The 72,089-nt window shown below is 42.9% G+C and overlaps 2 protein-coding genes, 1 long non-coding RNA gene and 1 pseudogene across 3 annotated transcripts; all 4 read left to right on the top strand.

Annotated features, from left to right (window-relative positions):
- The first annotated feature begins 29,292 nt into the window (after positions 1–29,292).
- LOC123642515 (mas-related G-protein coupled receptor member X2-like) lies at positions 29,293–57,562 on the top strand. Its single transcript, XM_045557663.1, has 2 exons — positions 29,293–29,422; positions 53,666–57,562. The coding sequence occupies exon 2, from the start codon at positions 53,670–53,672 to the stop codon at positions 54,663–54,665; it is 996 nt and encodes a 331-aa protein (XP_045413619.1). The 5' UTR covers positions 29,293–29,422; positions 53,666–53,669; the 3' UTR covers positions 54,666–57,562.
- On the top strand, positions 31,216–31,841 carry LOC123642517 (annotated as a pseudogene).
- Positions 41,926–43,262, top strand: MRGPRX2 (MAS related GPR family member X2). The gene has a single exon (XM_045557664.1). It carries the CDS (start codon positions 41,969–41,971, stop codon positions 42,953–42,955), a length of 987 nt encoding a protein of 328 aa, XP_045413620.1. The 5' UTR covers positions 41,926–41,968; the 3' UTR covers positions 42,956–43,262.
- Positions 57,563–57,780: 218 nt separating the features above from the next.
- On the top strand, positions 57,781–58,369 carry LOC123641668. Its single transcript, XR_006736327.1, has 2 exons — positions 57,781–57,996; positions 58,082–58,369. It is a non-coding gene; the product is annotated as an uncharacterized LOC123641668 (long non-coding RNA).
- Positions 58,370–72,089: the final 13,720 nt, after the last annotated feature.

Genomic DNA, 72,089 nt, shown 5'->3' with positions numbered 1-72,089 from the left:
ACAATCTGATATGAAAAAAAAAAAAAAAGAAACAAACAAAAATGTTGGCCAGGGTTGAAATCCTAGCCTTGGATATAGGATTACTAATTATTTGAGGACGTTCTCGGGGGATGGAGTTAGCAGCAGCTCAAAGAGAAAAGGGGGAGGAAGGCTATGGGGCCATGTGGTACTTTAAAATTCTAGAGGCAGCATTGGCTTTGTACAAGTTTGAATCCAATTTTATCACTTACTGGAGTGTGATCTTGGGCAAGCTACTTAGCCTTTCTGAGCTAGACTACAAATACCAAAAAGGCCATACATTTTTGTTTACTTTTTATAAATTTCAAAATATTAATTGGGTATAAGTGTTTTTGTTACATGCATGGATTGTATAGTGCTGAAGTCAGGGCTTTTAGTGTGTCCGTCTCCAGAATAGTGTACCTTGTACCCAATAGGTAAGTCTTTATCCCTCACCTCCCTCTCACCCGCCCCTTCCCTGAGTTTCCAATGTCCTTTACAGCACTTAATGATGGTGTATGCCTGTCGCTTAGCTCCCACTTATTAGCGAGAACATGTGGTGTTTGCTTTTCCATTCCTAAGATGCTTCACTAACTTTTGTTTACTTTTGCATTCTCAGGCACTGTGCTTGGTATACAGAAGGCATTCAATAAATGCATTGAATAAATGAACAAACTAAAAGCACCTAGCACAAGTTAAATGTTTAATAAGTATGAGGGTCCTTCACTTCCTCCTTCCCACTCCACTTTTTAAAAGTTTTATTTTGAAATAATTATATACTCACGAGAAATTGCAAAACTACTATAGAGAAGTCCCACAGACCCATCACCCCGCTACCTGCAATGGTGAGATCTTACATACCTATAATGCATCACCAATTGATTGGCACAATACAGTTTCTGCGTGCACTCCTGTGTTTTGTACATCTTTGCATATGCATAGGTTGGTATAACCACCATCACAGCCAAGACACAGAACTGTCCATCACAGAAAAGCTCTCTAGTGCTGCCCCTCTTTAGTCACTGCTCTCTTCCCCTTCCCACAACCCTGCAACCACTCATCTCTTCTCCACCCCCATAATTTTGTCATTTCGAGAATGTTTTATAAATGTAATCTTATAGCGTCTAACCTTTTGAGACTGGCTTTTTTCACTGAGCACAATACTCTTAAGATCCATCCAGGCCGGGCGCGGTGGCTCACGCCTGTAATCCTAGCTCTGGGAGGCCGAGGCGAGTGGATCGCTCGAGGTCAGGAGTTCAAGACCAGCCTGAGCAAGAGTGAGACCTCGTCTCTACTAAAAATAGAAAGAAATTATCTGGCCAACTAAAAATATATATACAAAAAAATTAGCCGGGCATGGTGGCTCATGCCTGTAGTCCCAGCTACTCGGGAGGCTGAGGCAGTAGGATCGCTTAAGCCCAGGAGTTTGAGGTTGCTGTGAGCTAGGCTGATGCCACGGCACTCACTCTAGCCCAGGTAACAAAGTGAGACTCTGTCTCAAAAAAAAAAAAAAAAAAAAAGATCCATCCACATTGTTTCACATATCAATAATTCATTCCTTTTTGATTGCTGGGTACTATTCCATGGCATGGATATTTAACTTTTACCCATTGAAGGATGCTTAGGTTGTTTCCAGTTTTTGGTTATGACAAATAAAGCCGCTATGAACATTTCTGTACATATTTCTGTGTAAATATCAGTTTTCGTATCTCTGGAATAAATGTTCAGGATTGTGATGCATGGGTCACATAGTAAATATATCTTTCACTTTTTAAGAAATTGCCAGACACATTTCCCAAGTGACTGTACCATTTTACATGCCCATCAAAACCATATGCAAGATCCAGTTTCTCAGCATCTTTGCCAGCATTTGCTTTATTAGTTCTTTTTATTTTGGCCATTCTAATAGGTGTGCGGTGGCATCTCTTTCATTTGCATTTCCGTAAAAACTAGTGACAGTAAACGTCATTTCATTGGCTTATTTGCCATCTGTATACTTTTTTTAATGAAGAGTCTAAATATTTTGCTCATTTTCTAACTGGATGCTTTGATGAGTTTAGAGGTTCTTTATTCTGACAACAAGTCCTTTGTTAAATAGATAATTTGCAAATATTTTCTCTCTGTTGGTACTTTTAATTTCATCCTCTTAACTGAGTCTTGCAGGGAACAAAACTTTTTAATCGTAATCAAGTTCAGTTAATTTATTTTTTCCTTTTTTGGACTGTGCTTTTGGTCCCTAAAGAACTAACGCCTAAGAACTCTACTCTTAACTTTAGATCACAAACATTTTCTCCCATGTTCTTTTTTCTTCTAAAAGTTTTATGATTGTACATTTTCCATTTAGATCTCTGATCTATTTTGAGTTCATGTACAAGGTATGAGGTCAAGGTAGGTCAAGGTCGATTTATTGGCTGTTAATGTGCTATCCATTTGTTTCTTCCAAGTGAGAGAACACCAGTTTCTAGAGGAGTCAACAAAGTAAGAGAATACACAGGAGGTGAGATGCTTTCCCGTCCCTTGTAAGAAATCAATTACTCTCTCATGTGTATCTAGAATGAGCTTGATGCTATGGAAACCAAACATTTCCCCAGGGACTCTTTCTTTTGTAATCATATTGTGCAACGAAATACTGTTCATACTGGATCCTTGAGGAAACTCCTGCTGCCCCTTGCATCACAGCCTACAGCGAATTTCTGTTTGAAACAGGAAGTGAACATTGGAAGTTCTTGTTACACATCATCTTGTTAACATATCATTTAAAGGTAGGAAAAGGTGTGTCTTACAGAATCATGGTCTCAGAAGTGGAAAGGGCCCAAAGCAGGAGTCCCTTATACAGCCTCTCTGCAAAGAAGGACAATCTGTTATTCAGGAAATATAAACTGAGTAGCTACTATGTGTCAGGAACTAGGCAATGAAGATGACAGAGAACACAACAGATATGGTCCCTGCCCTCTAGGTGGGGAGGAGGGGTGGTGTACAGGTAATAGTATAGGCACATGCAATACTGTTTGCCAAAAGCTAGTGATAGGATGCTGAGGGACTATATGGCAGGAACACAGAATCCAGGCTTGGGGAATCCAGGAATACTTCCTGGAAGAAGTGATCCTGAACCTGAGACCTAATAGGTAAATAGCAGAGAGCTAGGTGGAGGGGAGTGGGAGAGGTGGGAGGTAGTAGTGAGAAAGGAAAGTCTTCCTGGCAGGGGAAGCAGCACGTGTAAAGGCACAGAGGTGAGAGCGAGCGTGGTGGGGTGAGGAATCTAAAGTGTGCAGGAATGCTGGTGAGTACGGCGCAGGGGAAAGGGCAAGGGATGAGGCTGGCCAGGCCAGGCCACGAAGGTCACTGTCAAGTGACCTTGAAGGTCACTGTAAGGAATTCATCCATTTCATGAGGACACCAGGAATCCACTGGAGGCTTTGAGCAGGTATATAACAGATCCAGATTTGTGTTTTAGGAATCTCACTCTGCCAACGTGGAGGCAGATTGGTGGGAAGCAGGCAGCAGGCTGGGGCATTGGTCAGACTGGTGGAGGCTGTTGTCAGAGTTGATGGGACCAGAAGAGGGGCTGTGGGAGTGCAGTGTGGTTGAAGCATTTACACTGGGGTAGAACCTGAGGCTTAAGGAGAAGGATGCAGTTTTAAAGATTGCTTTGAGAAATGAGGGGAGACAGTTATGCAGAGAAACAGAGGAATTGAGGGGCTGTGTGGAAGGAGCCATGGAAGTTGGAACCTTTGCTTGGACATTCCCAGTTAGGAAGAGCCAGCTCATTCCTTCCTTCTTGTGACACTTCCATGTTTGACAGTCCTATTTGAGTAGAACTCTGCTTCCTGTAACTTCACCACTTTGGTCCAATGTTGTCCCTGTGGGATGACACAGAACCAGGCCACCTCTGCCAGCAGCCCTTCAACAGTCTTAAACAAATGTGTCATATTCTCTCAAGCTTGCTTTTTTTCTTTCTTTCTTTTCTTTTTTTTTTTTTTTTTTTTTTGAGATAGAGTCTCACTTTGTCACCTCAGCTAGAGTGCAGTGGCATCATCATAGCTCACGCAAACTCAAACTCCTGGGCTCAAGCGATCCTCCTGCCTCAGCCTCCCAGAGTACTAGGATTACAGGCATGAGCCACAGCGCCCGGCCTCTCAAGCTTTCTTTTCTCCAATTTACTCACCCCCAGGTCCCACAGCCACCTCCCATTTAGCATGGCTTCCCTACCCCTCCTCTTCCTAGTAGCCCTTCCACCTCCCACCCAACTCTGGATAAAATCTGGTCAGCCAGAGACAGTGAGCATCCTCTCTGTGCCCTGGAAAGTCTACTCCCAGCATCCACACACACGTTTGCCCTTGTTGGGGAAGCTGCCTCCCTTCTCTGAACATCTGAGCCAACAGCATCTCCCAACATCCCCCAGTGTTCCCTGGGCACTGGTGACAGGTGTGGGCCTAGAGTGTTAGCTGGGGAAACAGGTTTGATGAGGCCCTACTGACTCACCCTCCAACAGCAGGCAAGCTGGGGCTGGGAGCACATGACCAAGCTCCGACAGGAAATGGATTTCCTGCATTTTCTCCTCCGGTGAGAATCAAGGCATCAGCTACTATTTACTGACCACTGTTGGGTGTGTGGCTCGCGGATGGCGAGTAGAGAGGTGGGACACTGGCTCTGTCTTCAAGAAGTGTGCAGCCTTGTTGGGAGAGAGGATATAGAGGAGGTGGTCAGAGAAGACGCTTCACAGAGGAAATGGGCCACAGCTGGGCCTTGAAGGACAGGGAGACTATAAGCTGGTGAGAAGGGTAAGGACAGTGGGCTGGGATGGAAAAAGAAAGGTTCAGAGGTCAGGGTGTCTAAGGTGGACCTGAGAAAGGAAAGGAAGACGCTGTGGTCAGAGCAGAGACTCCGTATGTGAACACTGAGAGAACATGCTGCAAAGGTGGACTGGAACCACATTGGGATCCAGCCGTGGAGGCTGGACTCTGCTGTCAGCTGGGAGCCGCGAAGAGCTCTTGAACTAGAGAAGACGACTGAGGTGGTGGACAGTTTGGTTTGGGGGTCTGGAGAATCCTACATTCTGATACGACCCAGGAGAACAGAGCTTGATAACGTCCAGGGAGGATAAAATCCTTCCAGAAAGTAGTTCAGGGAATCCACAGAGTCTCCTGGCTGGCCTGGCTTAGCTTACTTTCAGACAATCTTTCAGACAATCTTTCCAATAGCCATTCCAGGGGGATATGAACAAGGATAAGAATGAACTATTCAAATGGGTGACCTGGGAGGTGCTTTGAGTAGCTGGAATCTGGGAGCAGAATTGACTGCATAATTTTCTGGGCCTCTTGTTCATAAATTATTAAGAATTTCAAGATGGAAACATTAAGGCAAACATGGGGCCCTGCTAAGCATAGAGCCCCTGCAACTTCATGGGTTATGTGTCCATGATGCCAGCCCTGTCTGGGGGTAAGGATGGGGGGAGGTTCCTATCTAAGTGCACATAGTGGGTCTGTCGGGGCTCCCACACTCAGTAGGTTCACAGCCTTTGCCCTGGGCAGGTAGTCAGCCAGCATTCCCGCACACACAGTCAGCCATGGCTCTTGACCTCATGAAAAGAGCCATAGGCAAGGGGCAGAAATCTGAGCTCTAACTCCAGTTTTGCTCCAAAATTGATATGAATCACTTAACTTCTGGGCCTTAGTTTTCTGGCTTATATTAAGTGTTCGGTAAGTATTTCTCTTCCTTTCCAAAAAGAAGGCTCAATTCTAGGATCTTTACTGCATGGCCTCTTGCTGGAGTGTTCGAAGGAAGACACAGGTTCTGATGATGGGTCTTTGGCTGCAGAAAGAACTCAGTGAGGTGCGTAACTCACAGCAAACTCTAGATATTTGTTTTCATCCCAATATCTTCCTACTTCATTAGAGTCACCTTTGGTCATTCTCTGAAGGATATATTTGAAGGGATTTCAGGTCTTTTCTTAGCTGTCCTGCTATCTCTTTGTAGGCCCACAGACTCCCTCTCTCTGTGCCTCAATTTCCTCTGCTGTTAAATATGAGATTTGGATTAAGAGACCTCTAAGGCCCTTTTAAGGACTCGTTTCTACATTTCTTTGAATCTATGAAGCAGCTGGTGCAGCACATAGCATCACGTGGTGTTGGGATGAGCTTACCTGTCTCTGTCAATAGAAGGTAAGCTCACTGAGATAAAAAATGATACGTGATCCTCTCTGGATCTCAAGTTCCTGACACAGTACCTGACACTCAATTAAGAATTGAATGGACAGAGTTCTCAGTGGTTAGATAAGGTCTCTGGGAAAGACTTAAAACAAATGAGCCAAGGAAGTGACAACAGAGATATAATCAGAATCAAGGCCCAAGGCAAAGAAAGAAAATTAGGGCAATATCAAGTCAAGGGAGACTGAGTACTGGGTGGCCAGAATCTCAAATAATACAAAGGCAACAAGAATATTTAAGGCTAAAAAAAGGCAAAAAGATTTCATAATTAGGGCATCTTTAGTGACCTCTGGGAGACGTGAGGCTGTCAAAAGTTAAGGAATGAGTGGATCATAAAGAAGTGTGGACAATGGGTATAAATGAGTATTTCAAGAAATTTGATGGAAAAAATAAGAAAGATAAGAAGGTAACTAGACAGATGACAAAATTAAATGAAGAATCACTGTTTATTAGTTTGTTTTCTTTAAGAGAAGGAGACCCAAAATATTTATTAACCAAGAAGAAGAAGTGAAGGAGGAAAAGGCTGAAGACTTTATAGAGGGAGAAAAGAGGTAATTGATGAATTTATAGCCTGGTGGAGTCAAGAGAGAAAAGGGATCAAGAGCACAGTTCTTTCCCCCCAATCTCCGCTGCCTGCATATCTGACAAGTAGACTCAAGTGACAACTTGCCATGTGGTCTACAAGCAGATGGCTGCAGACAATGTGAAGAACACTTTGAAATTCAGTCTAGTGCCTGCACTTACCCTAACCTATCAACACTAGTAACTGATCAAAGAGGAAATGAGGCTGGACATGGTGGCTCACATCTGTAATCCTAGCACTTTGTGAGGCCAATGTGGGAGGATCACTTGAGGCCAGGAGTTCGAGACCAGCCTAAGCAAGAGCAAGACCCCGTTTATACAAAAAATAGAAAAATTAGCTGGACGTGGTGGCACATGCCTATAGTCCCAGCTACTTGGGAGGCTCAAACCTAGGAGTTTGAGGTTGTGGTGAGCTGTGATGACAATACTGCACTATAGCCCAGGTAACAGAGCGAGACCCTGTCTGCAAAAAAGGAAAAAAAAAGAGAAGAAATGAGTCCTTTGAGACATACTCCACCTGTTTTGGAATGTGGTATAAAGATGGAGAGTGGCACAGTAGGAAAAGCACCAAATTAAAAGTCAGGAGTTCAGATTTAGTCTCTCCTTGTAATTCCTTATGTACCCTTGGGCACAACCCTTCTTCTCTGTGAGTTGCAGTTTTCCCTGGAAACACAGGAGTTTGAAATAGGTAACTGGTTTATTTCTACATATTCTGACTCTGGCATGTAAAAGTCATCCTGAAAGAGTTGGCACTCATCTCTGTGGTTCTTGGCCAGCTCCATGCTTAATGTGGCCATTGAGGTACAAGAGGCAAAACAGGTCTTACGAGGGTACAGCAAGTAAGTCCTCCCTGGTAATTGTCACTCATGTCACTGGAGAGCTCACAGCATTGGTATTAGCTCCAGCAGGAAAATCCACGTGCTTGTCAATGACATTCTGGACCCTCCTGCTTGGGCTGTGGCATCGGCATGACCAAAACATGTTTGGCAAAGGAAGGGTCATGTCTGGCTGTGTGCTGATGACACTGATGCAACTCAGCATTGCCATGGGGGATAGAGTTCCTGACTGACTTCCAAGTTCTGAGTTTATAACTTGGTTTTCCCTTTGTTGGCCAATCTCCCCCTAGGATTAAAGGGAAGTAGATGTATCTTTGTCATTAAATACATCATGACAAATTAGCCATTCATTAATTAATTCAAAAATGTTCAGTGAACAACTTCTGTGTACATTAAATGTATGTGGGGTGGATATATGGATGAATGGATGGAAGGAAGCATGGAAGGATGGATAAGTGGAAAAACAGATGAATGGATGGACGGATGGATGATGAATAGGAAGATCATCAGGAGGGAGCTTGACGACGAACTAGGAGATCCAGGATGTGGTCCACAACATCACTTACCAGCTAGGCATATGAACAAAGACGTTTTTCAGTTGCAAGTGACAAAAACTTAATTAAAGTAGCTTGCAGGGGAATGAAAAATAAGTGTATTGACTAATATATCTAAAAAATTATCACAAGTTTACAAAAGTCCCTCTTAAGAATTGCAGCTCTGTTTTCTTCTCTGTTAGCTTCATCCTTAGACATTCTCCACCCAGCACCCAGGTTTACCACCAGCAGCTTCAGGCTTACATTCTTTTAGCTTTGCAACACCACAGGAAAGAGTTCTAGAAAAAGCCCTCAAGAGAATTCTCACTGGCCCAGCCTGGGTCATGTGCTCAGCCCTGAACAAGTCCTGTACCTGCAGAAGCAGTGTTCCGATTAGCTGAGTCTGCCATGGGCCCACCACGAAGTCCAAAGGTGATGCCATTGGGAATGAAACCCATGGGCTAAGAGTGAGGACAGGGTGGCACTCCCAGAAGAGAAAGGAATGGATGCTGGGCAGGCAGAATCCTCAGATATCCTCTCCCTGGCGGACAACAAGGCAGTTCCTTTGCCACTTAGAACCCCTCAGTTCCCTGCCCTGACTGTCCTCACTGCACAGGTTTCTTGTTGTGTGAAAGCCTTTGACAAAGTGGAGATTATATTTTCACTTGTCCTTTATTCAGCACCCGCCATGGCTCCTCCTCCTGCTTGAAGCTTTCCCCAACACTTGGCCTCCAGATCCCTCCCTTTCCCAACCTATTCCACCTAACCTTTCACACCATCCAACCTGACAACTAATCATCAAGTGTATCTGGAGCATAAAAAGTGCCCCAGCCTTTGGCAGACCCAACAAGAAATGCTGCAATGGATAAGACCCTCTCTCGCCACACAGGGAACTCCCAATTTAGTCAGAGACAAATATCCTCTTTGCATTGTTCTCTAACTGATCTCCATATAAGTCTAATCTCCAAAACAAAAATACCAGCTCCTCATGACTCATCCTTCTCTCGTGACACCCGTGTCCCTCCAGGCTGTTTCACCCTGCGAGCATCAGCAAAGGAGCTAGGGCCCTTGGAGCCCCCATCAGTGGAATGTTAGAAGACCTACCCCACTGGTCCCACCTTCTTGCAGCCGGGACAGTCTTCCTCTTTGCTACCTCACAGCACCTGCCTCGCTTCCTTATCACCTGGGGCCCTCAATCACCACATCATTGGCACCCTATCTACAGCTTAGCAATAACTTCTGTCTTTGGCTCCTGAAGTCACCGGCACTGTGTGGCCCTGGCTGTTCTTTGAATCTAGTCATCTCCAAGATGAGGAAGGAGAGGACCCTCCTCTGGCCTGTGTCAGACCAACTTCCAAGATCAGAAATAAGGTGGCAGCTTCGCGATCTGTTCCTTTAGTCAACAAATATGTTCTAAGCATCCGGCATTCTGTGCCCAGCAAAAGTGCTGGGGAAGGAACGATGAATAGGCAGGCAGAGTCCAGGAGCTCATAGACCAGCTGAAAAGACCACTGGCCCCTCAGTCAACCCTGGGGGAGTGAAGCCTCTCAGGCTCCATAGTGACCTGGATGATAGGAACTTTGTAAAAGTATACCCTAGGTGCCTTGGTGGAGGGGAGAAGGGAAAGAAGGAGAAGGGTGGCCCGCGTAACGAGTTGCTGAGAATGGTCTTTCTTTCTATGTCATTTGCCAATCAGATCCCTGCACTGAGCATATGTGCCAGACTTACTCTTTTCCCACCTACTGCCAGGAGGTGCTGGGGCAGCCATCGGCCACATGCTGGAGCATCCTAGCTTTGGCTTCAGCCATTTGTTTAAGGCAGCCAACTAGGGCTCTCTTGGGAGGTTCCCGTGGCCCTTGCTGCTTACACCAATGTGTCCAATATGTGATCTTCTTTGCTTGTAGCCTTCATATTACCCAGCACAGGTCTGTATGCTAGAGACCAGCTCAAAAGACAGCTGAGGATGAATAAGTCTAACATGAAATGAAACAGATGGAATTGAACCAAGACAAACTGAATGACCCTCTCCTGGGCACCTACAGACAGAAGTTGATTTTTTTAAAGGAGGTGCATTTCCCGATCCATCTGCTCTTCACTGAATGTCCCATGAACTCCTTCCAAAGGGGAGCATTTCCCTGGCATATTTGTACTCTTCCCTCCTTTAAACTCAGACGTAAAATTACTCCCAGGATCTCAGCCCCTTTCTCTCTCCCCCTCACATCTTTCTGACATTAAAATCAGCCTCTGCCTTTCATATCCACACAGAGAGGGGGTGGGGCTCAGCTAATGAATGTTTGAGAAGTCCTTTGAGATCTTGGATGAAAGGCACTGTATAAAATACAATTAAAAATAATAATGGTAATTACTAGCTGGGCTAATCCCTGTAGGATAATTAGAGAGTTTTCCTCTGGCAGATTCTGAATTCATACAGAAACCTATGGGTTCAAAAGGCAAAACTGATTTGAAATTTCAGGGGCCAGTGTTATGCTTCTTCCATTCCAGGATCTGAGTCTTTTCTGAAATCTGAGGAACATCTCAGCAGGCCAGAGCTGGAAAGGATCTTGAGAAGATCTCTAACCTCCCTGGATTAGAGATGAAGCCACTGAGGCCCAGAGAAGTAATGTGACTGGCTCAAAGCTGCAGAGCAAGTGTAGAACAGCCATAGCTCTGGAGGTCCAATCCCTGGACACCCCAAACTGGGGGCTCCTGTCACCACTCCTAATCTGTAATGTACCCTGTCCAGGTCTTTGCATACTGGTGACCTTGTATTGCACAGTGGAGGACTGGAATAGAGTCACACAGAGTTGAATTCAAATCCCAGCTCTGACACCTATGAAAGATAGTAGCTGGCAAGTAAGCCTCAGTTTCCTCAGGTGTAAAATGGGAATAATAACACCTGCCTCATACGGTTGCTGTGGAGAGTCAACCAATAATGACATGGAAGCACCTGGCAGGGAGCACACATTCTGTCACTGCTGCTGGAATGAATGGAGCCTTAGCAGTTCTAGGGTTTGACCCACAGTCCTTGCTTTATATAGCTGTGTTCAGTCTGTACTTATTGAGCACCTATTATGTGCTGAATATTATACTAAGCTCTCTAGTACTCTATCTCATTTAATCATCACCACATCCTCTCAAGGTCAGCTGTGTGAAGGTGGGGTCCGAGTTGCTTAGCTGACTTGTCCAAGGTCACACATGTGAAAAGGAGGCAGGACTTGAACCTGCACTCTCAGTGCCCAGGCAACACTGCCTTCCCTTGTGAAAAGAGGAATGCACCTTGTAACAAACACAATGCAGCCCTGATGGGTTCTCTGCGGGGATACAGGAGAGGAGTAGCGGAAGGGGATGGGGAATAGTTGTAGCCTAAGATGATCCACTGAAGCATTTCTGTCTTCGTGGTTATAAAAATTAAACTCTTCTCCTAAATAAGATTTAATGATTCTGCACTGATGAAAAGTAGTTAAATGATTGCCCCAGAGAAAGGCAGTTGGTACATGTAGATGAATTTGAAATCAAGAGATCTGGATTCAGGTCCTGGATCTGCTCTTTAGAAACCTTGTACCTTCCGCTCAAGTCCCTCAACCTCTCCATCTCTCCAAGTCCATTCCATGTTCCTCATCTGTGTTATGGGATGACACTTCTGACTTCACCCCTCACATTGGGTCTTTGAAGGCTCAAATGGAATGACAGAGAAGTGCTTTGTCAATTGCAACCTTCTGCACAAATGTAATCATTACAGTTACCATTCATAGTTTAGAAGATTTTCAGTATGGAAAAGGAAGTGACTAGAAGTCCCAGGCCAGTGGACTTCAGGGAAACTGACTCAGCACACTTGGCAGACCAGGGACAAAGTATGTTACTTGTCTTCAAAAGACAGAGAATTCACAGCTCTGAGCTCAGATTGTTTGGTTAGAGGAGGGCATTTTAGGGCACACACCATTTGAAATTCAATTGTAAATCAAAATGGATTCCATTTGTTTCAGCTTTCAGTTTTTCCCGGCTGAGACCCGAGGTTGGAACCTGATGTGTCACATCCTCTACTTCTGTGTGTGTGGAAGAAACCAAGCCCCATGAAAGGCCACTGGGTGAGGCGGCAAAGGAAGGAAGAGCTGACCCAAGAATTGTTAACCATACCCTGATGGTTTCCTCATCAACCAAGACTTTCCCACGTACTCCGCAGAACCTGTAATAACCAAGAATGTATTCTTCTGAATGACCCTGCTCTGAGAGGATGACTGAGTTGTCCTCTCCAGAGATGTCCAGGGCTGACCAAGAGAATGACAGTGCCTAAGACAGTGCCAAAGGCAACTCAGAGGTCACTCTCTGACAGCCACTCCAGGCAGGGATTTCTCTGGGCATTCTGAAAAGATGGTCATTATCACTCCCAGTGATGGGGGACTAACTCCCTCACATTGTCAGACACTTGCTAAAAGTTGCTCCAGACCTTCAGCCACCATCTATCTCCATGTAATTGTCACCCACTGCTCAATGGTCTGGAGCCAGAACGCCATGTATAGCCCTCTCCAGCACTCCTAGTAACGTGTCAATCCTAAGATAACCCTTCTCGAGACTAAATCCTCCATGTCAGAGGGATGGGTTGGTACAGCTAAAAATGCACAGCTTTAGACATCAGACAGCCTTGAATTCAAATCCTAGCTTATCAATTCATTAGCCGTGTGACCTTGGGAAATTTACTTAACCTCTCTGATTGTGTATTTATCTTTAGGACAAATACCTTTCTGAATTGTTGTGAGGATCTAACATATAAAAAGTGTTTGTACGTTCAATAAACAGTTGTGTTTATATGTCAAGATTTGTTCATTTTTAAAACATTTATTGAGTACTTACTTTGTGCCAGGTGCTCTGTAGCAAAACAGAAGAGGGGAAAGAGAATGGACTTTGGTGTCATAAAAACTTGGGTTCTAGCCCAAACTCTACCATTTATTAACCTCATGATGTTGGGCAACTCACTGAAACTTCCTGAGCCTCACTTGTCTCAGCTATGTGCAGGGAGGTTGTGGAGGTGAAATGATGTGATATATATAAAGCAATGAGCCCAGAGCCTGGCCCAGCTCAGCACTTACTCAGTAAGCGGCCACCATATCAGAAAAGTCAGGGATGTTCAGCACATAATGAAGTTAATACAAGGCCAAGCTCAGGCAGGACAATGCGACATTTTACTAAGTGGAATTTAAAGTAATCTTATTTAATTTTATAGTTCCTAATACTAGATTCTGGACTGCTTCCTTTGTCCACTTACTCTTCAGGGAAATAGTCCCTTGAATACAGAGAGACCAAGTCTTCTCAGCTTTGCTGTGCCGTGGACACCCATGGGAGTCTTCTAAGGATGAAAACTGTACCGACCAGACAGGCACACACCTGGCCAAAGAACAATCTAGTCATGTCTCTGGTTCTTAGGAAGTTTCCTTAGTTATAGTAACGGGTGAATAGCCGGTAGACGGTTTCCTGAAAGAAGGCTCTCAGCCTGCAGCTGGAATTATAGTGAAAAGGTCTAGCTCTCCTTGAGAGTCAGAGGGGTCAGGGCTGAGACCCAGGGCTGGCTACAACCGCTGTTCAGAGCAGGAAATCACTCACATAGATTGGGAGAACACAAAGAGAGACAGTGAGTGGGGGAGGACTCAGCAGGCACGAGAGCACCCCAAGCTCCCCGGCCCTGCAAGTGCCAGGCTAGGACAGTGCTGGGACCTCCAAGCTACTTTCTGGGGGCCACTCCTGCTCTGGGACTGCCCAGGGCTGAGTCTGCTGGATCAGGGTCTCTATAGGACTGAGAAAGCAGCTGACAGAGATGCCGCAACTAATCCTATTCATTCTCTTCACTTGAGCCACTGGACCTAGGGAGAAGCAGGTGGAAGAGAAAGAAATGGTTTCATTTTTTTTTCCCATCCTAGAACACCCATGCAAAGTGCCTACCCTATTTCTGTTCAGATCACATGGTAAAGGGAAGCTCAGGCTTCCCAACCTAGGCAAGTCAACTGGGGGGTCAGAGGTGGGGGCTTTTAAATGTACAGATTTTGATTCAGTGGATCTGGGTGGAGCCTGAGATTATGCATTTCTTATGAGCCCCCAGGTGATGCTTAGGCTGCCCTGAAACTCTCTGCCAATGATACACTAAAAACATTACAAAAAGTCTTTAAAAACATACTTTATAATCAATGGAAGAGACTTCAAGGAAGGGAAACCTAAGGCCAGGAGTGAACCCAGACCCAAGTGAATACACGGGAAGAAAATATCACATACTCTTGGGAATGCTGTATGGGCCAGTGGCCTAGAACTGCTATGCATAGAACTTAAAGTTCTATACTCTGCCCTGATCCTTGTGTCCATGCAGTGTGGAGAGTCAAATTGGAGAGCCCTCCACATAAAGCCACGACTCAGGAAGAGCTACACCCTGAGAAAAAGGGTGATCAATGAAACACAAAACAAAACAGAAACCTGCATAGTATAAACAAGCAGCGAGGAAAAGTGTCTGTGTCACCCTTGATTTGGGGTAATTGGAATAAAAATAGTCTCCTGAGTTTTCAGAGCTACTGGCTGACCACTGAATGATTAGGATATCCAAAATGATACTAATTTGCACATGGTCTTAAAACTCCTGAGATGATCAGCTGAATTTACAGTAGAATCTGAAAAAGAAAAGAAAGTAGACCTCGGTCTATTATCAGTATATCCTGATGCCTAACAGAAGCAATCACAAATCCTCCCTGCAGGAAAGCACCCTCAAGCCAGGCCATACAGAATTATCATAAGATTCCAAAAACCTTGGAGCTCACAGTCAAAATCACAATGCACGCGAGGAAACAGGACACCATGAGTGAGGGGCAGTAGAAACTGCTAACCATAGAACCAGGCCCACAAAGACTACCAATCCATAAGCATGATATGTTTTTCCATTTGTTTACATCATCTGCAATTTCCTTCCTCAGTGATTTGTAGTTCTCTTTGTGGAAATCTTTTACCTCCTTGGTTAAACATATTCTTAGGTATTTTATTTTTCTTGTTGCTATTGTGAAAGGTATTGAGTCTATGATTTGATTCTCAGCTTGACCATTGTTGGTGTACAGAAATGCTACTGATTTTTGTACATTGATTTTGTAGCCTGAGACTTTGCTGAATTTATTTATCAATTCCAAAAGTCTCTTAGTGGAATCTTTGGTGTTTTCTAGATATAAGATCATATCATCAGCAAACAGCAATAGTTTGACCTCCTCTTTCTCCATTTGGCTACCCTTGATTTCCTTCTCTTGCCTGATTGCTCTGGTTAGGACTTCCAACACTGCTGAATAGAAGTGGTAACAGTAGGCATCCTTGTCTTATTCCAGTTCTGAGTGGGAATGCTTTCAACTTTTCCCCATTCAGTATGATCTTGGCCATGACTTTGTCCTATATGGCTTCTATAATTTTGTGGTATGTTCTATCTTTGCCTATTTTGTTAAGAGATTTTATAATAAATGGATGCTGAATTTTGTTGAATGCTTTTTCTGCATCTATTGAGACAATCCTATGATCTTTGTTTTTGCTTCTGTTTATGTGTGAATCATATTTATGGATTTACGTATGTTGAATCATCCTTGCATCCCTGAGATGAAGCCCACATGGTCATGGTAGATTATTTTTTTGATATGCTGCTGAATTCGGTTTGCTATAATTTCATTGAGGATTTTTGCATCTATATTCATAAAGAGTATGGGTCTATAGTTTCCTTTTTTTGTTGTGTCCTTTCCTGGCTTTGGTATCAAGGTGATATTGGCTCATAGAATGAGTTGGGGAGGATTCCATCCTTCTCAATGTTATGAAATAATTTCTGCAGTATGGGTACCAATTCTTCTTTGTATGTCTGGTAAAATTCAGCTATGAAACCATCCGGTCTGGGACTTTTTTTGTTGAAAGGTTTTTTATTGCTGCTTCAATGTCATTGCTCATAACTGGTCTGTTCGGGAGTTCTATTTCTTCCTGATTGAGCCTTGGGAGGTTGTGTGTTTTCAGGAATTTGTCCATTTCCTCAACATTTTTGAGTTTATGTGCATAGAGATTTTTATAGTACTCACAGATGATATTTTATATTTCTGTGGTATCAGTTATAATTTCTTTTTCATTCCTGATTGAGCTTATTTGAGTTCTTTCTTTTCTATTTCTGGTTAATCTAGCAAAAGGTCTATCAATTTTGTTTATTTTCAAAGAACCACCTCTTTGTTTCATTTATCTTCTGTATTTTTTTTATTGTTGTTCTTATTTAGTTCTACTCTGATCTTGGTTATTTCTTTTCTTCTGCTGGGTTTGGGATTGGTTTGCTCTTCCTTTTCTAGTTCCTTGAGATGAATCATTAGATTGTTGATTTGTGATCTTTCTCTCTTTTGGATGTAGGCATTTAAGACTATGAATTTTCCCCTTAGAATTTTTGCTGAATTCCACAGATTTTGATAACTTGAGTCTCCTTTGTCATTTAGTTCAAGGAATCTTTTGATTTCCACTTTAATTTCCTCCTTAACCCAAAAATTGCTCAGCAGTAGGTTGTTTAATTTCCATGACTTTGTGTAGAATTGAGCGTTTCTGTTGGAGTTGATTTCTAATTTTATTCCACTGTGGTCTGAGAAGATACATGGTATAAGTTCTATTTTTTGAATTTGTTGAGACATATTTTGTGGCCTGAGATGTAACCAATCTTAGAGAATGTTCCATGTGCTGATGAGAAGAATGTATATTTAGTAGTTTTGGGGTAGAATGTTCTGTAAATGTCTGTTAGGCCCATTTTCTCTACAGTCCCAATTAAGTCCAGTGTTTCCTTGTTTATTTTCTGTTTGCAAGATCTGTCCAGCTCTGTCAGTGGGGTGTTGAAGTCCCCAGCAATTACAATATTGGTGTTTATCACTTTGTTTCGATCTAGTAGGTTTGCTTTATGAATCTGGGCAAACCTCTGTTGGGTACATAAGTATTTAGGATTATTATGTCTTCTTGATGAATTGCTCCTTTTACCCATTATGTAATGGCCATCTTTGTCTTTCTTTACTATCATTGATTTGAAGTCTGTGTTACCTGATATGAGAATGACTACACCTGCTTTCTTTTGATTTCCATTTCCATGGAATATTTCTTCCATCCTTTCTCCTTGAGTCTGAATGAGTCCTTATGGGTTAGATGTGTTTCCTGGAGACAGCAGACACTTAGCTTGTATTTTTTTTATTCATTCAGCCAGCCTATGTCTCTTGAATGGGGAATTCAAGCCATTCATGTTTATTGAAATAATTGATAAGTGGGATACATTTCTGTTCATCCTGTTGAGTAGAAGCTTATTGCTTTGTTTCACCTCTTGAGCTATTATTTTATATAGGCTCTGAACTTTTTACACTGGTGGGTTTCTATTGTGCTGGTACATGTATAATGCACATCTGAGTACTTCCTACAGGGCAGGTCTGGTCTTGACAAATTCCCACAGTGTTTGTCCCAAGTCTTTATTTCTCCCTCACATAAGAAACATTATTTTTCAGGGTACAAAATTCTAGGCTGGCCATTATTCTGTTTGAGAAGACTAAAGATGGGGTCCCAATCCCTTCTGGCTTGTAAAGTCTCAGTTGAGAAATCTGCAGTTAGCCTGGTGGATTTTCCTTTGTAAATTACCTGATGTTTTTGCCTTATGGCTCGTAGGAGTTTCCCCTTTGTGCTAACTTGGGCTGGTCTGATGACTATGTGTTGTGGTGATTGCTTCTTTGTGATGAATCTCCTAGGTGTTCGTTGAGTTTTTTGTACCTGGATATCTAAATTTCTAGCAAGACCAGGGAAATTTTCCTCAATTATTCTCTCAAACAGGTTTTCCAACCCTTGTGTGTTTTCCTTTTCACCCTCAGGGATATCTATAATTCTTATGTTTGGGCTCTTTACATAATCCCATATTTCTTGTAGGTTTTATTCCTTCCTCTTAATTCTCTGTTCTTTATCTTTGACTTGTTTAATTTGAAGATGTTTTGTCTTCAAACTCTGAAATTCTTTCTTCTGCCTGGTCTAGTCTATTCTTAAGACATTCCACTGTGTTTTGTATTTCCTTGAATGAATTTTTCATTTCCAGAAGTTCTATTTGATTTTTTTAAAATAATTCAATTTCTTTAGCAAATTTTTTATTCATATCCTGGATTTTTTTGTGGTTTCTTTGTGTTGGTTTTCCATTTTCTCTTGTATTTTGTTGAGCTTACTTGTAATTCATATTTGGAATGCTTTATCTGTCATTTCAATATTCTGATTTTGGTTGGTTTCCCCTGCTAGAGAGCTGGAGTTCTCTTTTGGGGGTGATCTTTCACTCTGATTCTTCATACTTTCAGAGTTCTTTCGATGATTCATTCTCATCTGGAGCAGCTGTTATTTCTTATTTTTGGATTTTCTTTTGTTTAGATACGGCTTTTTCCCCTTGCCTCACTCATACAGCTGTGTTTGTAGCACATGTTTGGTGAGAAACTTTGGCTTTGCTTGTGGTGCTTTGATGGTGATCTAGGTTTTAGATCACCTTAATTTAGTGGATGCCTTGGTAGTAGATATCCTTGGTGTGGTGGTTTTCTTAGTTGCTAGTTGTTTATAGGCTGTAGGAGTGGTGAGCTATGTGGTTGGGCAGATTCCCTCTCTTTGATGAAGGAAGATGGAGGTCTTTGAAATCATTTCTCTTTCCCCATTCCTGTGGTCTTCTTAACATTCTGAGTTGTAATAGCATGCCCAGTTTAATCTCTGAGCCAGTAGGTGGTGCTTGTGGGTGAGAATCAACCACACCCTGTATGATGAGTCAGTAAATGCTATAAAGAGTGTACAAATTAACCTCCCTGTCAATAGGTGGCACTTGCTAGAAGGAATAAGCTGCAATGTTTGTTTTGGGTCCTGTGACCAGCTATAGTGCATCAGGAGAAGCACTCAAATGCCCCAGGTAGTGAGTGAGGCCCTGGAGCTTCAGGTGAGTCCTAATTCCCTGCCACCGAGTAGGGGAGTGCAGCTGGGTGGGGCTGGGTTGGGTGAACTTGCCTTCAGGCTCCACAAAAGCTGGCAAGGGATCTGTTTCTTCAGGGGTGGAAGGTCTGCTCCCAGTTTCTGGGCAAAGCTGCCAGGGAGTACCACACTTCCTATTAGAAAAAAAATTAGAAAATGTCCACTCCACCCCTACCCACTAAATGCAACCTGCTCATACCTGTGCTGCACCAGCAGCAGGAACCAGCCATCACAAATATTCTTCCAGAGTCATCCCTCTGCCTGATCCATCCCTTCTTGTGCTACTTCTTGCTCTGGGATTACCTAGCTTCCTTTCCCAGCTCACAGCACCAACTTCTGGTCCTCCTCTTTATTTAGGTGACACATTCAGACACTCCTCATGTCCCCTCTCAAGTCCATATTTCATGGGACACCTTCAGTCCAAGTATGCAGGGATCTCAAATATCACCGTGCTAGCAGTGGTTATAATTGTGCCCCAATTTACCACCATCATTCTCACACCCGTTTGCAAAACACCTTTCACATCTATTGGAGCACAGTCAACCTCACAAACAGAAGAGACAAGCCTACATGGTTATAGTCATTCAGCTAGAAATGGACAGAGCCAGGACTCAAAACAGGACTCACACCCTCATCTTTTGTCACGACCCAGTGCTCTTTCCACTATTCACGGCTACCTCCAATTAGAGCAATGATTAATAACCAACCAACACTTTTTGTTCTTTTGTTATTACCTATGTTAAACCCTAACCAGTCTTTATCAAACTGAACTGAAACCTTAGTCTCGCCCAGTTGGCTGGGAAATCTCTGGGTCATTGCCAAAGGCACTCTTATGATGAAGGAAATGGTAATATATAAATAATAAATAAAATGTCCATGTATCTAGAGATCACAGGCTACAGTCAGTGTAGACATAAGTACAGGCTTTTTTGAGCCAAAGACAGCCAAGCACAGCCCGAGGAAGAAGAGGTATGGGGGGTAGACAGAGTCCCATGAGTCTCCCCTTCCCATCTCAGGGTAATATCTGAAGTCCAACAGAAAAACATTATTTTAACTCTCAAAACAAACATTTAAAAAAAACCCACAAATCATGACAGTATGTGTACCCAGCTAGCTGAAGTGTGAAATTTGAGTCGGGCTTCTGTTTGTTTTACTGCCGGGAGATTTTCTAGACAAAAACAGAAAAGGAAGCCTAGGGGCTCGCTCTGTGGGGAAGCCCAGCACTGCAGGGCCAGCCCCGCCCGCCACCGCGCTTCAGGGTCGCTGAATGAGACAGACCCCGCTGCCCGCTCTCCTGGCATCTACAGTCTAGCGCAGGCACGTGGAAAATGAACAACACGTGGATACATATGCAAAATCTTTTCAGATAATGAAAGTAAAGAACATAAAATAGGGTAATGTGACATGATTCAGTATCCGTGTCACCAGGAGTCCTCACTGAGCCAAGGGTGCTGTAGGCTCTTGAGAAACACCTCCCAGGTGACTGGCTTGTCCCAAATTGCCCCTCAGCCCACTGTTTCTCGGGCTGCCCCTTGTTCTGGTCTGTAGAACACAGGCAGAATGAAATGGCATTTTAAGTTTTCATAATCAACGTAGGGAGGTTGTTAGAGTTAAATATATTAGAGAACAACTTCACAAGGAAAGGTATTTGGGAAGCTGATGGTTCATGCCTGGGACTCGTGTGAGCTCTGTGGTTTTCACTTCAGAGCACAGCCAGTGACAGCACTAGTGGCTCAGGCACATTCGGGAGAATTCCAGGAAGCCCCGTGTGCCCTGAGGAGGGAGCATGGACCAGCCCCTCCCCTGCCACCCTTTTTCTTGTCCAGGACATTGATGCACTCCCTTCACACACCAGGCAGCACAGCCCAATGGGCACAGTAGGAGGGTGTGTCATCAAGGGCCTGGCATCTGGGTGTCCTGGAGGGTGCTTAAGTGCACTGACACCGTTTATGCCCCATTCACCTTCCTCAGCTCTCCTTCTCACTGTGGCCATTGCCATGGCAACCAGCTATGTGCAAGTGCAGCCTGACAGCTGTACAGAATATCTCTTCCTTTCCAACGGCTACTCATCTGCTGTGTGATCTTGGGCAAGTTGCTTAACCTCTCTGTTTTGTCATCTGAAAAAAGGGGATGATAATGATAGTAGTGAAGAGTAAATGAGTTAATAAATGAGTTAATAAATGTAAAGTGTTTACAACAGTGCCTGGCACAAAGTAAGTGCTATCAAAAAGGTCAACATTGCTACAGTAATATTAATAATTGTTGTTATTACTCTACCTAGGGCTGAGTGTTAGAGGAGGGAGACTGGGCTTCCTAGCTCCAAGTCTGCTACGTTGGAGCCTGACTTGCTGTGAATGGGACTTGACTTTCAGTTCTCGGCTGTGGGGTGGGGGTGGAGCAGGCACAGAATCTCAGAATTCTCACTACACCCCAACGAGAAGATACTCTTGCTATCACCTTTTAGAGATGAGAAAGTCAAGGCTTAGCGAGGTTACAGGAGTGGCCTGAGGTCTGGTGGCCAGAAGTGTCTGAACGGGGGCTCCAGCTAGGCCCAGTGAGCCTGGGCCTGGTCCTGGTTGCCACCCCGTGAGGCTACAGTTGGGAAAGGGAAGGGCGTGTCCCTATGGCTACCTGATCGGTAATGTCTAGGGGGAAGAGAGATGGCAGAAGCGCACCTCCCACCTTTGTACCCGGATGTACAACAGGGGGCTGAGCCCTGGGTGAAGTGTGTGGGGGGGGGTCTGTTGGAAAGAGCACTGGGCTGGGAGTCGGGAGCTGGATTTCAGGCCTGGCCCACCCTGCCAATGCCAGCACCCAAAACAAGTCCTGTCAGGTAACAGTGGGTGCTCAATAAATGTCTGTTGCACAAATGGATGCATGAGCCAATGAATGAATAACACAGTCCCTGCTCTCAGGGAACTTGCAACCCAGAGGAGAAAAGGACACGGAGCCACATCCCTCAGTCTAGAGCAGCGTGCACTGGGCCAAGTGCACTGGGCCAAGTGCATGGCACACAGCGCGGTGACTACAGGTGAGGGAAGCACCCGTGGGCTGGGAAATACCCCAAGAGGGGAGCCTGAGGGGGCCTCAAGGGTAAAGGGGACTCCAGCAGGTGGAGAAGAGGGAAGAACAGAGCACAGAGGCCTGCGGTGCGAGGGCTGGGAGGCAGGAGCAGGTTAGCCTTTGAGAGGACGCGAGAAGGTGGTTTGAACTTGTGTGGGTCTTATACTCTGGAACATGTTCCGCTCCAACAAGCCCTTGCCCTCCGTTCTCCCGAAACACAAGTCCAACCACACAGTGATCTGTGACTTGGGAGGAGCTTGGCTCTCCCACTCTGGTTTTCTAAAGTCGGCTGGATCCAGCAGCTGGTTTGACACAGAGGCCCCACGGGTTGTGTCTCCTCCATCCAACAAGCAAGGGCCGGCCCTAACCTGGCCCTTGGAGAGTTAGTCCCCAGCCTCCTGTAGGCCTACACTGAGCCCAGGTCTGTGCCGGGACCTCTGCCCCCTCCTCGCTGCCCAACCCTCCATGAGGAGCCAGAGCCACCCTGCCCACCCCCTGGCAGCCAGTCCCCACTGCCTCGCCCTGCCTTGCCCTGGCCAAGCACTGGCAGAGAGAAGCTGGGGACACCCAGACTGGCAAGCCTCACCAGATGGCAGCCTGGCCTGAAGGAACCTGGGGAGAAGGGGGTGACATGAAGGTCACTGGGGTTTTCCTGGAGTCAGAACCAGCCTGGGGAGCAGCTGCTGTCTGCTGAGACCTAAGGGGCAGGCAGTGTCACTGTTTTGCTCCCCAACAAATGTCCCTATGAGAGTTGAGAGAATTACACCAACTATAGCGACCCTTCCCATGTCTACAGGGCTTTGCAGTCTCCAGCCTATGTTCACATGCAGTGTCCACTCCGAGAGAAGCAGGAGCAGAAGTGGAAGCTGGGCGTCCCTCCATCACACAGGGGGAAGCACCGTCGCAGCCCTCACCCAGTGTGCCGGTGCCAGTCCACGCTCTGCCCCCAAACCTAATGGTGGCAGATGTACGTTGAGTGGCTTTAGACTCTGCTGACCTTGGGGATTTGAACTTCAGAAGCAAGCTTCAAAGGTCTTGTGGAAGCCCGGGGAAGGAATGGATAATAAAGATGTTGATGAGGAGGATGGTGGTGGTGATGACCATGACAAGAGCTCATTCTTGACATCATACGGCTTTACCATGTGCTAAGCACACACGTGTGCCCTCACGGCAACCATCTCATACATGTGGAAGCTGAGGCCTAGTGAGGTTAAGCAACGTGAAGATTTAGTAGATCCAGGATGGGAGACCAGAATTCCAGGTCGATTTCACAGATGTTGCCCCACACTGGCAGGAGCTGCTATACTTGCTGCCATCCATGAGTGCCCACGTTGCAGATATACTGTGGGTCGCCTTCACTGCTCTGCTTTAAATTGGGGTGAGCAGGTGAACAGTGGGTAGAGATCGCTTGCCAAACTTCACATGCACTCTTCTCACTTACATATTCTCTCTCTCGCTCTCTCTCTCTCACACACACACACACACACACACACACACACGCATGCACGCACACACACACGCACACACACGCACGCACACACTGCATACAAACACATTTCTACTTGAGTACTTGAGAGCTCAGACTTTTTCCAATGATGTCATTGACAAGGTTCCCTGCTGGCCAGTCAAGGGTGGTAGGATGCTAGCAATGATCGTTGACTGCCACTTAGTGGTGTAATATGGTAATGTCACATTTCTTTTCTATTCCTGGCAAGATACTGGTGAAGCTTTCAGTTAATGCTCTACATTTAACTTGAAACTTGACAATGACATTTGAAACATAATAATAGCTACTATTTATTGAGCATCTCTGAGCTAGGCATTGCACCAGGTGCTTTACATTGCTTCATTTACATTTTGATTCAATAATTCTATGAGATATATACGTATTTAACAGATTTCAAAACTGGGGTTCAGAGAGGTTAAATGACTTATTCAATGTCAGTTAATATGCAGAAGACTCAGAACCCACCCATGCCCCTGTTTGTGAAGCATGTCAAGGTTTACTGCATGATCCTCCCAACACCCTTGGAGAACTACAGGTTAGTCCTATTTTAGGAATGAGGAATGGAAATCCAGGAAAGTTAGGCAACTTCTTGAAGGTCACACAATGAGTACTGCAAAAATGTTAATGGTCAGACTCCACTCCCCAGGGCCCAAAGGACAGTTGTGCTCTGCCGTTCTGGGGTACTTGGTGCCACCGCACCTGTCCTCACAGAGCCTGGGATACAGCCGAACCTCACTATCAAACCCTGCCCTTGCTAACCACGTTGTAACTGTGCCCTACACCCTCCCTAAGAGAAAAAAAAATGGAATGTATAAATGACTGTTAGACTTTCTGTTCGGGGCTCAGAATTTGGTGGCGACGCCCCTCTGAGCCCACCGGCGTAATAAACGTGCTTTTCTGCATCTTTTAAGTGCCACTCGGTTTGTTCTCGGTCAACTCTGCTGTAACATTTTTGGTTCCCTGACCGGAAAACCCCGATTGCGCTGGCCCTTTGATGCCACCGGCTCGGGACAGGACGCCTGCTGGCTGGCCCCAGCGACTGGGAGAGCAAAGTGCACCATATCCTGTTTGTGGATAATTTCCTCTTCACTTGGAGGGGCTCTGCCGACTGCCAAGCCCTGAACCCACCCAGACGAGGTGAGGTGCAGACAACCGGGCAGAAGGCAATGGAAACAGTAAGGTCCTGGGACTCTGTTTCCGTCAATCAGGCCCGTCCCAGCGGATGGAAGAGGAGCTTGATCACCTCCTACAGGTAGAGGTTTCCCAGGGAGGAATGTAATAACCTCTTTGTGTGTTTGTGTGTGAGTGTGAAGGGTTCCACGGCCTGTGGCTACGGAACTTGATCGTGTCCTCACCTGCATCTCTGTGGCAGCGTCACAAGGTGTAAAGGTGACTCACTCCCCTTAAGGCAAGTGACCAGGCCTGGGATTTATACCAGAACATAAGCCAAGATGTGCCTAATTCCCCGCGAGGGGAGCAGCCAGGCAGACAACTGAAGAAAACCCCACCCTTGTGCAACACTGCTCACTAGTCCATCATGGGAGGGCAGGAGTCCAAACCCACTGTTCTCAGGTGTGTGCTAAAAAATTTTAAGAAGGGATTCTCCAGCGATTATGGAGTTAAGATGACTCCTAATCGCCTCTGTACGCTCTGTGAAGTCGAGTGGCCCTCTTTTGGGGTTGGGTGGCCAGATACTGGCACACTTGATGTCTGAACAGTTCGGGCAGTTTGAATCTAGTCACAGGTCCTCCAGGGCTCCCCGACCAGTTCCCATATATTGAATCCTGGCTAGAGATACCCCAGACTCTTCCTCTTTGTGTTCGGTTCTGTTTAGAGAAGGGTCACAGTAGGGTCCTCTTTGCTCAGAAGCCAAAGAAGTTCCCCAGCCTTAAGACTATCTGCCAGGGACCACCGGAAGATGACCTAGTTCTGCGTCCCCGATATGATCCTGCTGACCTGACACCAGGGCCGCCATCAACAGCCCCAGACACTCCACCACCATCGGACCTGCCACCCCAGATACCAGAAACACCTACCAAGGGGACCCCAGTAGCCCACTGTCTCTGCTCCGCCCAAAATCCGATTCTGGCCCTCCAGCTGCCGGTCCATGAGGTTTGAGGCCAGCCCCTAGTTGCCAATGACGGAACCGTCCAGCCTGGGCAGCCAGTCCTCTACTACCAACCTTTCTCCACCACAGACCTACTGAATTGGAAACAACACACTCCCTCCTATTCTGAAAAGCCGCAGGCCATGATAGACCTCCTGGAGAGCATGTTCCAGACCCATCAACCACCTTGGGAAGACAGCCAGCAGCTACTCCTGACAGTCTTCAACACGGAGGAGCGGCACAGGATCACCACGGGTGCCTGGAAGTGGATTCAGGACCATGCACCAGTGGGAGTCCTTGATGTGGAACCGTGGGGCCAACATGCTGTACCCGGTACTGCGCCCACATGGGATTTCAACACCCCGGGAGGCCGGGATGCCCTGGCCAGGTACCAGGAGGCCCTCCTACGTGGTGTCTGGGAGGGAGGTAAGAAGCCCATTAATATGAATAAGGTCGCTCTAGTCACACAGAAGGCAGATGAAGCTCCCAGCGAATTCTACAAGCATCTCTGTGAAGCCTACAGAATCCACACTCCCTTTGACCCTGAAGCACCGGAAAAGCAACAGATGGTGAATGCGGCCTTCATGGCACAGGCGCACCTAGACATACAACAAAACTTAGAGAAGTTAGAGGGCTTCGCTGGGATGAACATTACTCAGTTGATGGAAGTAGCGCAGAAAGTATATAGGAATAGGGACCGGTTGCCCAGAGAGAAAGTGAGAGAAAAATGAGACAAAAGGCCACACTCCTAGCAGCAGCACTTGGAAATCCCGCACCCCCTCCAAAATTGGACCAACACCCGGAGAAGGGACCTCGGAGAAGGGGAACACTAGACCAGACCAGTGCGCACATTGCAAGGAAACCAGACACTGGAAGAATGAATGTCCTCACTGGAAAACTGGCCCCCCTTTGAAACAGAATTCTCCCTGAGGCTTCCAGCCGGAGCCAGAAACCCAGGACCTCATCGGACTTGCAGGCACCAACTCAGAATAGGGCTGACCGGGTTCCCTCGACCTTGGCCCCCGGGAGCCCATGGTCATTATGAATGTGGGGGGCCAGCCAGTGACTTTCATGGTGGACACCAAGGAAAAACACTCAGTGGTGACCACTCCAGTAGCCCCACTCACCAAACGGGAGACAACCATAATAGAAGCCCCCCTGAGAATGGCTCCCGGGACACCAGTCAAATCTTGTTAGCACCTGAGTGGCCAGAAAAGCCCAAGTACACTCCAGAAGAAGACACCTCGGCAAAACAAGAAGGTGCTGAAAAAAATAAATTGGGGTGGTGGCGCCTGCCGGACAGTCAGATTTTCATCCCCGGAAAGTTAGCATATCCGATTACCTCCCAGTACCACCTTCTGTCCCACATGGGAAAGACGGCCCTAACTAATCTGCTCAGCAGGTGTTACTACGTTGCCAGGCTCTCCTCTCTTGCTGCAACATCTGTGCTCGCTGCCTAGTCTGTGCCAAGAACAACACGACCACGTGGCCCAGACCTACCCCGGGCATCCAATACATGGAAACCTCCCCCTTTAAAGATGTAGAAATTGACTTTATGGAAGTAAAACCATGCAGGGGAGTCAAGTACCTGCTGGTGATGTTGTGTACTTTTTCAGGCTGGGTGATCCCTACCCAAACTGAAAAAAAGCCAGAGAGGCAGTAAAAATCCTTCTAAAAGAAATCATCCCACGGTATGGACTGCCACTCTCATTCTATAGTGACAACGGGCCCAGCTTCACAGCAGAAATTACACAATCCTTGACTAAAATGTTAGGAATCAAGTGGAAACTTCATACCTCAGACAGGCCACAAAGTTCAGGGAAAGTAGAGCGCGTGAACCGAACCCTCAAAACCACCCTTGCAAAATTATGTCAGGAAATACAACTACCCTGGACAGATTTACTGAGCTTGGCACTGCTCAGAGTCAGATGTATCCCAGGACTAGCAGGATACTCACCCTTTAAAATTCTATACGGAAGTCCCCCACCCATAGTTAGGGGGATCAAAGGAGATATTAGAGAGATAAGGGAAGGAGATCTACATACACAGCTTATTTCACTATCCAAGGCCCTAAGCGAGATTACCCACACTGGTTTAGAAAGAACTCCCATAGCCTCAGGACTCTTGGTCCATCCTCATCAGCCTGGAGACTTAGTCTGGGTTAAAGACTGGAAAAAGACACCCTTAGGGCCCACCTGGACAGGCTCTCACACTATTGTCCTAGTTGCCCCTACTGCTGTTAAAATTACAGGTATAGTACCTTAAATCCATCACTCAAGGGTAAAGAGGGCTGCACTTAATAACTGCTTAAACTCCTGGATAGCGCAACGAAACCCAGAAAATCCACTAAAGGTTCATCTATGCCAGAAACCCACCCAGACTACAACACCAAAGACTGCGCCAGCCAAATGAACAGACTGGCTCTCAACATTGCAACCGGACTCTTCGGACTGTTGGCCCTACTTTTGGGCATCGGACTTTATACAGTAATCCCCAAAGGCTGGACAGTGGGGAGAAAAATAATCTTTACTGTATTGTACTGGCCCATAGCAGGATGTTTCTTCTGCTTCTGACACTAACTCTAACTCCTGTAGTAGAGGGACGGCCCGAATCCCCATGCCCAGGAGCATGCCACTCTCGAGTCAGGGGCTATGCAGGGACTGCCTTTACCTCCCAAATTTGCATGCCAGCAAAGCGCTATATCAGAGCCACTCTGTGTACTTATGGGAACAAACTCTATTGGACTGGGCAAATCATTAGCCCAGATAGATTCACTAGCTGTGGTGGCTTTACAAAACCGCCGGGCCTTGGATCTCCTCACTGCAGAAAAGGGGAGAACTTGCGTCTTTCTGGGGGAAGAATGTTGTTATTATGTAAATCAATCAGGGATAGTAACTACAAAGGTCAAAGAATTAAAAGAAAGAATAAAAAAGAGAAACCAAGAGTTAAAACAGTCATGGGTTTTCAACCTCGGGCCGTGGGTTACATGGTTATTGCCGCTGGCAGGACCCGTAATAATTATACTCCTCTTAATAACCTTAGGCCTCCAAATTTTTAACCTCATCACCAGGTTCATACAAAATACAGTTTCACAAGCCACGGCACGAACCATAATTTTACAGGAATATCATGATGCCTTATAGAAAAAATTTTATAATAGGCATCAAAGGGGGGGAAATGATAGAGAAATGAAACATTCCTTCAGACAAAAAACCTCTCCCCCTTGGGCCTCATGTAACCGCTAAACTGCTGCCACTCTTGCTTCTGTAAACCACTTGCAGTAGCTTCCTGCTATGACTAGATGGCTCAGAATTTCTATAGAAACCCTGTACCAGGAATTAAGGTTGTTCAAAACCCTGCCCTTGCTAACCACATTGTAACTGTGCGCTACACCCTCCCTAAGAGGACAAAAAAAAAAAAAAAAAAATGAAATGTATAAAAGACTGTTACACTTCCTGTTCGGGGCTCAGAATTTGGTGCCGAGGCCCCTCTGAGTCCGCCGGCGTAATAAACCTGCTTTTCTGCACCCTTTAAGTGCCACTCGGTTTGTTCTCGGTCAACTCTGCTGTAACATATGTGCACTTAAGTGTTGATCAGTTAATGCCAATTTGACGGTGAGTACATGTGGTGTTTATTTTTCCATTCTTGAGATACTTCACTTAGTAGAATGGGTTCCAGCTCCATCCAGGATAATACAAAAGGTGCTAGATCACCATTGTTTTTTCTGGCTGAGTAGAACTCCATGGTATACATATACCACATTTTATTAATCCACTCATGTATTGATGGGCACTTTGGTTGTTTTCACATCTTTGCGATTGTGAATTGTGCTGCTATAAACATTCTAGTGCAGTTGTCTTTTTTATAGAATGTCTTTTGTTCTTTGGGGTAGATGTCCAATAATGGGATTGCTGGATCAAATGGTAGGTCTACTTGTATCTCTTTAAGGTATCTCCATATTGCTTTCCACAGAGGTTGCACTCATTTACAGTTCCACCAGCAGTGCATGAGTGTTCCTGTCTCTCTGCATCCACGCCAACATTTATTGTTTTGGGACTTTTTGATAAAGGCCATTCTCACTGGAGATAAGTGATATCTCATTGTGATTTTGATTTGCATTTCCTGATGATTAGAGATGTTGAGCATTTTTTCATATGTTTGTTGGCCATTAGTCTATCTTCTTTTGAAAAGTTTCTGTTCATGTCCTTTGCCCACTTTTTGATAGGGTTGTTTGATTTTTTCTTGCTGATTTTCCTGAGTTCTATATAGTCTCGTTATCAGCCCTTTATCAGATGTGTAACATGCAAATATTTTCTCCCATTCTGTATGTTGTCTGTTTGCTCTCGTGACAGTTTCCTTGGCTGTACAAAAGCTTTTTAATTTGATCAGGTCCCATTTATTTATTTTTGTTGTTACTGTGATTGCCTTTGGGGTCTTCTTCATAAATTCTTTGCCTAGGCTAATGTCTATAAAAGTTTTTCCAACATTTTCTTCGAGAATTCTTACAGTTTCATGCCTTAGGTTTAAGTCTGTTATCCACCGTGATTTGATTTTTGTGAGAGGTGAAAGGTGTGGATCCTGTTTCAGTCTTCTACATGTGGCTTTCCAGTCTTATCAGCACCATTTATTGAATAACGATTCTTTTCCCCAGTGTATGTTTTTGTCTGCTTTGTCAAAGATTAGATGGCTATATGAGGATGGTTTTATATCTGGGTTCTCAGTTCTGTTCCATTGGTCTATGTCTCTGTTCTTGTTCCGGTACCATGCTGTTTTACTTACTACAGTCTTGTAGTATAGCTTGAAGTCTGGTAAATTGATGCCTCCCAATTTGTTCTTTTTGCTTCAGATTGCTAGTGTATTTCTCATCAATGAGAAATAAAACCACTGAGAAAGTGTTTGACTCATGCTTGGCTCTGTGTGAAGAAAAATTATCTCTCTTGAGAATTTGTCGCCACAAGTCAGTATCACATTGTGATCCAAATTCACACAACCTATGGTCTCCCTAAAATTTCAAATGAAAAACAAGCTTTCTGAGGACATCCTGACTCATGAAAGCCAAGCTGGGATGTTTCCCCAGTCAATTAGCAAAAGAAAACACAAATCCTCTCTGAGAGAACTCAACTAGAATTCAGGAATTAAAGAATTTCCACAAATAGGGTTCCAAGGAAAGCATGTAGCTCACAGTAAAAAATCACAAACACACAAAAATAAAGCACAATGTGAAAGTGCCAGAAGAAACAACAGGCAGTAAAGTCAGACATTCATAGACTACAGCATTGGAATTAGAGGACAGGGAATTATGATATGGCTATGCTTAATACGGTTAAAGATATAAAAGAGAGAATTGACAATACAAGCCAGCATCAAGAGGCTAAAAAATGGCCTCCGCTGAGCGGGTCCCCTCCCCACAGCAACTCGGCTTCCCTTCCTCAGCAGGGCGACAGGGGCTTCCCCTCAGCCGCCCCCACCAGCCAAGTCCAGTCACTCCCTTGGCCAGTGGCCGCCATGCAGTTTATGTTGCTTTTTAGTCATCAGGGAAAGTTTTGACTGCAGAAATGGTATGTCCGGCTATCAAACAAAGAAAAAGATTACAAGAGAACTTATTCAAACCGTTTTAGCAAGGAAACCGAAAATGTGCAGCTTCCTGGAGTGGCGCGATGGGAAGATTGTTTACAGAAGATATGCTAGTCTGTATTTTTGCTATGCTATTGAGGATCAGGACAATGAATTAATTACCCTGGAAATAACTCATCGTTATATGGAATTACTTGACAAGTATTTTGGCAGTGTGTGTGAACTTGATATCATCTTTAATTTTGAGAAGGCTTTCTTTATTTTAGATGAGTTTCTTTGGGGAAGAGAAGTTCAGGAAATATCCAAGAAAAATGTCCTTAAAGCAGTTGAGCAGGCCGACCTACTGCAGGAGAAAACAGAGAATATGTTGCACAGCAAGAGTTTCATTGGGTGTAAGAAAGCATACTAGAATACGTGCTGGAGTACTGACATGCATCAAAATGTAGTAGGATATATGAATTCAGTTTGTAATTATTATTTTGTCAAGTTTGTTATTTATGTTTTAACATTACCTGAAAAGTCTATAATTATATTAAATCCCAAGGGATTGTCCCAATAACTTCATTAAACTGATATTTTCATAGCGAATTTTGCTCTGATAATGATCCATTATCAGGGCTTATAATTTATTTTGTACACGCAATATTGAAATATGTTCAGAGATTCATTGACAAAAAAGTACTCACTAAATACTGTGAATTGCTAATATCATTGGTACAGAAGTAGAATTTTCCTATGAAAATGAGAGCTTCTGTAAGAAAATGAAGCATTTGGGAGTTTAATTTATTATCAGTAGTATTATTTTAATTTGCTTCTTCATTCCACTATAATTTATTCTGAGTAGGGAAGAAAAAGGGCACTGTCTCTTTAAAATCTTTGGGAATTATTGAAATGGTACTCATCCTAACATTTATCTGAGGATTAAAATTTAACTGACTTTCCTCCTCAGATACTTTTGTATTTAATGGTTGTATAAGTTTTTAGGGATCCATTAGATTTTTTTTTTTTTTTTGGAACAGTTTATATGATTTTGTAGCTCAAAATTTAAAAGTTCCAACTCGAATAAATATTAAAATGAGGATACTTTTAAAACACTCAAATAAGCAGTTTTAAACTTTTGGAGTCACAAACCTTCTGGTGGGGCATATAATCCCTTTGAGAGTCTCAAGAGTGATGAGCCCTCTCCCCAGGAAAATTTGTACGTAATTTTGCCTCAGATTTCAGGGAATTCTTGGAGCCCATAGAAGTCCATCTGTAGACACTCTAGGGTTGCTTTACAAACTTCACTTCCAGTTACATTTTCTTCTTTGTTGATGTGAGAAACATCTTGTTAGATATATTTGTAGGCATATGCATTTGACAAATCTGGAGAGTTCTTTAAAATCTATCTGGAGGATTTTTTAAAAAGTAACATCCTTAGTCTCAAAGTCACACTCTGGATTTTTGATTTTTGTAGCTCTAAGTGAACAGTTAAAAACTTTCATTGCTACTTAAAGTACCAGATGGTTGACTACTTTTCCACTTTTTCTTTAGCACTTCTATTTCATGTAATAAAATCCTGATGAATGTAAACACTGGTGGAAGGGAGTATTCTAATTGAATTTTCAATTAACTCGATACTGACCAGCTAACTTACACTGAAAATCTTTTCAGAGTGTTTTTAGCAAATACAGTGTTTTCAGGATTTTGTAGGATTTTTGAAGGACATGGGTCATTTTGTTTACCATCATATACAGTAAAGTTATAAAAGATGAATGTGAACTCCTGGGCAATGTCTAGAAGTTAAATATTCAGTTATAAACCAAAGAACAAAAGCAAACAAAAACTTAAGCTTTAGGTAACTTTAGGTACTGTGAACTAAATGTTCTAGAAATCTGATTGTATCTATGTCAGTTTGTACACTATGTATAAGAATATATGTATTTCTTTTATAGCCATGTCATGAATATTTTAATGTCCCTGTGTACTAAATGACTACTCATCGAGTATGCAGAATTTCACAGAGGAAATAGAGTGCTGATGTACATATGAAAGAAAATGTCCTCAGCTTAGTGACTGATTATCTTGTATGATAATAACAGAATATTTCAGAACCAGTACCTTTATATTTTTTCCCTATTCTCATTCCTGATTCTTTTCCATTTTATTTTCATTCTATATGTGATCTTCATATAGATTATTCCGGTCTGAAACTGATTTTTATCTCATTTTGACAAAATATGGCCTATGACTGTTTTGAGTAATATTTCATTTTAAACACATGCATGTAATCATTAATGAACCATCTGTGACTAATCTTATAGGAAGAAAACCTGACAATCATTAAAATGTTTACCAAAGAAAATATAGCTGAAGTGCTAGTTCAAAATAAGCAGTGCCATAATATACAGTGTGGGTTGGTCTTCAAATATTGAGAGGCAGGGGGGAATGATTTTGTGTGATTATCTTACAATCTATATGAGCTAATGTGTTCTAATGTATCAAATAAAAGTGAATGTGGAAATAACACAAGAAAGTAAAATTAATCTGTACTATTGTATAATATTTAAAGTTAAAACTTTCAGTTTTTAGGAAACTTTGAGCACCACATTTATTGAATCACATTTGTGCTACATAATAATATCAAACAATCCCTATAAGAATTTACAGAAAGCTATGTCTGAAAAGTCTCTTCTGCAATATCTGTTGCCTAATAGCAGTTTTTTCAAAATATTAATGCTGAGTTTATTTTATAGTTAAAAAATCCTGTTTTGAAAGGAATCTATTCTAAAAAAAAAGAGAGAAAGAAAACACACTAATGTTAAGTTTTAATACCTAAAGACTTATATTTTACTAGTTATGACTTTCTAATATATTGTCTGCATTTAAATACTTAATGCTTTATTAACTGTGGCTTTATATTTCTGAATATTAAAACTTTTAATATTGATCACTATTGTATATTTTAATAAAACATATAGCATGTTTTATTATAAAAGGAAAAGTACAAAATAATTCATTATTTATATCTATAGAGCTTAAAGCCTGAGTTTAGTAAGTTACTAAACAATAACTTCAGAACATGATCAAATGGGCTTACCACTGAGAGAAGACCTACGAAAATGTGTTCTGACCAAACTCAGTATTGGGCAGGTATACAGATGAGTTATTTCCATTCTAACCATTCTTGCTGTAATGTACTACATTTGAAGCACCTGGATGTGCTATCAAATGAGAAATTTAGCGTTATACATTTGAAGCATTGTGAAACATTGGTCTTTCATTTCCATTTGTTTCCTCCATCCCTTCCTCTGCCCCACAATATGTTATCCATCTGGTTTTAATGCTACACAAATATGCATTGTCTCATGCCTGTTTGCTTTGGATGCTATGTGCTGAGCTGCAACCAAATGTTGCTTCTTTTGTTATCTGTATACAGCCGCTTGCTTTAAATTAGTAGATTCTGAGATAACTTTCCTTGCATGTCTAAAATAAAAGTATTGCATGTACAAAAAAAGAGGCTAAAAAAATGATTAAGCAAGTTTAAAAATAAAATATCAAATAGAACTTCTAGAAGTTAATATAAAATTGAATTTAAAATTCAGTGGATGGATTAAACAGAAGATTAGACACAGTGGGAAAGAGATAAATCAACTTGGAGATATATCTAAAGAAATTACCCAGAATGCAGCCTGGAAGACAAAGAAATGGAAAATGAGGAGAAATTAAGAGATATGGAAGGTATAAAAAGAAGGTCTAATATATGTTAAATTAGACTTACAGAAAAGGTTAATAATAAAAATGATAACAAGCTAACGAGAATATGGTACTTAGTACTTTGTGCTCCTGTTCTAAGATACATTTAGATAAATTATTAATTTTCACAATAAGCCTACAAAGTAGATAATAATGTCAACCCCATTTTATAGATGAGGAAACAAACATAGCAAAGTTACAAAATTTGTCTAAGGTCCCATAGACATGCCAAGCAGCCTGGCTTTGTGTTCTTAACCACTATGCAATATTTTAAGAGATTATAGCATAACATCGGCCAGAAATTTTAAATGATGATAATCCTGAAATCAATAAAATTCCACAAATACCAAACATGATATGAAAAAGAAAGCCACTAGACACATTTTAGTGAGAATGTACCACTGCAGAGAAAAAGGAAAGCTCTTAGAGAGAACGAAGACAAATCACAAGCAACTGTCAACTTGACTGATGGCTATCCCACAACAGTCACATCAGCAGTCAAAAGACAGGTCTTCAATGTGCTGGGAGAAAGTAGCTGTCATCCTAGAATGCCAGGCCTGGAAAAATCCTCTTTAGAAAATGAGGATGAAAAAATGACATTTTCATACAGAAAAAACTGGAGCCTTTACTACCCACAGACTCTCACAAACAAAACTGAAGAATGTGTTTTGAGAAATAGAAGGAAGATATGATATGTGAAATGGGAGGATGAACAAAACATTGGTGGTGATGTGGATAAATTTGAACAAACACTGACTGTTTAAAACGATAGTGAGTGTTTAATTTGCTGGGGAGGGGGAACAGGATCAAAATACAATACTGGAGCATACTAGGTTAGGAGGAAGGTAACAGAAGTTAAAGCTTTCTGAGGTCCTGCTGTTGTTCCCAAGGAGGACAGACTTCTGGGGACAATTGTATGGTTTGCCCACTGCGCCAAGGCAGGAGGAAATGCTGAGTCTCAGAGCTCCCTCCATCGACACACGACCCCTGGGTGAGCTCACCCAGCTCCTCTGGAATGAAAAGGGGCATGATCTTGTGCATTGTTCATTACTCTGTCTTCAGTGCCTGGAACAATGCCTGGCACATGATAGGCACACCGTAAATAGTGTTGAATGAATGAATGAGTGAATGAATGTTTCTGACTGTTTCAAATGCTTCATAGTTAAGTTACTTCTAACTCAATTTGGCTGCCGCATAGGCACGTGAAAGGAAGTCATAGGAGATAAGGCTGAAAATACTGTTTGGCTCTAGATGATCTAAAAATAATCTAGCTAACAACTATCATGAGGTACAAGGAGAAATGTGACAAATAGTGTGTGTGGTGTACTAAGTCCCCCATTTTTTATAAGGGGACTCAATATATCCAGTCATTAACATTGATAAATCAAAAATAGAAATGTAGTTTTACTATACAAACTTCTAAAAGAATTAAGAATGGAAAATGTACACATTGGTTCCTTTTGGGGAATGAGATTAGAAGAGACTTTACATTTCATTTTCTTTTTTTATTATTATTTCTATTTATTTATTTATTTTAAGCCAATAATGCTGTCATTATGACATACATTTCATTTTCTACAGCTTAGTGTCATTTGAAATAAATATAATACACATATAGTACTTCTGTGATTAAATTTAAAGAGATCAGGTGAGCCAGGCCACACAGGGCTTTGAACGCAAAGCAAAAAAGGGCAGACTACTGTTGAGCTACGAAAGCTTGCACTGCACGGTGGGTCTGCTTTTTGCATAGGCTCGCAGTGGCCAGTGAAAGACTCTAGAATGGCAAGGAGGGAGGCCAGATGGCATAGGATGGGCAGAGGCCAAGATAAGTGATTGGAGTCAGGGCAAATGTTGAGAAATGTCTCGTGAGGTTTCTTGTCTCACACTCTCATTTGCCAGAAGTCCCTATGCAGGAAATCACAGGGCTGTCCGGTATCTTGATAAGCCTCACTTGGCCACCAGGTTTCACTCAAGCTCCTACAGACATCTCCCCATCTGGAGGGTCTAGAAGAGCATCCTGGGCTGTTTGCCGATCTCAGGAAGGTGAGCTTGTTTCCCAACTCACCACCTCCACCAGGAACATGGTGCTAAGGTAAGAGTGTTTAAGGATCATCTTCTTTCAAAGGCAGTTTTGGTTTTTCCCTTTTGGTCCGTATCCTAATAAGTTCATCTTAGGAGTGCATTGTTCAGCAAGAGTCTGGACGTATGAAGCTCCTTTGAGGGAGTTTTGGATGCTGGCAGTTTAGATGGTGGGAGATGCAAATGGCGTCCACCAGGTTCCTTCCACTTCTGTCCTATCTCCTATATTCTCTCCTTCTCTTCAACCATTAAAATCTGCAACTACAGAGAGAAATATTTGGCTAATTTTAATTTAGGGAGCAAGATAATATGCAAGCATTGCCTTCCGAAGCCAAATTGTTGTTAATAACCTCAGGTTTCACAGATTTGCTTGCTATTCAAAAGGTTTTTTCTTTGTATCCCTTGTATCTGTCATTGTCCAAGCAGAAAACACAGGTCCCACACTCTGAAAGGGTAGTCGAGAAGAGTTTAATGAAGAGACTATTTACAAAGATGTGCTTAGAGATAAAGGAAATCTCTAAAGAATGATGAAGCCCTCAAAGGCAAGTAACAGTGGGGAGCTGTTACTATTGCCAGGCCTGAAGGGATAAGGAGAAGGAAAATTATGAGAATTCAGAATGTGCTGTAGCTGTAGCTGTGACTATAGGAAAGGGCCACCAGACAGGGGCTATGTCCTTAGGTAGAGTAACACTGCTACTGCCAACTCACGACCTATGAAGGAGAGAACCAGGAAATCAAAACCCCCCAAATCACTCTACTCCTGCCCTCCAATGTCCTGTTAATGTGTCCCTTTGACTGAATGCAACCAGGAGCCAGAGAGAAGAGTAGCCCATTGATAAGACACAGAGATGTCTCCTCCCAGGGTGCAAAGGAGGGTACAGAAGGGTGGGCATGAGATCCTGATGGCAAGTGGAGAAAACTCATTTCTTCCTACAGCCTCTGAACAGTTCGTATTTCCTAGGACTTTCAATGTGATCGGATCAATTTCTCATTCTCTCTCCTCCCAGTGAGTCTGGCTGGTTTTTGACCTCCCCATTTAGTAGCACTTCTTTGTACTAATATCTCACTGTCATCATAAATGCCTTGAGAATGGAATGTAGTTGAAAAAAGGTGGGAGTACACTGGTATTTATAAGTATTTTAAGTTTATGATTTTGGCTGCTCTAAAGAGAAACCTAGTATAATGGTATGGTGACTTGAATAAGAAAGAAAGTTTATTACACCTTGAGACTGATGACTCCAAGATGTCAGACATCAAGGCTCCTTCCAATTTGCCACTCCCCCATCCCGAAAGAGGTGCCCTCATCCTCGTGGTCCTACACGGCTCCTGAACACATCAGCATTCCAGCCTCGGGGAAGAGGAGAAAGAGCATAGGAGGAGCTGGTTACATCACTTCCTCCCACCTGCCATTGGCCATCACCTAGTCACATGGTGCCATCAGCATCAAGGGGGGGCTGAGAAATGGGGTCCTTTTTCTGGTCTGAGGCTCTCAGAGTTATTATGTGTGAGAAGAGGAGAATGACTACTGAGGCAATTAGCAGTCTCTATAACCCCTGACTCTCTCTCTCTCTCTCTGAATCTGTGCTCACATGGAGATTTTTCTCAGGAGTGCTTCACAAATAGCGAATGACACAGCCAGGGAATAGAGGTAAACCTGGGACTGGGCTCCAGGAGACCAGGGCTGGTCCTGGGCCTGCTTTTCACCATGTGGTCTCAGGAAAATCTTCTGTACTTCTGCGGCCTGAGTTTCTTCCTTTATTAAATGACAATATTATATCCTCAATATTATGTCCTCTAAGGGACATATGCTAGAAGCTAGGGATACAACAGTGAACGACCATGACAAAAACCAGGCAAGTCTAGGCATTATAGAGCTTTGAGTTTAATAAGGGAGACAAAAGAAAAAATAGACATATACTTAAAAATAGAGCTGCCCTATATCCAGATGGCCTTGTAGCTGAAAACCCACTGCTATTCTAGACAAAACCAGCTTGAGAGACACAAGAAATGAAGACACAGGATCAGAACACCCTCTGCAGCCAAGGCACCTGGACACAGCCAGAGGGCAAGGGTTGGGTGTCGGGGAGCAGCAGACACATTACTGAGAGTTCAGACCCCACCTCTGCCACTTGTCAGCTGGGTAACCTCAGAAAAAAAATGATGATGATGATACCTACTTCAGAGGGGTTGCTGCCCAGATTAAAGGGAGATAGTACGTGTAAGGTATTAGCACAGTGCCAAATACCATATAGTCAATTTTTTTAAGTGTACAATAGTAAACCAACAGGGACGTGAACAGATATTTGTATGCAAATGTTCATAGCAACATTATTCACAATAGCCAAAAAGCGGAAACAACCCAAGTGTCCATCAGCAAATAAATGGACAAGCAATATGTGACTTATCCATGCAATGGAGTATTGTTCAACCACGGGAAGGAATAAGGTACTGATACATGCAGTGTGGATGAGCCTTGAGGGCATTGTGATTGGCGGAATAAAGCAGATACAACAGGACAAATATTATATGATTCCTCTTAAAGCAGTACCTAGAATGGTCAGATTCATAGAGACAGAAAGTAGAATAGAGGTTACCAGGAGCTGGGGGCAAGAGGAGACGGAGAGATAGTGTTTGATGGATATAGAGCTTCATTTTGGGATGATAAGGAAGTTCTAGGAATGAATCGTGGTGGTGGTTGCACAACAATGTAAATGTACTTGTTGCCACTGAACTGTATACTTAAAATAGTTAAAACAATAAAGATTATGTTACTTGTATTTTACCACAATAAAAAATAGAATAAACCATCTCCTAAATGGTTTATAGACCTGTCAAAAAACAAAACAAAAACCAGAGCTGCAAACCGTGTTCAGTGCCACGAGTAGAAAAGGCCAAGGTGCCCTGAAGGAGGACAAGAGAAGTTGTGGTTTTCCTCCATATCCTTATCAGGCCAACCAGGGCTACAGAACTAAGAGGGCATGTGATGGATGCATTCATCATCCGTGATGCCAATTCTGCCCCCCAAAGAAGGACACATCCCCCTTCCACTTGGAGGCCTCCTGCCTGTGCGAGTCCTCTGCAGTGTGGAGTGATTGACAGCTGTCTTTTCCAAGGTGGGAAACGGCTCATACATTCAGTTGCTTGTTCCTAGGTGTCTTCTATTTGCTTAAAAAACTACAATTTTGATACTCTCTTTTGGACTTGTCTTGAGCATTATTTGTTGGTTTTCTCCCTTCTGTGTGTGTAGTTGACACCGAACGCTGGCGATAGGGCTACAAGGCTGGTTAAGAACAAGGACTCTGACACAGACCCGTGGATTCAAATGCAAGCTCTACTATTTGTTTGCAAGAGGCCTGGATCATATCATCCAATCTATTATATTTGTGCTTTAGTCTCCTTATCTGTAAAATGGGAATAATAACAGTACTGACCTCATTAAGGTGCTGAAGAGGGTTAAAAGACTATACCTGAGGAGCACTCAGTCAGCTGCTATTGTTCACCCTGATGTGAGATAGTTCTTCCCAAGTGGGATTCGCATGAGCATCTACCTTTTCACTCAAAGCCCTGAACAATGTAGAAATGGACGTGGCCTTTTTGCTATTTCTCACCTCCTTCCCCAAAGATTCCTTTTCACAGATGCTTTAATCGGCAAAGCAAACTCCACTCAAAAATCACCTGGAGGAGACTAGGGCCGCCCCCTTAGAAACTTTCCATGCCTCAACTCCCTTCAGCCAACCCCACTGCCACCTCCCTCTCTCCTTTTCCCAACTTGCCCTTTTCTCCTCTAAAATGCTGCGAAATTCAGATAAGCCCCGAATCCCCTCCCTAAACTGTGGGCTTGAACTCTTCTGGGTGCTCATTAGTAAAAGCCGTATACTGGCCCTCTCTGGATTGGAGACATGACAGTGCCCGTCATTTAGCCATCTGTGCAGGCAGAAGGAATCCTTTCAAACACACCAGAGCGTTCCAGAGAAGGAAACGTGGGGAGTGAAATGTTCTTCATTTCTTTACGTGCGTGTTTTCTGGTGACTAATTTCATTTCAAAATGTTTATGCTACATTAACCCAAGTTTTCAACTACTCTTTGGCTCCCTATTTACTTATTCATTTTTGGATCACAAATTTCTTGACCATCCACCCTACCCCTCACATGGAGCTAGGCACTGAGGATACAGAAATAGACAAGAGAAAAGTGCTTCCTGTCTTCATATAGCTGACCACTGAGTCACTTCTGGCCCATTTCTAGGTCTGATCATCCTCACAGCCGTCCTAGCAAGAAGTCCCATTCCCTTCGTGGCCCTGAATCATGATCTCCGTTCTACCTAGTCACTAAGGGTGGCCATGGGTCCTGCCTGTGCTTCTGACTTCCTGCCCATGAGAGGAAACCTCTGTCCCAGAACAGACGGAATGCTGAGCTCAGAGTCCTGTCTCTCGCTGACCCACACAGCCTGTCCAGACTTTCTCCTCCTGCCTCCAGGGGACATGACATGGCCTAGGACAGTGAGTTAGCATATTCTCGTGTCAGTACAAGACATGACAACTGCAGTAGAGAGTGCCCAGGCTTTAGAGTTAGTGAGAACTGGGTTTAAATCCAGGTGCCATGACTCCCTGGCCCTCAATAAATTACTTAATCTATTCAAGCCTCTGTTTCCCTCCCTGTAACACAGGGCGGGCAATTCCCACATAGCAGGTGGTGCTGAGAATCAGTGATCACCAAGCAGGCGCTCAAGTCTTGTTTGTGTTCCCAGGAGCACCGATGGAGGGTTTCCGAGCATGGATCCAACCATCCCCTGGGCAACCGAAATCACAACAATGAGTGGATATAGCCAAGTCCTTTCTCCAGCTTGTGATGAAAAGACTCTGATCCTGGTCTTGCTGCTGATCGTGGTCGTTGTCCTGGTCGGGCTGGTGGGCAACGGCCTTGTGCTCTGGCTGCTGGGCTTCCGCATACGCAGGAACGCCTTCTCCGTCTACATCCTCAACCTGGCCGGGGCCGACTTCCTCCTCCTCTGCTTCCAGATTATAAATTACCTGGATAACCTCATTGGCATCTTCCCTTCCACCTCCATCTCTGACTTCTTCACCACTGCGTTGACTTTTGCCTACCTTGCAGGGCTGAGCATGCTGAGCGCCATCAGCACCGAGCGCTGCCTGTCCGTCCTGTGGCCCATCTGGTACCGCTGTCGCCGCCCGAGACACCTGTCGGCGGTCACGTGTGCCCTGCTCTGGGCCCTGTCCCTGCTCCTGAGCACCCTAGAAGGGGAGTTCTGTGGTCTCCTGTTTACGATTGGTGACTATGACTGGTGTCGCACATTTGATTTCCTCACTGCAGCGTGGCTGATTGTCTTACTTGTGGTTCTCGCTGGGTCCAGCCTAGCCCTGCTGCTCAGGATCCTGTGTGGCTCCCAGCGGATGCCGCTGACGAGGCTGTACGTGACCGTGGTGTTCGCAGCACTGGCCTTCCTCCTCTGTGGCCTGCCCTTCGGCATCTACTGGTTCCTCTTAATCTGGATGGGGAATTATTTTAATGCGTCCCTTTGTTATCTTCATTTGGTTTTAGATGTCCTGTCCTGTGTTAACTGCAGCACCAACCCCATTATTTACTTCTTCGTGGGCTCCTTTAGGCAGCAGTGGTGGCAGCGGGGGCGGACGCTCAGGCTGGTTCTCCGGCGAGCTCTGCAGGACGCTCCCGAGGGGGACGACAGCGAAGGAAGCTTTCCCCAGGGACCCCTTGAGATGTCGGGAAGCAATCTGGCGTAGCGACCGAAAACTTCTGCTTCGGTCAGACAGATGTAGCTCTGAGAGCTAATTTTGCCTCCATTAAAGTTTAGTAGGTTTTCTTAACTTTCTCTTCCCCTGATCTTAAAACTGTCAGGATAGTAATCCTCCTCCCATGGATTAAGTGAGTACAGTGTCTCTAGAACTGCCTTACAAGCTTTCAACCCATCCTCTGTGAGCTTTGCCAACTCTAGGGTGCAGAATGGTTCCCACTTTTGACGAACCCCACCTTCAGGAGAAGGCCGAAAGCACTGCAGGAAAAGTTCCAAATTTCTTTGGTCATTGTACTTAAGAAGGACGAAAAGAACGTTACATTTTTAACAAGTTTCTTTTTCTCTTCCCTACAATTTGTCTCAAAATTAGAAAAATGAAATATCAACCTAGGCCCCAAAGAGCAGTGTTCTTTAATTTTGGCAGGCCTTGGAATACCTCCCTAGCTTCATAAATGTTTATGGAATACATTACTCAACTGATGAATTTTTAAGTCAAGCCTGTGCAAAATCTCCATTTACCAAAGCTGAGTCATCATCTTTAAATTTATTCCTTTCACCATTTGCAACTTTCTCAAGCATAAAGTTAAGTTGTATAACCAGATAAATCAACCATATTTAAGGTTTGAGGGAGACAGTCTTTTGGTGGTTTCCTTTCAAATGCCCTCCCGTCCCTTCCTCTGTGCCTTTTCCCTGATTGTCCCTCTCTAGAGGCCTCTAATCCCTGGTGGCAGGTTTCCAACAGGTCTCATTACACTCTATGTTCTTTGAGGACAGGATCTATATCAGATTTCCCTTTTATTCCAAAAAGCTCATATTTACTTTATTAATTGAAATTCACATATTTTTTAAAGTTACATGTTCTATAAAAATAATATATGAATTTTAAATGCTTCATCTTTTAATAATTTTTATTTTTAATTGACATATAATTAAGAGAGAATGCTATGCACAAGTCATAAGGGGACAGCTCAATGAGTTTTGTTAAATGACTACATCTATGTCACTCAAACTCCATTCAAGACAGGAAACATTTCTATCACCTCTGAAAGTTCCTTTGTGCCCCTCCAAGTTATCCTTCTGCCTCCAGAGACAACCATTGTTTCTATTTCTATCGCTGAATATTAGTTTTGCCTGATCTTTGACTTTATATATTTAGAATCATACAATGTATACAGTTTTATTCTTAGCTCTTACACTCAACATAGTATTTTGAGGATTTATCCATGTCATTGCATGCATGTATCAGTAGTTTGTTCCTTTTGCAAATCCGACTACTATTTCATTGTATGGGTATATCACACTTTAACTATTTTCCTGTGGATAGATATATGTGTAGTCTTCAAGTTTGGGCTATTACGAATAAAGCTGCTGTGAACATTCTTATTCAAGTCCTTTTGTAGATAGTATGTTTTCATTTCTCTTGGATAAACAACCTGGAATTGCCAGTGTTTTGAATGTTAGCCATTGTAATGAATGCAAAGTAGTATCTCATTGTGTTTTAATGTGCATTTCCATAATGATTTATTAAATGGACCATCTTCATGTTCTAATTGGCTACTCATGTTTTTGCAGTGTTGGCTTAAGTTTTGCTCATTTTAATTAAATATTTCTCTTTTTCATTACTAACTTGTATGAGTTTTTATATATGCTGAATGATTCCTTTGGTAGTTACATGTAATACTTGTCCAGTTAGTGGTTTGCCTATTCATATTTTTCCTTATTTATTTATTTTTAATTGACATTTATATTTATTGGGTACAATGAAATGTTTTGATCAATGTATACATTGTATAAAGACTAAATTAAGCTAATTAACACATTCATCACCTTACCAACTTTTTTTTTGGTAAGAACATTAAAAATCTATTCTTTTAGAAATTTTGAGATACACAATACATTATTATCAACAATGGTAATAATGTAGTACAACAGATCACTAAAAATAATTTCTCCATTCTAACTGAATATAAGATCATCTCATCACCAAAGAGTGTTAGTTTGACCACTTCTTTCCCCATTTGGATACCCTTTTTTTTTTCTTATTTTTTTTTTTTTGAAAATCTAAATATACTTTAATTCACAAGGAAAGAAAAGCATCTAATTCAATACTCAGGAAATAACTGGTTGATCAGAATAAGAGATTCATCAACCAAGAAGAGAATTTAAAAGGTCATAATGATCTTCTATGCTAGCATCCCACTGAATTTCTTTTAAAAATATCTTAAACATCCTCGCCCAGTCACAAAATCTTCATATGTGTCTACATCCTCTCAATATAGCATGTTTCAGGACCTTATAACCTGAACTTCAGGACCCTCCTTCTTCAGGTCTACTCTAAATCATGGTCACACAATTTATACCAGTCTGTCTTGCCCCATCTTATCCAGAGAGATGCAGAATAGCCAAGCACATCCAGCCTATTTGAAGTGCCCCTACTGCTTTGCAGGCAACATCTCACCCACCTCCCACCCTTCATCATTCAGTGCCAAGAGGATAAGGGGCAATTCAGTCCCATTTGACATGAAGCATTCCAGAGACAATTACAAAGTCTTCTGAAGGGAAGGAATCATCAGATAGTTCCACATCTAATGCAGCACTTGAGCCAACATGTTGTACTGTAAGGTCAGGTCTTGCCCCTCCACAGCATATCTGTTCAACAGTGATTTGGAGGCCAAAAGCCTGGCTCCTTCCTCTGGTTCAGTGACAGCAAATAGAGCCAACACCACAAATGCCAATAGCCTCATTGTGTGCATCCCAAATGCCTTTCGCTGTGGGGGGGGGGGGAGGTAGGGGCCCATTTGGATACCCTTGATTTCCTTCTTTTGTCTGATTGCTCTGGCTAGGATTTCCAGCACTATGTTGAATAGCAGTGGTGACACTGGGAAACCTTGTCTGGTTCCAGTTCTAAGCAGGAATGCTTTTAATTTTTCTCTGTTCAGTATGATGTTGGCTGTGGGTTTTTCATGTATGGATTTTATAATTTTTGGTAAGTCTCATCTATGCCAATGTTGTTATGCATTCTTATTACAAAAGGGTGCTGGATTTTGTCAAATGCTTTTTCTGGGTCTATTGACAGGACCATATGGTCTTTGTTTTTGCCTCTATTTATGTGGTGAGTTACATTTATAGATTTGCATATGATGAATTATCCTTGCATTTCTGGTATGAAGCCTATTTGCTCATGATTATTTTTTTGATGTGGAGCTTAATTCAGATTGCTAGGATTTTATTGAGAATTTTTGCATCTATATTTATAAGGAATATTGGTCTATAGTTTTCTTTTTTTGTTGTGTCCTTTTCTGAATTTGGTATCAAGGTGATACTGGCTTTGTCAAACAAGTTGGGGAGGATCCCTTTCTTCTTGATGTTATGGGATAATTTCTGCAGTATAAGAAGCATTTTTTTGAAGATATGGTAAGATTCAGGTGTAAAACCATCTGGTCCAGGACTTTTTGTTGGAAGTTTTTATTGCTGTTTCAATTTTGATACTTGACATTGGTCTGTTCAGGAATTCTATTTCTTCCTGATTGAGCCTAGGGAGGCTGTCTGTTTCCAAGAACTTGTCCATTTCCTCCACGTTTTCAAGTTTATGTGCACAGAGATTTTTACAGTATTCAGAGATGATATTTTGTATTTCTGTGGTATCAGTTGTGATTTCTCCTATGTCATTTCTGATTGAGCTTATTAGAGTCCTTTCTTTTCTACTTCTGGTTAATCTAGCCAGAGGCCTGTCAATTTTGTTTATCTTTTCAAAGAACCAATTTTTGTTTCATTAATCTTCTGTATAATTCTTTTATTATCGATGTCATTTAGTTCTACTCTAATCTTGGTTATTTCTTTTCTTCTGCTGGGTTTGGGATTGGTTTGTTCTTCTTTTTCTAGTTCCTTGAGATGATTCATTAAATTGTTTCTTTGTGATCTTTCTCTCTTTGGGATGTAGTCATTTTAGGGCCATGAATTTTCCACTCAGGACTGCTTTAGCTGTATCCCACAGGTTTTGATGACTTGTAACTTCTTTATCATTTCGTTTTAAGGATCTTTTGATTTCCATCTTAATTTCCTCCTTGACCCAGCTATCATTTAGCAGTAGGTTGTTCAGTTTTCATGACTTTGTGTGAAGATGAATGTTTCTGTTGGAGTTGATTTCTAACTTTATTCCTCTATGGTCTGAGAAGATATATGGTATAATTTTTATTTTTTTAAATTTGTTGAGACATATTTTGTGGCCTAGGATGTGATCAGTCTTAGAGAGTGTTCCATGAGCTGATGAGAAGAACATATATTCAGTGGTTTTGGGGTAGAATATTCTAAAAACGTCTGTTAGGCCCATTTGTTCTAGAGTTCTGTTTAAGTCCATTGTTTCTTTGTTTATTTTCTGTTTGGAGGATCTGTCTTGTTCTGTCAGAGGTGTGTTGAAGTCCCCAGCTATTATAGTGCTGCTGTCTATCATTTTGTTTAGATCAAGTAGGATTTGGTTTATGAATCTGGGCACACATGTGTTAGGTACATAAATATTTAGAATTGTTATGTCTTCTTGTTAAATTGTTCCCTTTACCATTATATAATGACCATATTTATCTTTCTCTACTTTCATTGATTAGAAGTCTATGTTATCTGATATGAGAATGACTACATCAGCTTTATTTTGGTTTCCATTTGCATGGAATATTGTTTTCCATTTTTTCACCTTGAGTCTGAATGAGTCCTTGTGGGTTAGATGTGTTTCTTAGAGACAGCAGATATTTGGCTTGTATTTCTTTATCCATACAACCAATCTGTCTCTTGAGTGAGGATTTTAAGCCATTCATATTTATTGAGAGAATTGGTAAGTGGGATGGATTTCTGTTCTTCCTGTTGAGTAGAACTTTATTGCTCTGTTTTACCTCTTGAGCCATTGTGGTATCTGGGCTCTGACCTTTATCTTTTGGGTGGTTTTACACTGGTGGGTGTTTATTGTGTTGATCTGTGTATAATGCAGTTCTGAGTATTTCTTGCAGGGCAGGTCTGGTCTTGACAATTTCCCACAGTGTTTGCTTGTGTGAAAAAGTCTTTATTTCTCCCTCATATAAGAAACCTAGTTTTGCAGGATACAAAATTCTAGGCTGGCCATTATTCTGTTTGAGAAGACTGAGACTGGGGCCCCAGTACTTTCTGGCTTGTAAGATCCCAGTTGAGAAGTCTGCAGTTAGTCTGTTAGGTTTTCCTTTGTAAGCGACCTAATTTTTTCACCTTGCTGCTTGTAGATGTGCCTCTTTCATGTTTAGTTTGGCCAGTCTAATGACTATGTGTTGTGGTGCTTGCCTCTTTGCAATGAATCTCCTGGGAGTCCTTTGGGCTTCTTCTATCTGGATATCTAGATTTCCAGCAAGGCTAGTGAAATTTTCCTTGATTATTCCTTCAAATAGATTTTCCAACCCATGTGTATTTTCTTCTTCAAAGGCATTCCTGTGATTCTTATGTTTGGCCTCTTTACATAATCCCACATTTCTTGTAAGCTTTGTTCATACCTCTTGTTTCTCTGTTCTCTCTCTTTGACTTACTTGTTTAGCCCAAAGCTGTTATCTTCAAGCTCTGAGAGTCTTTCTTCTCTCTGATTTAGCCTATTCTTAAAGCTTTCCACTGTGTTTTGTAATTTCTTAAATGAATTTTTCATTTCTAGAAATTATGTTTGGTTTTTCTTTAATAATTTGATTTCTTTAGAAAATTTTTCTTTCATTTTCTGCATTGTTTTGGGGCCTTCTTTGTTTGGGTTTCTATTTTCTCTTGTATTTCATTGAACTTCCTTACAATTCAAATTCTTCATCTGTCATTTTAATCCTTCATTTAGGTTGGTATCTATTGGTAAAGAGTTGTTGTTTTCTTTTGGGGGTATCCTTTTGCTTTGATTTTTCATATTTCAGAGTTCTTTCACTGGTTCCTTCTCATCTGGCCTCTCAGTAAAGAGCTGGGTGTGCTAGGGATGGCTTATGGACCTTTCTCTAAGTATCCAAAGATTGGTCCCTGACAGTGACAGAAAAAAGAGTGCTGGTTCTCAGTTGCCTTTGGGGTGATCTAGCAGGTTTGATGAACCTCTCGGGTTATCCACTCTTAGTGGTGGGCTCTGCAGGGCTATGCCCCATCTGCAGTAAAACTGGCCTCTTAGCAATGAGCACTCTCATGGTTGCTATGGGGGGGAAGGGGCCACAGTCTCCCTGCACTGCTCTTGTGTCCTGGGGGCACTGAGTCCTGCCAACCTGTCCAAGCCACATGTGGGAGATCTCATGAAATGTAACTGCTGTGATGCCGCTCTCAGTGGCAGGTTCAGCTGGGAATGTGCTGCTACCTCAGAGAAACAGGCTTCTCAGCACTGAGCACTCTTGTGGTTGCTATGGGGCGGAGAGGAGCTGTGGCTACAAGCCAGTTTGAGCCAAAATTATGTTCTGTGGCGCCAGGAATGGAGGAGGTACAGAAGAAAGAGGAAGTGTCTAGGTGTAAGAATGACACCTTTCTGGTCTTTTGTGGCACACTCCTGGGGGGCGAGAGTTTTGTGCCCGCTGCTAACTGGAGTCACCCAAGTGGAGGAGGGGATGCCCCCTTACCCTTTGACTGGGTTCCAGGCCTCTCGGGATTTGGTCTGCGCTGCTATCCTCTCTTCTCTCTCTTCCTCTCTCTCAGCTTCACAGCCCTTCTTGGTGGGGTCCCTGGATGCCTCTACTGTCTCTCCCTGTCATCCACATCCAGGCCACAACTGTTCTCTGCTCTCCTTAGTCTAACCTTCCACCCTTCAGAATGGACAGTCTGACAAGTCATGTCTCTAGTTGGCCATTTTGGCTCCCTCTTCCTGTCCTCATTCTTAATGACTTCAATATCCATGGCCATGGTCAATCCAACATCCTCACCTCTCCATATTCTAAACACCTCCTTCCTTTAACCTTCTCACATCCATCCCATTTAAAACATCCACTCCAGGATCTTGTCATCACCCACAGTGGCATCACCTTCAAAGTCTGTTTCAAGATCACACTGCTTGACCCTTCCTTCTGATTTGACGCTAATTTTTCCAAGTCCTTCAAGTCCAGGGACTCCCCCACACCATCCTCACCTCTAGTATCTTGACCCAACACGGCACATTGATCACCGCTTCCTACTTCCATCCTTGCCAAGACCCATTGTAATCACTATCCTGTACATACCCTCCGCCCCCTGGCCACATTCTCCTCTGCCACCTTGCCAGACAAAACCCCACCTGGTTAAATCCATCTCTCACACACTCCATGCCTGTTCCTAGAGAGCTGAGCATCAGCTGGTATCTCACAAGAGAGGTCAATTTGTCCAGTTGTTAACACAAATAAACTTTTTAAAATAGTAATAAAAATTTACTGTTCAAAGCTATATCCATAACTAATGAAAGATGTAAGAACAAAAACTCTAACAAGTTGTTGCTTCCAGAGAGTAGGAGTCAAGAAGACTTTCACCTTTTATTTGATACACTTCCATGGCCTTTAGAAAGAAATTGTAAACATGCACACATTATTACTTTGGTAAAAAAAAAAAAAAAAAGGTTAGGGGTGGGGCGTGGGATAGGTATGGAGGGCACTGAAAGACAAGTGAGGAGGATGTGCTTTTTTTCTTAGTTATAAAGCCCCCCAGCACAGGCTCACATTGCTTAGCATTGCTGCTCCAGCACACAGTTGGCAGTAAAAGGCTCCAAAACAACAATCATTTACAGGGACAGGGACCGGATGAGAGTGGGGATGAGCAGAGGTTGAGAAATAAGAGTAGAGTGAGACCAAATGTGGAGAAACATCTTGTGACAGGTCATTACTCAAACAACTCAACAATCTCATTTGCCAGCAGGTCCTTGCAAGAAAATCACAGGGCTGTTCTGCATTTTTTTTTTATTTCAGCTTATTATGGGGGTACAAAAGTTCAGGTTATATATATTGCCCATGGGCCCCCTATCCCCCCAAGTCAGAATATTCAAGCGTGTCCATTCCCCAGACAGTGAGCATTGCACTCATCATGTAGGTGTATACCCATCCCCTCCTCCCACCCCCCACCTCTGTCCAATACCCAATTGGTGTTATTCCCAAATGTGTACTTAGGTGATGATCAGGGAAACCAATTTGCTGGTGAGTACATGTGGTGCTTATCTTTCCATTCTTGGGACACTTCGCTTAATAGAATGGTTTCCAACTCTCTCCAGAAGAACCAAAGAGATTCTATATTACCATTATTTCTTATAGCTGAGTAATATTCCATGGTATACATATACCACCTTTTACTAATCCACTCATGAATTTATGGGCATTTGGGTTGTTTCCACATCTTTGCAATTGTGAATTGTGCTGCTATAAACATTCGGGTGCAAGTATCTTTGCATAGAATGTCTTTTGTTCTTTTGGGTAGATGCCCAGTAATGGGATTGCTGGATCGAATGGTAGGTCTACTTGAATCTGTTTAAGGTATCTCCATAATGCTTTCCACAGGGGTTGCACTAGTTTACAGTTCCACCAGCAGTGTATGAGTGTTCCTGTCTCTCTGCATCCATGCCAACATGTATTGTTTTGGCAGTTTTTGATAAAGGCCATTCTCACTGGAGCTAAGTGATATCTCATTGTGGTTTTGATTTGCATTTCCCTGATGATGTTGAGCATTTTTCATATGTTTGTTAGCCATTCTTATATCTTCTTTTAAAAAATTTCTGTTCATGTCCTTTGCCCACTTTTTGATAGGGTTGTTTGATTTTTTCTTACTGATTTTCCTGAGTTCTAAATAGATTCTTGTTATCAGTCCTCTTTCTGATGTGTAGTATGTGAAAATTTTTTCCCATTCTGTAGGTTGTCTATTTACTCTCGTGCCTGTTTCTTTGGCCGTGCAGAAGCTTTTTAATTTAATCAGGTCCCATTTATTTATTTTTGTTGTTGCTGTGATTGCCTTAGGGGTCTTCTTCATAAATTCTTTGCCTAGGCCAATAGTTTATGTTTGTATATGTTGCAAACTGCCTTCCCTGAAGGATGTATACATCTGCACTCCCACCAGAGAAGAGTGAAAGTGCCTGGTCCCCACCATCTCCACACAGCATGTTATCAACCCTCTGGGGCTTTTATATGGGAATAAGTTAAACATAATTCTGTGTAATTTCAATTCATGTTTTTATTAGACTTGGGTTTCTTATCCTTCCCTATGTTTAAGAACCATTTTAATTTTCAAGAAATTAGGAATTCATGACCTAAGTCATTTTCTCATTGACTTTTTAAATTTTAAATCATCATTTTACAGAAACATTTTATAAATAAAATAAGTTAGCACTTTCGCTATATGTTACCAATATTTTCCCAATATTTCGTATTTTGAGTATTGTCTTTCATGCCATGCCAAAAAGTCTTTCTTTTTGACTTTATTACTGTTGGTTGTTTGTCCAATAACACGGCCTGCCCCCACCTGCCTTCACTGTCTTCTTGTCCGGGGTGGTGTTTCAGTTGATGTCTGACTGTCCTGGAGTCCCATCACACCACTTGCCATTCTCTCCCACACCTGCTCCACTTAGTCCTCAGGCCATTCTTTCTCTGCCACCACTTCGACAAGATCAGCAATGACTCCACATTGCTAAGTCAAAGTTCAATTTCTTGACCGCTCAACTGTACCTGACATTATTTACTGACCAATGACTCCATCGCTTGCGATCCTGGGACAATGTACCCTCCTAGTTTCCCTCCTTCCCCCACAGTTGCTCCTTTACATGTTTTGTCCATGACTTTCACATGCAACCTTTATCGTACACTAAATTCCTATATGCATTGCTATCTCATTCTAAGATGTTTGCTCCAATGATCAGTTTCTCTACAGATGGTTTGCTAGGATTTCTCCAGACTCTTAACAGATGGAAACTCCTTCTGACCTCTTCTCTTTTCAGTCTCTATTAACTTTTCACTCAGATCCTTGAGGATAAGCTCCAAAATACCATAGTCTAGTGTTATTCACACTGAAGTTTAAATGCCTGGCATAGTGCAGGTACATAGTATGTCTCTATTAGTTTGCTAGGACTGCCATAACTCAGTAGCACAGACTGGGTGCATTCAACAACACAAGTTTATTTTCTCACAACTCTGGAGACTACAAGTCTGAGATGAAGGTGTGGACAGGGTTGGATGGCATCTTATTCTCTCTCCATCTTCACATGGTCTTTCCTCTGTGTGTCTGTGTCCTAATCTCCTCTTCTCTGGGATCACAACTCCTGTCGGATTAAGGCCCAGGCTTACAGCCTCTTTTAAACTTAATTACCTCTTTAAAGTCCCCATCTCCACACACTGTACAGTAAGATGATGACTAACTGAGGGTTAGGACACCAACATATGATTATTACAGGGACAAAATTCAGCCCATAACAAAGTCCTTATTAAATAGTCACTGAAAGAGTTCATTCAAGAACTTTTCTCAATATTTACAAAACAACCTAATTCAAATGACACTTTTAAAAATGATAATTGGCTTAATTTGGTTGTAGCTTGAGGCAAACAAACAATGAAAGCATAGGACAAGATTCAAACTGGGTTTGAACCCAGGTTTGAGGACGCCTCACCTTCTGATTGGGTATTTATTCCCTGTGTGCCTCTGTTTGCCTCCTCTATGAAACAGACGCAGTAATTCACACATTGCAGGTTGGTCGTGACAATCAGAGACCATACACTTGTTGCTTATGTCTTGTTTGTGTTTCCAGGGTCATGAATACAGCGTTTCTGAGCATGGAATCAACTACCCCAGCCTGGAGCACGAAATTCACAAAAAGGGATGGAAGTAACAAGATCTATTCTCGACCTTGTGAATTGGAAGCTCCGATCTTTACTTGCCTGGCTGGCATCATTGCCCTGGTCGGGCTGGTGGGCAACGGCCTTGTGCTCTGGCTGCTGAGCTTCCGCGTGCGCAGGAACGCCATCTCCGTCTACATCCTCAACCTGGCCGGGGCCGACTTCCTTCTCCTCTGCTTCCCGATGATACAATCCCTGAATAAACTCACTGAGGTCTTCCATTATTCCTTCTTCATCCCTAACGTCTTCGTCTATGTGTTGCCTTTTTCCCACCTTGCAGGGCTGAGCATGCTGAGCACCATCAGCACAGAGCACTGCCTGTCCGTCCTGTGGCCCATCTGGTACCGCTACCACCGACCAGGACACATGTCAGCTATTGTGTGTGGCCTGCTCTGGGCCCTGGCCCTGCTGCTGAGCACCCTGGATGTCGTCTGTGAATTTTGGTACACTGGTCACCGTAACTGGTGTAAGACACCTAAAATCATCCTATGTGCGTGGCTGACTGTTTTACTTGTGGTTCTCTGCGACTCCAGCCTGACCCTTCTCATCAGATTCCCATGTGGTTCCCGGCGGATGCGGATGAGCAGGCTGTATGTGACCATCCTGCTCACAGTGCTGGCCTTCCTCGTCTGTGGCCTGCCCCTGGACATTGTCTGGTTCTCATATGTATGGATGCAGCTTGACGGTGAAGTCAATTGTTATTTATTTCTAGGTTCCCTGTTCCTGATGTCTGTCAACAGTAGCACCAACCCCATCATTTACTTCTTTGTGGGCTCCTTTACCCAGCAACAGCTGGAAAGGCGGCAGACCCTCAAGCAGGTTCTCCAGCGGGCTCTGCAGGACACTCCTGAGCTGGATGAATGTGGGGGCAGCGCTCCTCAGGGACCCCTGGAGCTGTCGGAGAGCAGATAGGCCAGGGAGGAACAGCCTCTGCCCTGGTCACTCACATGTGACTCTGACGGACAACACAGCCCTGGCACACTTCACAATTACATGCGTTTTCTCAACCTTGTGCCACTGAAGTGCCTCAGTAATTCCCCAATGCCTTCAAGTAGATTTCTTTTTAACCTGGCTTTTCTAGTTTTACTCAGAGAAAGCAGTATCTGAAAGTTCATTGTCTCCATCCTTCTTGACATTACCAATAATTTTCTCATGTTATCTTCCTCTGAATCTTTCTGTTGAAAACATTTTCTTTGCAAGTTTCATTGCAGTGGAAAGCATGCCTGTCTGAAATGGCACAACTCTTCTCTATAATTGTTTTCCATCTGACAGCATCAAAAAAGACTCCTTATTTATCACTCAGAATATGTTCCCCTGAAAATAATGTTCCCTCTGTGACTGGGGAGGCCATGCTGCAGGTGGGAAGCTGGCTCTGAATGAGTGAGCTGCTTCCTGTAAATCTCATTGAGTTCTCAGGTATTAGAGAAAATAATGTCCATAGAGACAGACTCTCTGCCTTCATACAAACAGTCTAGGAAACTGGTTTTATGAAAAGTATCCTTGACCATGGCATGTCATTTGCCCATGGTGGTCATTTGTTCATGGCATGGTAACAAGTTGGCCTTAGCTTCTAGTAAAGAAAACCATGGCCCCCTACCCTGGAAAACGGGTGAGTGGTCATGTAGGTCTTCCTTCACCGGGGGGCCAGTGTACAGTCTATAAATATTCCCCAGTTCCACCTTCACCATTGGCAACCTCAATATTGTTTTCAGACAGGAATTTTTCTTGAAAACCGTTTATTTTAGCTCAGACTTTCCTTTATTTGTAAGATGACTCTGTTTACTTCCAGTTTTGGCAAATTGTTCTACCTGTAACTTGCAGTTAGTTCCATGCCCAGTCACCATGAGAATCGGGATTGAAAACATCTAACCTTTTCATGATAATGTCTGTTACACTATACTGATAATAATTTTGAGTTAACACTGAATGCAGATACACACTGGGACATAGATGAACCTTGAGAACTTTGTGCTAAGTGAACAAAGCCAGACCCAAAAGAATAATATTGTAAGTTCAACCCCTATAAGGTATCCAAAGTAGGAAAACTGATCACACAGATAATACCAAGGATGGGGTACAGGGTCAATGTATACTCATTGTTTAATGGATACAGAATTTCTGTGTGACATGATGAAAAGTTCTTAAACAGTGTCAATGGTTATGTTTTACTCTAAGTATACTGAATGTCACTGAATTCTACACTTAAATGGCCAAAGTAGTAAAATGTATATTATGTAAATTTTACAATTGTCAAAAATGATTAAGGAAACTAGAATCAATGTAGAGTTGAGGACTAATCTGGGCCACTGGTTCCTGTTTCCACAAAGAACTCAAGCAGAGGGAAGGGGCCACCACGAGCTGTTGTGACAACACAGCGGGCTTTCTTCTGCTCACAAGCAGTGTGGCTGCCCCTCAGATTGACCTTCACAGAGGGGAGCTGACAAACTGAGTACCCAGGAGACAGTACAGGGCAACTATGATATGAAAAAGTCTGTGGTTTTCAGATTTGCCAATCAAATTCCTTGATTGCTTTTATAACATAGTCAGTATACAGAACTCAGGCTCCCTGAGTCCAGATGCAATCCTCTTCCATGTCCAGCACTGTGCTGTGTGTACACCCTTGATTTCCAAATGCCTTAGTAGGACTTGTCTGTCCTGAGGGCTCCCTACTGTGGGAGGAGGCAGGAAGACAGTGCCTGCAGCCTGTGCACCAGGTAAGGCACTGTATGTGATGTCGTCAGTTCAGATGAAGGACTACTATGAGAGTAGCCCTGTGAGTCTGTCATATCATCAATTGTACAGCTTTGGCTAAAGATGTTCCCCATCATGAGGAGCCCCATAGTGAAATTTCACCCGGCCACTGGTTACTTTGATGTCAGGGACATACCTTTTCAAGGTGCCTGCAAGAAATCTTAGAGTCCCTGCTGGCTTAGGCTCAGCCCCTGAAGCCCAATGGAACTAATTTGGCCCCAGACATTCCTCTGTTATAGCACTGGGAACACTGTAGCTCAATGATTTGTCTCCCTGTGTCCCTCCTCCACAGCACTGTGGGGTCTTTAAGAGCAGAGAATGTGTCACTGAATCCCTGGTGCTTGGGACAGGGCTCAGAATTTAGAGGATGCTCAGCAATTATTAATATTTTTCTGAAGCAGCTCCCACCTGAAAATCACAGGGAGGTCCAGCATCTTGAAAGGACTGGCTCAGTCACCAGGTCTCACTGTTGCTCCTACAGCCACCTCTTGCCCAAGAAAGCGTCAGTGTCCTGCGAGCGAGGCTCCTCCCTTTCATTGCAGATCTGCTCACTGCTATGGGGGAGAACGCAGGGGATGCAGGAGTCTGCTCACGAGCTGCCTCTTTCAAGGCTAGTGATGGATTTTCCTCGCAGGTGCGTGTTGCACAGAACACGAAGGATATCCAGGAGTGTCCTCCAGGAAGAGAGAAAAGATTCAAAAGTCCCTCAGGGCACCTTTTGGGAGCTGTCATGCATGACTGTGTATTTATGCATGAATTCAACAAACATTTCAAGCTAAATTATATATATGACCCTAAAGTCTACTTTATTCTTTGGTTATAAAGTGTCACAATATAAGATCGCATTGCTTTATGTTGTTACCTAGGCTTATACTTAGCCTAGGTGGACCAGATGGGGTGCAAGGGGTGAGGCTGATATGTGAGTAGACATGGGACAGAGGCCAAGGAACATCTCAGGAAACAATCATGTTTCAACTGGCTCTAGTCTCCGATTTGCCTGTAGTCCCTGAAGAGGAAATCACAGAGCTGTCCAGCATCTTTTTTTTTTTTTTTTTTTTTTTTTTTTGAGACAGAGTCTCCCTCTGTTGCCCAGGCTAGAGTGAGTGCCGTGGCATCAGCTTAGCTCACAGGAACCTCAAACTCCTGGGCTCAAGGTATCCTCCTGCCTCAGCTTCCCCAGTAGCTGGGACTACAGGCATGCACCACCACACCTGGCTAATTTTTTCTATTTTTAGTAGAGACGGGTGTCACTCTTGCTCAGGCTGGTCTTGAACTCCTGAGCTCAAGCGATCCTCCTGCTTCGGCCTCCCAGAGTGCTGGGATTACAGGTATGAGCCACTGTGCCCAGCCCCTGTCCAGCATGTTGATAAGATTCCCATGGTCACCAGCTTCCCTTCAGCTCCTGTAGGAATCTCCTCAATTAGGGGACACAGATGGGTCCTCTGAAATCACTGAATCCCAGAAACGTTCTTCACCAAAGAATAGGGGAAAGGTAAGGGCTTATAACAAAAATTGTATTATTTCCAAAGTCAGTTGAGCTTCTTGCTCTAAGGTCACATCCCTGTGTTTCCACTCAGGGTGCTACATACAGCGGCTCATGGACCTTCCTTCAGGAAAAGGCAAGAGACATGAGGCTTCCTTCTGGAAACTGGGAGCTGGCAGCCCAGACCGTGGGAGTTCCAAATGAGGTCAAACAGAACTTCCTCCCTTCTGATCCATCTGCACAAACTCTGCCCTAATTCCAACCATTCCAATCTGCTGTCTTGGAGAGAATGGTGCCTCTACCCCTCATTTAAGGAGCATGAAAACATGCAGGCATTGCTTCTCAGAGCTGAACTACTATAAACCTGAGTTTCATTGTTTTACTTTTCAAAGTTATTTTCCTTTACGTACCTGGAAAATCCCAAGGAAGAAACACATAGTCCAAACAGAAACAACTGAGGAATACTTCATGCAGGCACTATTGACAAAGATGGGCAGGCTAAGGGAAAGTGACAATGCAGGGGGATGCACCCCAAGGCAGCACTAGTGAAGCACTGTTTCTGCCTCTAGCCTTAAAGGGACAAGAGTGCAGCAGTGACCACTGAGAGCATAGCCACAGCTGAGGCTGTCGAGGCAGGAGAGGACGATCAGGCAGTTGGAGAAGCATTGCCATCACCAACACGCAGCCAAACAGGCAGAGAGCCAGGGAGGGAAATCCAAAGTGCTCTCCTCCTGCCCTCCAGTCTCCTGGTGGGGTCTCCCAGTGGCTTGATTCAACCAGAAACCAGGAGAAAAAGGATCCCACTGATGAGGTACATAGAGGCCACCCCTAGTGATGCCAAACAGGCTACAGAAGGATGGAAAGTGAATCCTCACGGCAAAGGAGACTGAGCCTCACACCTGCTTATGTCCTTCTACTTCACGGGGTTTCCTCTATCTAAGTGTCATTGAATCCTGTCTCATCTCAGCTCTGTCAGAGTTTTTTTTTTTTCTGTTTGCACCTTCTTTCTCTAGTGTCACCTTTATAGAGAAACACCCACATTCCTAAAAAGCGACTAGCAAATGAAATGTAATTTTTAAAGGAGAAAACATACTCCTCTTGGCTAGAGTAGAAGTGTGTTTGATTTAATAAAGACCCAAAATAGAAATATTTTAAACAAAATACAAACCCATGTATCCATGGGTTCTGCATCCATGAGTCAGCCAACCGCAGATGGAAAGTATTTGAAATTAAAAAAAGAATGGCTGAGTCTGTACTGAACAGGTACAAACTTTTTCTCCTAAAAATATATTGTTACAACAATTTACAGGATATTTACATTGTGTTAGGTGTTATAAGTGATCTAGAAATGAGGTAAAGTATACAGGAAAATGTGCATAGGTTATACGCAAATACTACACCATTCCATCTAAGGACTCAAGCATCTGTAGATTTTTGAGTCCTCAGGGTTCCTGGAACAAATCCCCTGTGGATACCAAAGAACCACTGTTTTTTAGACCTGAGTTGGAGGCTCCAAGGCAGGACACATTAGGACTCCAAAAATGATTGCTCCCCAATCCTTAGAGAGGTGCTCTCATCCTCGTGGCTCTGCAGGTCCAGCCACACCAGCATTCCTGCCTGAGGGACGAGGAAGAGGGGAGGGGCCACTGTGGTCCTTCTGTTAATCCCATGAGCCAGGACTTAGTTACATTGCTTCCTCTCACCTCCCACTGGCCAGCACCTAGTGACATGGTGTCACCCAGCATCAAGGGACACTGGGATGGGAGTGCTGCTTTAAAACTCTCAGAATTGTTACGTGACAGAAGAGGAGAAAAGAGATCAGGGGAAACTAGTGGTCTCTTGGTCTCTACAGCCCCTGATCGGCCCTCAGATTCTGTGTTCACGTGAAGACTGTTTACAGATGCCTCAGAAATACTGAACGACGGGCGGAGAACAGTGAGGAAGTCTCACATAGGGCTCCAGGAGACCAGGGACTGGCATTGGGCCTGCTCTTTGAAGTATGATCTCAGGAAAATCCTTTTGACTCTTTCAGCCTCAGCGTCTTCCTGTGTTAAACGAGGATATTAAGATGGGTGGGCTTTAAGGAGCACACGCTAAATGCTGGAGATGCAATAGTGGGCAAGAAACCAGGCATGACTCAGTCCTTACGGAGCTTCAGGTTTGCTGAGGAAGAGGAGTACATCACAGCCTAAATATACATAAACCACCTGTGAAGTGCCTGAGTGGGGCTAACAGAGGTTCTGGTTTCCTCCAGTTTCCTTTTCTGGCCAACCAAGCCTGTAGGAGCTTGTCCCTCTGAGAGCCCACGATGGATGCATTCAGTCCCGACGCCTCTCTGCACCCCAGCAAAGGACGAGTCCTCTCCCCACGTGGAGGCCTCTGCCCCTGTGAGCCCCCAGGACTCAGGGAAGGCTGCCTTGTGAGGCAGGAAAGGGCTCCCGGATTCAGCTGACTCTTCCTAATTGTCCTCCCTCCCCTCTCTTGTGTTATCCAGTTGATTGGCTTCTCTTCCTCTCTGGGGTTCCAGTAGGTCAGATTTTTTTTCAATCCACGATGCTGACTGCCAACTCAGATTTAACTTGGGAATTACTCTGCTTTCCTCCTCATCATGTGTAACCAACACACAGTGTGGGTGGGTCCAGAGGGCTGGTCAAAGGGTTAGACGCTGAGGCAGCCCTGCTGGGTACAAATCCACACTGCATGAGGCCAGGGAGTAACCACTCATCCTTTTCGTGCTCCTATTCCATCCTCTGTAAGATGGGAATAATGCTCATTCTTACCTCATAGGCACCTGAGAGCATTAAAAGAGACACTCGATCTCCTGCTGTTAGTCACCCAGATGTGAGCTCATCCTCTTCCTTCTGCTGAAATCTGAAAGAACGTCTCTCTTTACATTCCAAGCTCTGCACCTTTTCTGTTTCCCCTCGCGGACTCCACTCACACAAAAGCTCTAATGAGCAAAGGAAATTCTACCACAGATCTCCCGGGAGAGTGAATGAAGAAGGTGTACATTGTACACACCCAGCACACCACTTAGTAGCTCTCCATAGATGTTTTCATACTTCAAGTCCCTCCTTCAGTGGTGCTCAGACCTCAGCCTCACCAACTCCCCGAATCCCTTGCTGAGCAATTCAGCTCAGACCCACACCTAGCCCCACACCGTGGACCCAAACGATACTAGGGGCTCAGCAAAGCCATATCGAGTCATCACTTCAAAGGCACACCGGGGGTCAACTTCAGACATTTGGGCACACATAAGTAATTCTTCCTAACACATAAAGACCTTTCCACAAAAAGAATTCTGATGAATGAAATTTTCTTCATCTCATTATACATGTGTTTTCTAATGCCTTTAATTGTATTTCCATTTTTACTTTCTATTTAACCCAAATAAATCTACCACTACTGTTACACTCCTCATTCACGAATAAATATTTATTGAGAACACAGTGTGCCACACAAGGAGCCCAGCACTGGGGATATAAAAAGTGCTCCTGTCCCCAACAGTTGACACATGGAATCTTTTCTAGCCCACCAGGAACAGCCATCCTCACATCTGTCCTAGTAAGAGGTCACATTCCCCTCATGTCCCCTATGCATGGTCTTCACTTTCCTCTATGGATGGTCCAGTCGTAGTCATGGGGATGTCACAATCACCTCTGCGTGTTCCTGAATTCCTGCACCTGAGAGAAGATTTCTGGCCCAGGACAGAGTAATGCTGGAGTCCATAGCTCCAGCCCGTTAAGTGGAGATGCTTCAATCATAGAATATTCTCATGTTATCAGAAGTGCTCAATATAGTAAGACCAGCCTTTAGAGTCATCAAAAACAGGGTTTGAAACCAGATTCAAGGACATCCTACCTTTTGATAGGTTATATATTGTCTGCAAGCCTCTGATTCCCTCCTTGTAAATGACCCCAGTAATTCACACATTACAGGATGGTCCTGAGAATCCGTGATCATACAGGTGGTGCTCAAATCTTGCTTGTGTTCCCAGGGGCACCAGTGGAGGGTTTCTGAGCATGAATCCAAGCACCCCAATTTGGAGCACGGAACTCATACAAATGAATGGAAGTGACAAGACCCCTCCTGTAACTTGTGACGTGTGGGCCCTAATTCCAATCTCACTGGTGATCTGCATTGCCCTGGTTGGGCTGGTGGTAAACACAGTGTGCTCTGGCTCCTGGGCTTCTGCGTGCACAGAAACGCCTTCTCCGCCTACACCCTCAACCTGGCCGTGGCCTACTTCATCTTCCTCTGCCACCACATGATACATTCGCTGACGCAACTCATCAGCTACCTTCGATTTAATCTCCTACATACTATGTCCTGTGTTAATCTTTCCCAGAGCAGGAAGCATGCTGAGTGCCATTAGTACCGAGCACAGCCTATTGGTCCTGTGGTCCCTCTGGTATAGCTGCCGTCTCCCGAGACACACGGCAGGTGTTGTGTGTGCCCTGCTCTGGGCCCTGTCTGTGCTCCTGAGCACCCTGCAAGGATACTACTGTGCCTTTCCATTTAGGATTAGTGACCATAATTGGTGTCAGGCATTTGATTTAATCACTGCAGCTTGGCTGATTTCTTTTTAACTTTTAATTATTATGGGCACATAAAAGTTGTATATCTTTATAGGGTCCATGTGACGTTTTGATACAGGCCTACAATGTTAATGAACCAAATTAAGGTAATTGGGGTAGCCATCACCTCAGGCATTTAACATTTCTTTGTGTTAGGAACATTCCAATTCCACTCATTTAATTATTTTAAAGTATACCCTAACTTATTGTTGATTAGAAACACTTTGTTGTACACTATCAACTATTGTTCATACTATCTAACTACATTTTTGCATCCTTAACCATCCCCACTGTATCTCCCCCTCCCCACTATCTATCCAAGCCTCTAGTAACTGTCATTCTACTCTCTGTCTCCATGAGATCAATTGTTTTTAATATTTGGCTTCCACATATGAGTGAGAACATGGAGATTTGTCTTTCTGTTCTTGGCTTATTTCATTTAACATAATGTTCTCCAGTTCCATCCATGTTATTTCAAATGGCAGAATTTCATTCTTTTTTGTGGCTACATAATATTCCATTGTATATATGTACCACAATTTCTGTATCCATTCATCCTCTGATGGATACTTGGATCATATCATCTGGAGACAAGGATAATTTGACTTCTTCCTTTCTTCCTTTCCACTTTGGATGCCCTTTATTTCTTTCTCTTGTCTGATTGCTATAGATAGAACTTTCAGTACTAAGTTGAATAACAGTGGTGAAAGTGGGCCTCCTTGTCTTGTTCCAGATCTTACAGGAAAAGCTTTCAGTTTTTTCCCCATCAGCATGATACTAGCTGTAGGTCTACCATATATGGCTTTTATCATGTTGAGGTAAGTTCCTTCTATACCCAGTTTTTTGCAAGTTTTTATCATAAAGAGATGCTGAATTTTATCAAATGCTTTTTCATCAATTGAAATGATCATATATTTTTTGTCCTTCATTCTGTTAATATGATGTATCACATTGATTTATTTGCATATGTTGAACCATCCTTGCATCCCTGGAATGAATCCCACTTGATCATGATGAATAATCTTTTTAACATGTTGTTGAATTTGGTTTGTAGTATTTTGTTAGGATTTTTGCAACTATTTTTATCAGAGATTTTAGGCTATAGTTTTCTTTTTTGTTGTGTATTTGTCTGGTTTGGTATCAGGATGATATAGGCATTATAGAACGAATTTGGGAATATCCCTTCTTCCTCGATTTGTGGGAGTAATTTAAGTAAGATTGGTATTAGTTCTTCTTTGAATGCCTGATATAATACAGCAGTGAAGCCATCAGGTTCTGGGCTTTTCTTTGCTGGGAGACTTTTTATTACTGCTTCTATCTTGTTACTTGTTATTGGTTTATTCACGTTTTGGATTTCTTCCTGGTTTGATCTTGGTAGGCTGTATGTGTCTAGGAATTTATCCATTTTTTCCAAGTTTTCCAATCTATTGGCATATGGTTTCTCATAGTAGTCTCTAATGGCCTTTGGATTTCTGCAGTATCAGTTGTAATGTCTACTTTTTCATCTCTGATTTTATTTACTTGAGCCTTCTCTCTCTTTTTTTCTTAGCCTGGCTAAAGGTATGTCTATTTTGCTTATCTTTTGCAAAAACCAACTTTTTATTTTATTGATTTTTTGTATTTTTATTGTTTCAATTTCATTTATTTCTGCTCTTATCTTTATTATTTCCTTTCTTCTACTCATTTTGGGTTTGGTTTGCTCTCATTTTTCTAGTTCTTTGAGATGCACCATTGGGTTTTTTTATTTGAAGGTTTTCTACTTTTTTGATGTAGGCACTTATTGCTATAACTTTTCCTCCTATTACTACTTTTGCTATATCTCATAGGTTTTGATATGTTGCGTTTTCATTTTCATTTGTTTCCAGAAATTTTTTAGTTTCCTTCTTAATCTCTTCATTGACCCAATGGTCATTAAGAAGCATGTTGTTTAATTTCTATATGTTTATATGTTTTGAAATGTTCCTCTTATTGATTTCTAGTTTTATTCCATTGTGGTCAGTGTAAATACTTAGTATGACTTCAGGGTTTTTTAATTTTTTGAGACTTTTTTGTGGCCTAACATATGCTCTAACCTTGAGAATGATCCTTGAGCTAAGGAGAATAATATAAATTCTGCAGCTGTTGGGTGAATAACATTCTGTAAATATCTATAAAGTCCATTTGTTCTATAGTGCAGATTAAGTCCAATGTTCATTGTTAATTTTCTGTCTGGATGATCTATCCAATACTGAAAGTGGAGTGCAGTGGAGTGCTGAGATCTCCAATGATTATTGTATTGGGGTCTATCTCTCTGTTTAGCTCTTATAATATTTGCTTTATATATCTGAGTGCTCCAGTATTTGGTGCATATATATTTAGAACTGTTATGCCCTCTTGCTGCATTGACTCCTTTATTATATAATGACCTTCTTTGTCTCTTTTTATAGTTTTTGTCTTGAAATCTATTGTATCTGATAGAAGTATAGCTACTGCCCTTTTTTGGTTTCCATTTGCATGGAATATCTTTTTCTATCCCTTTATTTTCAACCTATGTGTGTCTTTATAGGTTAAGTGCCTTTCTTGCAGACAACATACAGCTGGTTTTTACTTTTTTTATCCATTCAGCCACTCTGTATCTTTTGATGGGAGAGTTTAGTCCATTCACATTCAATATTATTATCGATAGGTAAGGACTTACTCCTGCCATGTTGTTACTTGATTTCTGATTGTTTTGTGGTCCTCTTTTTCTTTCTTACTTCCTTGCTGTCTTCCTTCATTAAAAGTGATTTTCTCTGCTAGTGTGATTTAATTTCTTGCTTTTTATTTTTTGTGTATCTGCTTTAGGTTTTTTGATTTGAAGTTACCATGAAGGTTGCAAAAAACATTTTATAGCCAATTATTTTAAACATATGACAACTCTACTTACAAACAAACAAATAAACAAGCAAAGAGAAATCTAACAGAGATTCTACCCTTTAACTCCACTCTACCTGGCTTTTTAACTTTTTGTTGTTCCCATCCACATCTTTTTATACTATCTATCTCTCAAAAAGTTGTTATTTTTGATAGGGTTGTCTTTTAGTCTTTCTACTCAAGATATAAGTGGTTCATACACCATAATTATAGCAAGAGAATATTCTGTATATGTGTCTTTACTATTACCAGTGGGTTGTATACCTTCAGAGTATTTCTGATTGCTCATTAACATCCTTTTCTTTCAGATTGAAGAACTCCTTTTAGCATTTCTTGTAGGATAGCTTTGGTGTCAATGAAATACCTCAGCTTTCGTTTGTCTGGGAAAGTCTTTATTTCTCCTTCATGTTTGAAGGATATTTTTGCAGGATATAATATTTTACCGTTAAGGGTTTTTTTCCTTCAGCACTTTGAATATGTCATGCCACTCTCTCCTAGGCTATAAGGTTTCCACTCAAAAGTCTGCTGCCAGATGTGTTGGATCCTCTTTATATGTGATTTTTTTTCTTGCTTCCTTTAGGACCTCTTTCCTTTATCCATGACCTTTGGTATCAGGGATTGGCGATGCCCCTGATATAACCAGGTCCCCGGGCAGTGTGTGCTACAAGAGATGGGAGAGACAAAGATATGGACACAAAAAGTAAGGTGAAAGGGTGTGGCGAAGATCAGGGGACCACCAGCATTTCCGTGAGCCAGTTGGCACTGACTGAAATCTAGCACCCATTCTTATCCTCTTTTTTGTGTTATAGATTACAATGATTTCACGTGGAAAGCTCATGGGTTACAATGTGTAGAAGTTTCAAGTCTCCCCTAATAGTCACAAGATGTCTTAGCTAATTACTCTTTTATCTATAGACACAAGAACACATAGCTTGTTACTAAGCACAATTACGCCTTAAGGTATGTACAGATAGTATCTCTGAACTCAGAAGCTGTGGCCCATTTGATTGAGGAACAAAGAGATTAGTGCTTCCTATTGGGAGGTCAGCTCCCCATTAACTGAGGCATCCTACTGAGAAAGGGGAGGGAAGGAACTCAACCTGGTGTTTTTAAGAATTGGAGCCTGGGTCCCTTCTCCCGGCTGACATTTTGCAATCTTCCTTTACAGCCATGGGTGGCTTTCATGTCAAGCCGCTCTGTGGCATTTTAGGCATGAGGCCCCTCAGGCTTTAAGGTGGGAGTCTGCTCTGCTGTACTCCCAGATCGCTGGAATGTCCCCCAACTAGGCAGTTAACTTCAGCCCATATCGCCGGCTCCTGCTCAGGCAGCATTCCTTCACCTCCTCGCCTCCCACGGCCTCAGAAATGGGGTCCCTAAGCCCCGGTGGTCTTATCGCCATCACTTTGGGAGCTTGATTATGACACGTCTTGAGGTAGTATTGTTTGGGTTATATCTGCTTGGTGTTCTATGACTTTCTTGTACCTGAATATTTATATCTTTCTCTAGCTTTGGAAAGTTCTGTTATTATTTCTTTAAATAAACTTTTCACCCCAATCTCTCTACCTTTCCCTTGTAATCCAGGAACTTCTCTTGTATCTTACCCAAGCCCACCAAGGTTGTACCAACAGGAGTCTCTAAGAGTCACGGTATTACTGGGCTTACCCCCAGTGGTGATATGGCTGCAGTTATTGGCTGCAGGCCAAAAACTCTTAGATTTGCTCTTCTGAGCCTATCTTCTAGATCTTGTTGGCGTGCTTCATTGTTATTTATTTTTTTCTTTTTTCCCTTCTGTGTGTTTTCAAATAGCCTGTGCTCAAGCTCACTAATTCTTTCTTCTGCTTGGTCAGTTCTGCTGTTGAGAGACTCTGATGCATTTCTCAGTTTTTCATTTGAATTCTTAAGCCCTAGAATTTCTGCTTTTTTTTTTAATTATTTCAATCTCTTTGTTAAGTTATCTGATAGGCTTCTGGATTCCTTCCTGTGTTGCCTTGAAGTTCATTGAGCTTCTTCAGGACAGCTATTTTAAAATCTTTGTCTGAAAGGTCACCTATCTCCATCACTCCAGGATTGGTCACTGGTACCTTACTTAGTTTGTATGGTGAGGTCATGTCTTCCTGGATGATCTTGATGCTTGTAGATGTTCATTGGTATCTGGGCATTAAAGAGGTACGTATTTATTTAAATCTTTACAGTCTGGGCAAAGCTTTCCAGATACTCAAAGGGAATTGAGTGTTGTAGTCTAAACCTCTGGTCACTGAAGCCATATCAGCACCCCACGTCCACTGGCTCTGAGCCTGCACAGCCACAGGTATTGTCCAAGGACTGCAGTCCTTGTGGCCCGACTGTCTTATGAATTTAGACCAGGCCCCAGGCTCCTCTTTTTCTGTCAGTGGTGGGACTAGCCAGAACTCAGATTTTGGGGTGGAGGATTTCTCTCTGGCTAGGCTGGTCAAAATGCTCCCTGGTGGGCACCGGCAGAACTCTGCCCTATGCTGGGTTCCCCTGTGCCAGGGCAGCCCTGAGTTTCAATGCATGGCCATCCACAGTGGAATAATAGACATTGGAGAGTCCAAAAGTTGGGAGGTGGGAAGGGGCAAAGGCTTGAAAAATTATGTCCTCAAAATCGCTTGACTCTCCCTCCCCTGGGTATACAGATTCTCTTTCCATTTGCCATGCAGGGGCAGCACTGCCAGGGGATGAAGGAGGGATGGTGTAGGCAATGTAAGACTATCTTTCCAGCCTGCTTCAGTGCCTCTTTCTCTGATATAATGTTAAGAGCAGGTAGTATGATTGCTCATCTGATTTTTGGTTCTTCTGATGGTGTTTGCTTGTGTGGGTAGTTGCTGAATTAGGTGTTCGGGCAGAGAGACTATCAGTGGAACTTTCTTTCCCTTTTTTTTTTTTTTCCTTTGACAGTCTTGCACTGTTGCCCTGGCTAGAGTGTAGTGGTATCATCATAGCTCACAGCTCACTGCAACCTCAAACTCCTGGGCTCAAGCAGTCCTCCTGCCTCAGCCTCCCGGTAGCTGGGACTATAGGCATGTGCCACAACACCCAGCTAATTTTTTCTATTTTTAATAGAGACAGGGTCTCCCTCTTGCTCAGGCTGCTCTCAAACTCCTGAGCTCAAGCGAACCTCCTGCCTTGGCCTCCCAGAATTCTAGGATTACAGGCATGAGCCACTGCACCTAGCCCATGGCTGGAGGTTTCTATTCAGACACCTTGCTCAGCACCCTCCTTTACAGTCAACTGATTTTTGACAAAGGTGCCAAGAACACACAATGGAGAAAGGGCAATGTCTTCAGTAAGTGGTGTTGGGAAAACCACATATACACTTGCAGAAGAATGAAATTAGACCCTTATCTTACACTGTATAAAAAATAACTCGAAACAGATTAAAGACAAATATTATGGGAAACTGTAAAGCTACTAGAAGAAAACACAGGGGAAAAGCTCCATGACATTTGTCTGGGCAACGATTTCTTGGATAAGACCCCTAAAGCACAGGCAACAAAACAAAAATAGACAAGTAGGATAGCATCAAACTAAAAAGCTTCTGCAAAGCAAATGAAACAATAACAAAGTAAAGAGACAACTCAAAGAATGGGAGAAAATATTTGCAAACCATACATCTGATAAGGGGCTAATATCCAAAATACATAAGGAGCTCAGATTACATAATAGCAAGAAAACCAACTACCCCATTTTAAAGTGGGCAAAGGATTAAAAAAAAATGAAATAATGTCCTTTGCAGCAACTTGGATGGAACTAGAGGCCATCATTTTAAGTGAAGTAACTCAGAAGCATAAAATCAAATACCACATGTTCTCACTTATAAGTGGGAGCTAAACTATGGGTATACATGGCCATCCACGCTGGAATAATAGACATTGAAGACTCCAACAGTTGGGAGGTGGGAAGGGGATGAGGGTTGAAAAATTACTTATTGAGTACAATGTACACTATTCAGGCAATGGGTACACCAAAAGCCCAGACTCCACAACTATGCAATACATACATGTAGCAAAACTGCACTTGTACCCCTTAAATCTACAAAAAAAAATTTAATGGAAAAAGGTCCTGAACAGACATTTCTCCCAAAAAGTCACACAAATGGCCAATAGGTATATGAAAAAATCCTCAGTATCACAAGTTAGGAAAATGCAAATTAAAATCACAATGAACTACCACCTCACACCTGTTAGAATAGCTTTTATCAAAAAATAAATAAAGGATAACTATAGTTGGAGAATGAAGAGAAAAGGGAACTCTTATACATTGTTGATGGGAATGTAAATTAGTACCTCTATTATGAAAAACAGTAACAAGATTTTTCAAAAAACTAAAAATAGAACTACCATATGACCCAGTAATCTCACTTCTGGGTGTATATCCAAAGGAACTGAAATCATTACATCTAAGGAATATCTGCAGTTCCATGTTCATTTCAGTGTTTTTTCACAATAGCCAAGATTTTTCACAATAGCCAACAACCTAAGTCTCTATCAACAGATGAATGGATAAAGAAAATGTGATATATATACACAATAGAATACTACTCAGCTTTTAAAAGGGGGAAAATCCTGCCATTTGCGACAACAGTGGGTGAATCTGGCAGACGTCAGGCTAAGTAAAATAAGCCAGGCACAGAAAAACAAGTACCACATGATCTCACTTACAAGTGTAATCTAAAATGTTGAACTCATAGAAGTAGAAAGTAGAATGATGGTTAACAGAGGTTATCGGAGTGGAGAGGGAGGGAATGGGGAGTTGTTGATCAAAGGAAATGTTTCAGATAGATAAGAGGAAAAGATTTTGAGTTATATTGCACAGCACAGTGACTGCGATCATTAATACCATATTATGTATTTCAAAAACAATTCCTAGGCCGGGCGCAGTGGCTCACGCCTGTAATCCTAGCTCTGGGAGGCCGAGGCGGGTGGATTGCTCAAGGTCAGGAGTTCGAGACCAGCTTGAGCAAGAGTGAGACCCCGTCTCTACTAAAGATAGAAAGAAATTATCTGGCCAACTAAAAATATATATACAAAAAATTAGCCGGGCATGGTGGCACATGCCTGTAGTCCCAGCTACTCGGGAGGCTGAGGCAGTAGGATCGCTTAAGCCCAGGAGTCTGAGGTTGCTGTGAGCCAGGCTGATGCCACGGCACTCACTCTAGCCCGGGCAACAGAGCGAGACTCTGTCTCAAAAAAAAAAAAAAAAAAAAAAACAATTCCTTAATAGAGTAAATTTCAAATGTCTTACCATAGAAAAAAGGTAGGTAAAGTGAGATGATAGATATGTTAATTAGCTTTAATCATGCCACATTGTATACATATATTAAAACATCACATTATACCCCATGAATGGATACAATTATGATTTGTCAATCAAATTATATTAATTAAAATTTTTAAAAATTCAGGTCTGTCCAATTCTGAAGCCCATGTTTTTTCCACCATGCCGCTATTTCTGTATTTAATAAAATGTTTGTTTTCAGGTCATTAAAGAATAGGATATGATCCTGATGCCCAGTTTCAAAGAAAGAAAGGAAGGCAGGAAGGGAGGAAGAACAGAAGGGAAAGAAAGTAACTATATACATTGTCCTGGACCAAAGGACCCTCTCAATGGCCAAAGGGAAAGCAGTGGGCACATGGAATCTACTGATTTTACTACATACCACATCATCCTAAAGTGGCTAGCCTGATAGTGAAGCAGCCTCTTAAAGATGCAGCTGAGGTGCCAGGTATCCTTAAACCAATAGCTACTGTAGGTGAAATGTCCACCATGAGTACAAAATCTGGGTCCAGGAACCCAAAGATGGAAGCAGGCATGGCCCCACTGACCATCACTCCCAGGGACCCACTTAGGGAATCTATGTTTTCTAGATCTGCAACTCAGGCTTCTGGGAGTCTAAAGGTCCTGGTTCCAGAGGAGCTTGCTAACACCAAGGAACAAAACAAGAGTCTCACTGAAGTTGAAATGGTGGCAGCCGCCCAGTCACTTTGTGCTCTTCATGCCACCAGTCAGAGAAAGGCATTGCCATTCTGCCAGGAGCAATTGACCCTCATAAGGAGGTAGGGTGGCTGCCACATAGTGACAGCAGGGAGGAATGTTTGCCACTGGGGTGTCTCTTCTTAATCCCATGCCAAGTTTAGCTGTAAATGGGAAAAATATACACACCATGCCCTGAAAAGGACATGATAAAAAGGAATTCAGACCTCCAGGGATGAGGTTATAGTCACTCCACCAGTAAAGCCACCTAGACCTGCAGAAATGCTAGCTGGGGTGGAGAGAAGCTGTGCTGGGTGGTAGAGAAGGGAGGTGGCAAGTATCAGTTATAGCCTCCAGACCAGCTGCAGAACTGGGGCTGTAACACACCCCACATCCCTCTCTTATAACTTTCCCTACAATTTTTGCCATCCAGAATCCTGGAGAAGCTGTGACAAGATGAAGTGATTCAATATGAGAAGACATGGACACAAGTGGTACAAGAAGTGGACGATAGCAGAGCTGTTCGTGCTCCAGTTTCCCTTTTTCCGGTTTGGTACGCTGACCCCTAGCTGCCAACTGAATCCCTGCTAACAGCTCACACTTGTAACTCCACCAGCGCATTGTACTTGGGTGGTTGGAGCC

The sequence above is a fragment of the Lemur catta genome, chromosome 7 (genome assembly GCF_020740605.2).
Source record: "Lemur catta isolate mLemCat1 chromosome 7, mLemCat1.pri, whole genome shotgun sequence".
In the NCBI taxonomy this organism is placed as follows: domain Eukaryota; kingdom Metazoa; phylum Chordata; class Mammalia; order Primates; family Lemuridae; genus Lemur; species Lemur catta.
This window is presented reverse-complemented; position numbering and strand designations above follow the sequence as displayed.

Excerpts from the sequence above, each read along its gene's own strand:
- MRGPRX2 (XM_045557664.1), top strand. The coding sequence starts at position 41,969 with ATGGATCCAACCATCCCCTGGGCAACCGAAATCACAACAATGAGTGGA.
- LOC123642515 (XM_045557663.1), top strand. The coding sequence starts at position 53,670 with ATGAATACAGCGTTTCTGAGCATGGAATCAACTACCCCAGCCTGGAGC.